The 72,089-nt window shown below is 48.6% G+C and overlaps 1 protein-coding gene and 1 long non-coding RNA gene across 2 annotated transcripts; both read left to right on the top strand.

Annotated features, from left to right (window-relative positions):
* Positions 1–20,019: 20,019 nt before the first annotated feature.
* On the top strand, positions 20,020–22,254 carry LOC122923701. Its single transcript, XR_006387318.1, has 3 exons — positions 20,020–20,047; positions 20,127–20,243; positions 22,212–22,254. It is a non-coding gene; the product is annotated as an uncharacterized LOC122923701 (long non-coding RNA).
* Positions 22,255–22,293: 39 nt separating this feature from the next.
* Positions 22,294–38,246, top strand: LOC122923700 (P2X purinoceptor 7-like). Its single transcript, XM_044274550.1, has 3 exons — positions 22,294–22,367; positions 36,210–36,571; positions 38,057–38,246. The coding sequence occupies exons 2-3, from the start codon at positions 36,261–36,263 to the stop codon at positions 38,244–38,246; spliced, it is 501 nt and encodes a 166-aa protein (XP_044130485.1). The 5' UTR covers positions 22,294–22,367; positions 36,210–36,260.
* The last annotated feature ends 33,843 nt before the right edge of the window (positions 38,247–72,089 follow it).

A 72,089-nucleotide genomic window follows, 5' to 3' on the forward strand; every position in this document is an offset into this window, starting at 1 on the left:
TTCAGGAGGCTTTGGGGGCTGTAATCCAGATAGATCCCAAGGAAGCTGATAACCAGGATCAGACCCTGAGGGAACAATTTATTACCGGAGTGTCTAGTGAGCAAATAAGGACCCAATTAAAGATGCTGTCCGCCCAACACCCTAACAGTACCTTTCTGGACTTTAAAGAACTGGCTATAAAAATTCTGGGGTCAGCAGTATCTATAGAGTTGAACACCCCACCTGAGTTATCAGCCTGCAGGTCAAAACCGTTTATCATTAACCGAGCTGAGGCCGGTCAAGCTGTTCAGGCTACAGCTACCGATACTATCGCCATGCTGACAGAGCAAGTAAATCACCTCACTAAAAGCCTAGAGAGAGTGTGCAGAAAAATGGAGGAATGGGAAAAACCTATGATGTCAGAAGAGGAGTTCCTGTCACCCTCTAAGCCGTTCCCACCTCCATACCAAGAGACTCACCCCAGGGATCCTGGGAGGCGCACTAGGGGTCGCAAGCGGCCCGTGTGTACATACTGCAAAAAGATGGGACACACAGAATCCACTTGCTGGCAGTTAAACGGGCAACCCCTGAGGCTGAGGACCACCCCTCGGGAGGTAGAACACTAGGTCCAAAAGATCCAAATTGGATGCCCCGGTATGTAGGATCCCATCCTAAAATCAATGTGGAGATTAACGGGGTCCCCTTTGAAGCCCTATTAGATACTGGGTCTCAGGTCACTACTATTCAGCTGCCCGCCTTTGAAAGATTCTGGGACACCAATCAATTGACCCAGCCGCCTGAATCCTGGGTAGAGATTATCGCCAGCAACGGCAAACCGGTAAAGATCCATGGATACTGGGAACCCACCCTGCAGGTGGGAGAAGTAACCTTGCCTCAACAGGGGGTGATAGTAGTACAGGCTGGCGACAGAGGAGGACATCCTGTCATTCTAGGCACCAATGTCTTCAAAAACTGTTATGCTGAAATACTTGCCGTATTACATCAGACTCTGCCCACCGCTTCCTCTGCGTCCAAGAGGGTGATTCAAAAGACTATCACTGTGTTAAGTGCCCAGCAGAGGTTTGCTAACGGGAAAGGAGAAATTTGTACTGCCAAGATTCGTGATAATAAGCCTGTGACTTTGCCTCCTAATTCCCAAACTCTCTTATGGTGTCGTGCTGTCCTGGGAGTCCAAGGCCAAGATTATCCAGCCCTGGTGGAGCCAATCCAGATGGAGAACTACCCTTACGTGAGAGCTGCCAAGTGCCTGGTGAACGTCTCCCAAGGTAGAGTACCTGTCCGTCTGATTAACCTGAGTGATCATCCTGTTGCGCTTACTAAGCATGACCCTGTTGCCCAGCTTTCTCAGGTGTTCTTCCAAGACATCATCCGTCTTCCAGTGACAGAAAAGCCGCCAGCTGTAGTCAGCGGATGTCCGCCGGTGCCCCAGTCACAAGTGCCCTGGTGGGAAGAGCTCCATGTCGGGGACGAGGCTACCCCCCAACGTCAACAAGAGGGGATACTACAGCTTGTCAAAGAGCACCACCAGGCCTTCAGTAAACATGCTACTGATTATGGAGAGGTTAGTGCCATACAACACACCATACCTACTGGCTCTCATCCTCCTATCAAGGAGAGATACAGACCCTTACCGCCTACTTCCTATCAGACTGTAAAGGAAATGATCCAAGAGATGAAAGACTCTAATGTAATCCGGGACAGTCGTAGCCCGTGGGCGGCACCCCTGGTCCTTGTAAAGAAGAAGGATGGTGGTATCCGTTTCTGCGTGGACTATAGAAAAATTAATCAAATAACCCACAAAGACGCGTACCCACTGCCCCGCATTGAGGAGTCACTAACTGCTCTGGGCTCCGCTGCCTATTTCTCCACGTTGGACTTGACCAGTGGCTACTGGCAAGTACCCATGGCCCCGGCAGATAGGGAAAAGACGGCTTTCACCACTCCCATGGGCCTGTTCGAATTCAATTGTATGCCGTTCGGGTTATGTAATGCCCCAGGAACTTTCCAGAGACTAATGGAGCGGTGCTTGGGTCACAAAAACTTTGAAACAGTGCTGCTGTATCTAGATGACGTCATTGTGTACTCAAAAACATATGAAGACCATCTGAAACACTTAGCAGAGGTATTTGAAATCCTTATCAAATATGGCCTGAAGGTAAAGCCATCCAAGTGCCACTTGCTCAAACCTGCGGTAAAATACCTGGGGCATGTGGTAAGCGGAGAGGGCATACAACCTGACCCTGATAAGTTAGCGGCTGTCCGTAACTGGCCGGTCCCCACTACCGTCAAAGAGGTGAGGGGTTTCCTTGGTTTTGCCGGCTACTATAGACGTTTTATCCCCCATTTTGCTCAAATAGCCGATCCTATCCAGGAACTCTTGAGGGGGCAGCCCAAGAAAAGTCCTAGAACTCCAGTGCCCATTGAGTGGAATGAAGAAAGAGAGATAGCGTTCCAGTTGTTAAAAAAGAAACTGACTGAGCCTCCCGTGTTAGGTTATCCAGACTACAGCAAGCCCTTCCATCTGTATACTGATGCTAGCAAGCGAGGCCTGGGGGCTGTGTTAGCCCAGATCCAAGAGGGAAAAGAAAGAGTGATAGCCTATGCAAGCCGCTCCCTGAAAGGAGCTGAGAAAAATGACCAGAATTATAGTTCCTTCAAACTAGAGTTCCTGGCATTAGTGTGGGCAGTGACGGAGAAATTCAAAGATTATCTAGCCGCTACCCCCTTCATTGCATTCACTGATAATAACCCTCTGGCACATCTAAATACAGCTAAATTGGGGGCTTTGGAGCAAAGATGGGCCTCTCGCCTCGCCAACTATGATTTCTCTGTAAAATATCGTGCTGGACGTACTAATGACAATGCTGATGCTTTATCCAGGCTTCCCACAGAGACAGCTCCTGATGATGTGCGAGATGCTTGGGAAGATGTAGAAATGCCGGCCTTCTACCATAAATTTGCTCAACAGGATCAGGCTCGGGCTACCAGTAACAGAGCTGCAGTTCCTTCACCCTCCAGTAGGCCTGAACTCAAAGAAGAAAGGTGGGTGAAACTACAGTCTGAAAGTAGAGTGCTGGGTGAATTGTTGGACTTCATCACCAGTGGCAGAACCCCTGAGAGGATTCGGCGTAAGAGTACAGATCCTGAGCTCATCAAACTGTGGAGACAGCGCCATCAGCTCTTCATACAAAAGGGCCTGTTGCTGCGGAGAAGCCTAGACCCAGTGTCCAACGAGAGGGTGCATCAGATTCTCATACCCCGACGAGATGCAGGTATGGTGTTGGAGATGTACCACAATCAATCCGGTCACTTTGGGGTCCAAAAGACTGAGGCAAATATCCGCCAGCGGTTTTACTGGGTGGGCATGCGAGAAGACATGGAGAAGTGGTGTCGAGAGTGTGTAGCCTGTACCTTGAAACGAGGTGAACACCATGATCAGAGGGCACCACTGAGACCCATTGTAAGTACTCGTCCTCTTGAACTTGTCGCCATCGACCATGTGAAGCTGGAACCTAGTCGCTCAGGGTATGTGTACGCTATGACTATTATTGACCATTTCACTAAGTTTGTTGTAGCGGTGCCTGTGAGAGACCAGACGGCCAAGACTACAGCCGAACTGTTCTGGAAACACTTCCTCCTGCCCTACGGTTGTCCAGAAAAGATCCTCACCGATCAAGGTCCTGCTTTTGAGTCCCATCTGTTCCATGAACTGTGCCGCCTGCACAACTGTAAGAAGATCCGGACGACGGCCTACCATCCGCAAGGTAATGGATTGTGTGAAAAAATGAATCAGACCTTGATAGAGATGCTGAGGACCGTGCCTCCTGAAACCAGGGGAGATTGGCCTAATCTGTTGCCACAGCTCATGTTCACATACAATCATACCATACACTGTTCCACCGGGTATACCCCCTTCTATTTGATGTTTGGGCGCCAAGGGTTATTGCCTGCTGACCACTCCTTGGACGTACTCGTACCTGATTGCATCAACCCATTACCTAATACCGACTGGGTTGCTGAACACCAAAGGCGATTGAATACGGCCCAAGCTATTGTTCAGGAACGTATGGACTATGCTAGAGACCGGCAGCAGAGAGACTATGACCAAGCAGCCCATGCAGAACCCCTGACGATAGGGGCTGTGGTATGGTTAAAAAATAACCGCCGCACCAGTAAACTGGACAGTAAATGGGAACAAAGTCCCTATGTTGTCACTGCAATCCCAAATGTTGGAACTCACACTTATGAGATCACCCGGGAAGGCAGGGGATCCCAAATTGTACACCGAAACCGGTTAAAGCTCTGCCTGACACCAGAACCCAGTGCCGAGAGTTCTATCTCTGAACCCCCTGTGTCAGAGTCATCAATACGGCCCGAGGATCCTATGCAGGCTGTCCGTGATCTAAGGTATGACGCTGATCCCATGCATTGGCTTCTGACACCATGGTTGAACTTGTTGGTGCCCGCTCCGGCACCTACTGTACCTTCACTTCCAGAAGAGCCGGTTCAAGATGCCCCGGATCCAGCTCCCCCTCTAGTGGATCCTGTTGTTCCTGTTGTTCCTGTTGTTCCAGTTGTTCCTGACCAAGGTCTCACGGATGGAGATCCTCCTGTTGCTCCTCTCTCTTCTACCTCGTTGCTAAGGGAAGAGGAGACCCCTGTGTTGAGAAGGTCCACCCGGATAACCAGGGGACGTCCGCCAGTCCATTTAGGAGACTTTGACTATGCTGGTGGTGTCTCCCCCCGAACAGTTGTTAATAGAAATAGCCTGCTTGACGTGTGTGCGCAAGAATGGACTCCTCCACGTGAGCCCTTGCCTGTTCTATACCCACGGGGAAACCCTGTGTAGTTCCTTATTATACTTCAGTCAAGGAAAAAATAGACTAACCTGGTTCACCTTAAGTCCGCTGTGCCAGGTCAGCGGCCGTGTCTAAGAAGAAAGAAGACGCCCCTTTTTCTTGCGTCATTTATTGCAAATGTTATATTTTTGTGTGAAATAGTTGTTTATTATATTTATAATGCAATGTTTAAATTATGCAGCAGCTTATGTTGGTTCAGGCATGTGTGTGAGTACGAGGCCTTACTCACGTTAAAGTCTGGGGGTGTGCAGCATACGGGTAGGCTACCCGACACTGCTAGATTTGAGTGTGTAGTTCCCTTTAAGCCAGTCAGGCCGGTTACCGGCAATCCTTATAACAGCCAGCAGAGGGAGCCCCCAGTTCAGTATAAATAGGCTAGGGCCTAGCTCAGGAAGTTTAGAAGTTTCCAGACTCAGTACAGAGAGGGTTTCCCTCCTGAGTCCTTATGCATAGAAGTCAGAAGGGCATAGCTAAACAGCGAAGACAAAGAATACCACAGAGGCCGATCAGATAAAGCAAGAGGTACTCCAGACAACAGAGGAGGTACTATATAAAGACAGTTTCAAGGGTACGCCAGCTATAGGGCATTAGACCTTGGAGAGAAAGTCACATGTAGCAGGACCAGTCAGGAATATTGTGCAAACCGCCTGTACTGCATCTCCTGTAATCAACACTCTGTATAATGCCTTGCTAAGACCGGCCATTCTGTACTCCCAAGAACCAGCTGTATCCACTGATATTCAGTAAAAGTTCCAGTTTTTGTTGGCTATCCTATGCTTGCTTCATTCTTCTACGATACCATACACGGCGTGTCACCGTTTAATTGACACTGGCGTCACGAACTGTTAAATACCTGCCTGTTCCAGTATTTGCCCCAATTGAAGACGACAGTGGATCCCAGGTTAGTGGTCAATCTGCACTACAAAGCCCAGCATACACTACTGACCCCCTGGGACACTGCATGTCCAGGCGCGCGAATTCTTTCAGCCGGTCCGCCGCGGCCTGAGCTTTGCTGGGACTCATCCTGGACCGTACGTAAGGTCCCGGCTGTATGCTGCTTCAGTTATTTCTAAAAGCTGCTGCTGTAGCACTCAGGATGGCTCAGGATGGAAACGGGAGCCGGAGCTCAGATCAAGTGCGACCGCTCATGTCGGCCGTTAGCCACGCCCCCTACCAGCGATTTTTGAAATGCTGATAGGGCCGGCCGGAGGAGAAGATCGCGGCTGGCCCTGTCAATCAACAGGACGAGGGGGCGTTTTTTTGCGGTGGCTACCAGCAAATAGACGGCCTACTTGCTGATAGAGACCTAATTTACATATTATAAAAGTTCATTTTTAGAAGAAACTGCTGAAGGAAAGTAAGTAAGAGCATTATATTTTCGTATATCGCAGTATAAGGAATTTAACTAGCCCCCCCCAAAAAAAAAATATTTTAGTGGGGTGACAGAAGCCCTTTAAGAAGTGTTTGTCTGATCTTGGTCTAAGCACTTTCAAAATGTATTTGCATTCTTTTAGAATTAGTGCAGCAACTGAGGCAGCTAGGTGCGGGTTAGATGAAGCGGTTATTAGAAGGATAGGGCGTTGGGATTCTCATAGAGCTAGATTGTATGTTAGACCGGACTTAATATCACCAGACTAAATCATTTTCTATTTTTTTAGGAAGTCATATAATTGTTTTGATTATTGGCCATTTGTATGTGTTCTGGGCACAGAAGATTCCTTATACTGCGATATATGAAAATATAATGCTCTTACTTACTTTCCTTCAGCAGTTTCTTCTGAAAACGAACTTTTATAATATGTAAATGAGGTCTCTACCAGCAAGTAGGGCGTCTACTTGCTGGTAGCCGCCGCAAAAAACCGCCCCCTCGTCCGGTTGATTGACAGGGCTAGCCGCGATCTCCTCCTCCGGCCGGCCCTGTCAGCATTTCAAAAATTGCGCGCCTGTGTTCATTCGGTGCAGGCGCTCGCCTCCTCAGCACGCCTGCGCCGATGACGTCTTCTCTTTCGGTGATGTCATCGGTGCAGGCGCACTGAGGGAGTGCTGAGGAGGCGAGCCTCCTCATCTCGGAGCGCCTGCGCCAAATGAACACAGGCGCGCGATTTTTGAAATGCTGACAGGGCCGGCCGGAGGAGGAGATCGCTGCTGGCCCTGTCAATCAACAGGACGAGGGGGCGGTTTTTTGCGGCGGCTACCAGCAAGTAGATGCCCTACTTGCTGGTAGAGACCTCATTTACATATTATAAACGTTCGTTTTTAGAAGAAACTGCTGAAGGAAAGTAAGTAAGAGCATTATATTTTCATATATCGCAGTATAAGGAATTTAACTAGCCCCCCCCCCAAAAAAAATGACTTTAGTGGGGTGACAGAAGCCCTTTAAGAACTGAACAAAACGGAAACTTAGTCAGAGGAGAACCATTCTTATGCATTAAAAAAAGGACCAGGCCCAGAAGGACAAACTGAAAGCCAAGCACAGACCATTTTAACTGAACAAAGTGTAGAACCCAACCAAGCATTTAACCTTATAATTCTACCCCTCCCAAATTGATACATTTTAGAACGCTTCAAAAAAGATTTCAACAAAACCATCCTTTAAAACAACCTCATCAACTTCTAAGCCAGAAGACACTGAACGACTGGCAGAAACTAATTCACCAATCCTTAACACTGCAAAAAAGGCCAGAAAAAAAACTTGTACGAAAAAGCAACACTTCAAATGAATCCAAACAAGCAGAAGGCAAAATTTCATATAAACTCCTCAACAATTCAACAGATGTCGGTCTCCTATTATCAATACCCGAGAAACTCCTACGATAACCTTTTAGCATCTGTTTAATAGGAAAATAAGCTGACAGCGGTTTTCTACCAAACATCTTCAGAAAAAACGAGAATCCCGCAACAGTCCCAGCTACAGACGAAAAAGACATGTTTTTATTAAAAAGACTAGCAATAAATAACATACCACAACCAAGATCATCAACTTCACTGGACAATGGATTAGAAAATAATATCCAATCCCACCATGCAGCTGCGTAAGCAGCTCGTGTTCTTTGCGCAACCGACTGTTTGATAGACTCCGAAATCAATCCCAAATTTGATCCCATAGATGGCGAGGGCACGGCAATCCCTCCAAATCCACTTCTGGTGCTAACTCCCGAAATTTGACAAACTGGAAACGAGATAGAGAATCCGCTAAGACATTGTATTTACCTTGAACATATTTAGCTTTAACCCAAATATTAAGTTTCATACAGCATGAAACATAACTTCTCAGTAATTTATCTACTATGTCGCACTTAGACGATAGCGTATTAATCGCGAATACTACACCTTTATTATCAGTGTTGAACAAAATCCATCTATTTTTAAAATAACCTCCCCATAGGACAATTGAGACAAGGACAGGAAAAAATTCTAGAAGAACAATATTACACGTTATTCCGTTATTAATCCATGAAGCCGACCAAGCCTCTGCCGACCATTTACCATCCCAATATGCACCGTAACCTCAACTCCCTGCTGTGTCTGTAACTAATCCCAGGGCTTCAACTTCCGCAAACTCCTCTTGCCAATAACAAGCTCCATTATAATTTTCTAAAAATTCCAACCAGATGGCCATATCATCTTTTAAACTTCGACTTAACCTAATATACTAGGAGATTTAAGACCTCTAGTCTCAAAGTATAGACGCTTGGAAAAAACCCTTCCCTTTGAAATAATTTTGCACGCGAAATTCAATGAACCTAATAGCGACTGCAACTCTTTCAATGTGCATTTTTTTTTCTTATGAAAGAAATCAACAAAAATGTAATCTCATCAATCTTTTCTAATGACAAACAAAATTCCATATTCATGGTATCGATGACTATACCCAGAAATTCCAAACAAGTACAGGGGGAAACCGTCTTCTCTTCTGCTATTGGGATACCAACAAATAATACACAAACTTCCAAAAATGTAAACAACAACTATGAACATAGACTAGAACTACAATAACCAATAAACAAAAAATCTTCTAATAACTCCCATCAAACTGGAAACTTAATGAGTTAAATCCTGACGGCCTAACTGGCAATAAGCGAAACGTTGACTTTACATCCGCCTTAGCCAGGAAAACCCTATTCCCAAAATACCTCACCAAAGCCAATGCATCATCAAATGCCGAATATTCCACACAGGACTTAGACTTATCCACCTCGTCATTAAGTGAGCTTTTTTCTGGAAACGACAGATGGTGTATAAGTCTAAATTCCCCTGGTTCCTTTTTGGAAACTACTCCCAATGGCGAAATAGGGAAATTAACAAAAGGAGGATTAACAAAGGGACCAGCTATTCTACCTCCCAGTTGTCCCCCAACCTGCACATCTGTTGTTCTGTCAAGCCTATTGGTTAATACTAAGGCCAGTATGGCTGTCCCTCTAGTCGGGTCCTGAACCATTTGGGAGAGGTAATTGTCTTTAGTTATTGCCAAGAACCTGTTTCCTTTATGAGTTATGCAAGTTTCAGTTTCCCAGTCTATATCTGGGTTGTTGAAATCCCCAATAATAACCACCTCATTATCATTTGCCGCCTCGTCTATCTCGTTTAGTAGTAGATTTTCTGTGGACTTTATTATTTTAGCTCCATGTATCTCTACCCACAGTGACTCCACATGTTCATGTCCCTCACTTATATATTCCCAAAGTGTGTGCTTTAGACAGGACTTTACATAACAGCCTTCCCCCTTCCTCTCCGGTTTTGACGATCCTTTCAAAACAGGCTGTAACCTTGTACATTAAATGTCCAGTCAAAGCTATCATCCAGCCATGTTTCCGTTATTCCCACTATGTCATAGTCCTCCTCACACATCACTAGTTCCAGTTCCTCAGTTTTATTAGTCAGGCTTCTGGCATTAGTATACATACAGATGTAGCAGGGTTAGCACTCCTGCTCTTAACTCATATTTTTTAACTCAACGCGTTATCTTGAGACAAAAGCCATTGAAAAGCAATTGAAGGTGTTTGCTTAGATTAGATAACACAACTCAGAAATCTCAGAAAACATGAGTGTTAACTCTACTCCATCTGTACATTTGATTATGTATATTTTTTACCCTACATCTTTCCTTCTGAACTGTTCTAGTCCCTCCTTCCATTCCTCCCCCAGTCCCACTGCCTTGCCCCCGGTCTCTATCTGCACTATCTTCCTCTCCTATAATGTAATTTCCCTCCCCCATTCCCTAGTTTAAACACTCCTCCAACCTTCTAGCCATCTTTCTCCCCAACACAGCTGACCCTTCCCCATTAAGGTGCAGCCCGTCCCTACGATAGAGCCTGTAGCCGATAGAGAAGTCGGCCCAGTTCTCCAGGAACCCAAACCCCTCCTTCGTACACCAGTTCTTGAGCCACTTGTTAATCTCCCTAATCTCCCGCTGCCTCTCTTGTGTGGGCTGTGGTACAGGCAGTATTTCGGAAAATACTACCTTTGAGGTCCTTGCCCTAAGCTTTTGACCTAAATCCCTGAATTCATTTTTAAGGACTCTCCACCTACCTCTAACTTTGCCATTGGTTCCGATATGGACCATGGGCGATGGATTTTCTCCAGCCCCTCCCAGTAATCTGTCAACCCGATCCGCGATGTGTCGAACTGTAGCGCCAGGAAGACAGCACACTGTTCGGCGATCATGGTCTTTGTGACAGATTGCCCTATCTGTTCCCCTAATAATGGAGTCTCCCACTACCAGCACCTGTCTGGCCTGCCCTGCTCTCCTGGTTCCCTGCTTACTGGAGCTGACATTCCCCTGACTGAAGTGTCCGGCTGCAGCAGTGCAGTCCCTGGACTGACATCCCCCTCATCTGCCAAACGTGCAAACTTGTTGGGGTGTGTCAGATCAGGGCTAGCCTCCCTGGCACTCTTCCCTCTACCCCGCTTTCTAACTGTTACCCAGCTAGCTACCTCACTTTCCTCAGCCTACTCTCTGTCACCCTCCCCCTCATCTACCCCAAAGAGTGCTTGCTCGGTGAGAAGCAAACTCTTTTGCAAATTGTCAATGCCTCTCAGTGTTGCAACTTGCCCATTTAGAGACTCGATTTGCAATTCCAAATGCGCAATTTGCTCACATCTTGAACAAAGATATACACCCTTGAACGGCTGTTCCAGGACTGCATACATCATGCAAGATGCGCACTGGACTGCGTTGTCAATTGTGCAACACATACTAAATGGGGATTAAACCACAAAAGCGAAAAATACAATATAATGTAGTAATAAGAAACTGTCTAATTGCAGTCCCCCACTGAAGTCCCTGAATCTAAAGTCACTTAATCTTAAAGGGACTCTGTCACCTCCCCTCAGCCAAAAAACGATTTAAAAGCAGCCATGCAGCACAGCTTACCTGGATTAGGCTGTGCTCTTTTATCTTGTAATCCGTCCAGCAGTTACTGCAAAAAACGACTTTGATTGATATGTAAATGAGTCCTGAAGGTGCCCAGAGGGGCGTTTTTTTCTTCTTAGTGAGCCCAGTACCGCCCCTCTTTCAGTGCCCAGCCCGCCTTCCTTGCACTGTCTAACCGCCGCCCCCAGCCTGCCACAGCCTCCCCTCCCTCTCCTCCCCCTCCCTCACGCCGAACGCAGTCTCGCACAGGCGCAGTACCCACTGAGGGCTGCGCCTGTGCGATCATCAGGAGACTGAGGGCGGCAGCTTCATCTTCGTCACTGGGCATGCGCCGAGCCCAGTGACGTCCGATGTTCGCTCTTTCCCTCAGTCAGCCTGGTAGGAAGCGCAGAGGATTGCCGATCGGCTGCTGCACCCTGCGCTTTCTCCAGTCTGCCTGCCACAGTGAAGACGGCCAGCGATTTCTTTCCCCACCCTCCCTTCAGGAAAGAAATAAGTATTTGTTGGGGCGAATTAGGTATTATTATATTAAGTAAAGCTTTACTGAATTTATACATTTTCACTGAGCAAAAAGTAGGATATAAAGATAAGAAATGAATGTTCTGTGAGCAGCTAGGTCAGTCAGTCCGGACGAGGAGCGCAGCGGTGGGGGAGGACGTCCATGAAGAGGCTTGGCTGGGCAGGACTGGTGAGGAAAGGGTTAGTGGGGAGTGGGGGCGGGAGCGGTGGTGAGGCGCGAGTTGCTGGGGCGACGGGGGGCGTGGCCAGCGGAGAGAAGGAGGAACGAGGCGGAAGTGTGAGCAGTCTGGCCAGGAGACGGAATCGCCCACCCGCCCGACCCTATTGGAAGAGGTGGTTGTGAGGTGGGGTTTGTTATATGTCGCGGCAGTCGTGGAGGCGGGGGAGGTCCTTGAAGTGGTGAAATATGGTGGTACTTGAGGATGGGAGGGCCCCGCGGGAGGGGCTGGACTCTCATTGAGGAGCTGATAGGAACTAATTACGCGTCCATCAGTTGCTGCCTCCGAGCTCAGTTCAACGGCTGGGGGCAAGATGGAGACGCAGGTGTTCCAGTGTTTATAAAGTTATTGGGGCTTCTAGGACCTCCCTCGTCAGGGGTTAACTCATGTTATATTTATGTTGTATTTATTTAATAAACGGCTGCTGTGGCCGATTAAATCCAAGCAGTGGTGTGGTGTGTTTTATTTATATGGGGCAGGGTGAGGGGTGGAGGTTATGGGATGGGTAGCCTTATAGGACTGAACGAATAGCCAATGCCTGCTTCATGCATAATATGTCTGCCACCCTCAGTATATCTGTATGTATCCCCTCCACCATCTATGCCCTCCTCAAAGCCTGGACACCCATCATAGTCAGGACCTCCTGCCCCAATATGTCACCCCCTCCATGGCAGGAACACACACACAATTGCCCCCCCCCCCTCCCCCAAATGCTGGAACCAACATATGTGTCCCCTTTCAAACGCAGCATACCTCATTTGGCCTCTCCACCACCCCCACCCCCAAATGCAGGCAACCCCTCCCTTATGTGTCACCACCACTGCTGTCAGTCACAAATCTTACGCCACCACTGCTGTCAGTCAGATGTTACGCCACCACTGCTGTCAGTCACAAATCTTACGCCACCACTGCTATCAGTCAGATGTTACGCCACCACTGCTGTCAGTCAGATGTTACGCCACCACTGCTATCAGTCAGATGTTACGCCACCACTGCTGTCAGTCAGATGTTACGCCACCACTGCTGTCAGTCACAAATCTTACGCCACCACTGCTGTCAGTCAGATGTTACGCCACCACTGCTGTCAGTCAGATGTTACGCCACCACTGCTGTCAGTCAGATGTTACGCCACCACTGCTGTCAGTCAGATGTTACGCCACCACTGCTGTCAGTCAGATGTTACGCCACCACTGCTATCAGTCAGATGTTACGCCACCACTGCTGTCAGTCAGATGTTACGCCACCACTGCTATCAGTCAGATGTTACGCCACCACTGCTGTCAGTCAGATGTTACGCCACCACTGCTGTCAGTCAGATGTTACGCCACCACTGCTGTCAGTCAGATGTTACGCCACCACTGCTGTCAGTCAGATGTTACGCCACCACTGCTGTCAGTCAGATGTTACGCCACCACTGCTGTCAGTCAGATGTTACGCCACCACTGCTGTCAGTCAGATGTTACGCCACCACTGCTGTCAGTCACAGATGTTACGCCACCACTGCTGTCAGTCAGATATTACGCCACCACTGCTGTCAGTCACAGATGTTACGCCACCACTGCTGTCAGTCAGATATTTCAACACCACTGCAGTCAGTCACAGATGTTACGCCACCACTGCTATCAGTCGGATGTTTCAACACCACTGCTGTCAGTCACAGATATTACGCCACCACTGCTGCCCATCAGATGTTTCAACACCACTGCAGTCAGTCACAGATGTTACGCCACCACTGCTATCAGTCAGATGTTACGCCACCACTGCTGTCAGTCACAGAAGTTACGCCACCACTGCTATCAGTCAGATGTTTCAACACCACTGCAGTCAGTCACAGATATTACGCCACCACTGCTGCCCGTCAGATGTTTCAACACCACTGCAGTCAGTCACAGATGTTACGCCACCACTGCTATCAGTCAGATGTTACGCCACCACTGCTGTCAGTCAGATGTTACGCCACCACTGCTATCAGTCAGATGTTACGCCACCACTGCTGTCAGTCACAGATGTTACGCCACCACTGCTATCAGTCAGATGTTTCAACACCACTGCTGTCAGTCACAGATATTACGCCAACACTGCTGCCCGTCAGATGTTTCAACACCACTGCAGTCAGTCACAGATGTTACGCCACCACTGCTGTCAGTCACAGATATTACGCCACCACTGCTGCCCGTCAGATGTTTCAACACCACTGCAGTCAGTCACAGATGTTACGCCACCACTGCTGTCAGTCACAGATGTTACACCACCACTGCTGCCTGTCAGATGTTACGCCACCACTGCTATCAGTCAGATGTTACGCCACCACTGCTGTCAGTCACAGATGTTACGCCACAACTGCTGTCAGTCACAGATGTTACGCCACCACTGCTATCAGTCAGATGTTTCAACACCACTGCTGTCAGTCACAGATGTTACGCCACCACTGCTGCCCGTCAGATGTTTCAACACCACTGCAGTCAGTCACAGATGTTACGCCACCACTGCTGTCAGTCACAGATGTTACGCCACCACTGCTGCCTGTCAGATGTTACGCCACCACTGCTGTCAGTCACAGATGTTACGCCACCACTGCTGCCTGTCAGATGTTACGCCACCACTGCTATCAGTCAGATATTACGCCACCACTGCTGTCAGTCACAGAGGTTACGCCACCACTGCTGCCTGTCAGATGTTACGCCACCACTGCTATCAGTCAGATGTTACGCCACCACTGCTGTCAGTCAGATGTTACGCCACCACTGCTGTCAGTCACAGATGTTACGCCACCACTGCTGTCAGTCAGATGTTACGCCACCACTGCTATCAGTCAGATGTTACGCCACCACTGCTGTCAGTCACAGATGTTACGCCACCACTGCTATCAGTCAGATGTTTCAACACCACTGCTGTCAGTCACAGATATTACGCCACCACTGCTGCCCGTCAGATGTTTCAACACCACTGCTGTCAGTCACAGATGTTACGCCACAACTGCTGTCAGTCACAGATGTTACGCCACCACTGCTATCAGTCAGATGTTTCAACACCACTGCTGTCAGTCACAGATATTACGCCACCACTGCTGCCCGTCAGATGTTTCAACACCACTGCAGTCAGTCACAGATGTTACAACACCACTGCTGTCAGTCACAGATATTACGCCACCACTGCTGCCCGTCAGATGTTTCAACACCACTGCTGCCTGTCAGATGTTACGCCACCACTGCTATCAGTCAGATGTTACGCCACCACTGCTGTCAGTCACAGATGTTACGCCACAACTGCTGTCAGTCACAGATGTTACGCCACCACTGCTATCAGTCAGATGTTTCAACACCACTGCTGTCAGTCACAGATATTACGCCACCACTGCTGCCCGTCAGATGTTTCAACACCACTGCTGTCAGTCACAGATGTTACGCCACAACTGCTGTCAGTCACAGATGTTACGCCACCACTGCTATCAGTCAGATGTTTCAACACCACTGCTGTCAGTCACAGATATTACGCCACCACTGCTGCCCGTCAGATGTTTCAACACCACTGCAGTCAGTCACAGATGTTACAACACCACTGCTGTCAGTCACAGATATTACGCCACCACTGCTGCCCGTCAGATGTTTCAACACCACTGCTGCCTGTCAGATGTTACGCCACCACTGCTATCAGTCAGATGTTACGCCACCACTGCTGTCAGTCACAGATGTTACGCCACAACTGCTGTCAGTCACAGATGTTACGCCACCACTGCTATCAGTCAGATGTTTCAACACCACTGCTGTCAGTCACAGATATTACGCCACCACTGCTGCCCGTCAGATGTTTCAACACCACTGCAGTCAGTCACAGATGTTACGCCACCACTGCTGCCCGTCAGATGTTTCAACACCACTGCAGTCAGTCACAGATGTTACGCCACCACTGCTGTCAGTCACAGATGTTACGCCACCACTGCTGCCTGTCAGATGTTACGCCACCACTGCTATCAGTCAGATGTTACGCCACCACTGCTGTCAGTCACAGATGTTACGCCACAACTGCTGTCAGTCACTGATGTTACGCCACCACTGCTGTCAGTCACAGATGTTACGCCACCACTGCTGTCAGTCACAGATATTACGCCACCACTGCTGTCAGTCACAGATATTACGCCACCACTGCTGTCAGTCACAGATGTTACGCCACCACTGCAGTCAGTCACAGATGTTACGCCACCACTGCTATCAGTCAGATGTTTCAACACCACTGCTGTCAGTCACAGATATTACGCCACCACTGCTGCCCGTCAGATGTTTCAACACCACTGCAGTCAGTCACAGATGTTACGCCACCACTGCTGCCCATCAGATGTTTCAACACCACTGCAGTCAGTCACAGATGTTACGCCACCACTGCTGTCAGTCACAGATGTTACGCCACCACTGCTGCCTGTCAGATCTTACGCCACCACTGCTATCAGTCAGATATTACGCCACCACTTCTGTCAGTCACAGAGGTTACGCCACCACTGCTGCCTGTCAGATGTTACGCCACCACTGCTATCAGTCAGATGTTACGCCACCACTGCTGTCAGTCACAGATGTTACGCCACCAATGCTGTCAGTCAGATGTTACGCCACCACTGCTATCAGTCAGATGTTACGCCACCAATGCTGTCAGTCAGATGTTACGCCACCACTGCTGTCAGTCAGATGTTACGCCACCACTGCTGCCTGTCAGATGTTACGCCACCACTGCTGTCAGTCACAGATGTTACGCCACCACTGCTGCCTGTCAGATGTTACGCCACCACTGCTATCAGTCAGATGTTACGCCACCACTGCTGTCAGTCACAGATGTTACGCCACCACTGCTATCAGTCAGATGTTACGCCACCACTGCTGTCAGTCAGATGTTACGCCACCACTGCTGTCAGTCACAGATGTTACACCACCACTGCTGTCAGTCAGATGTTACGCCACCACTGCTATCAGTCAGATGTTACGCCACCACTGCTGTCAGTCACAGATGTTACGCCACCACTGCTGTCAGTCACAGATGTTACGCCACCACTGCTATCAGTCAGATGTTTCAACACCACTGCTGTCAGTCACAGATATTACGCCACCACTGCTGCCCGTCAGATGTTTCAACACCACTGCAGTCAGTCACAGATGTTACAACACCACTGCAGTCAGTCACAGATATTACGCCACCACTGCTGTCAGTCAGATGTTACACCACTGCTGTCAGTCAGATGTTACGCCACCACTGCTGTCAGTCAGATGTTACGCCACCACTGCTGTCAGTCAGATGTTACGCCACCACTGCTGTCAGTCAGATGTTACGCCACCACTGCTGTCAGTCAGATGTTACGCCACCACTGCTATCAGTCAGATGTTACGCCACCACTGCTGTCAGTCACAGATGTTACGCCACCACTGCTGTCAGTCAGATGTTACGCCACCACTGCTGTCAGTCAGATGTTACGCCACAACTGCTGTCAGTCACAGATATTACGCCACCACTGCTGCCGTCAGATGTTTCACACCACTGCTCAGTCACAGATGTTACGCACCACTGCTGTCAGTCACAGATTTACGCCACCACTGCTGCAGTCAGATGTTTCACACCACTGCTGCAGTCAGATGTTACGCCACCACTGCTATCAGTCAGATGTTACGCCACCACTGCTGTCAGTCAGATGTTACGCCACCACTGCTGTCAGTCAGATGTTACGCCACCACTGCTATCAGTCAGATGTTTCAACACCACTGCTGTCAGTCACAGATATTACGCCACCACTGCTGCCCGTCAGATGTTTCAACACCACTGCAGTCAGTCACAGATGTTACGCCACCACTGCTGCCCGTCAGATGTTTCAACACCACTGCAGTCAGTCACAGATGTTACGCCACCACTGCTGTCAGTCACAGATGTTACGCCACCACTGCTGCCTGTCAGATGTTACGCCACCACTGCTATCAGTCAGATGTTACGCCACCACTGCTGTCAGTCACAGATGTTACGCCACAACTGCTGTCAGTCACAGATGTTACGCCACCACTGCTGTCAGTCACAGATGTTACGCCACCACTGCTGTCAGTCACAGATATTACGCCACCACTGCTGTCAGTCACAGATATTACGCCACCACTGCTGTCAGTCACAGATGTTACGCCACCACTGCAGTCAGTCACAGATGTTACGCCACCACTGCTATCAGTCAGATGTTTCAACACCACTGCTGTCAGTCACAGATATTACGCCACCACTGCTGCCCGTCAGATGTTTCAACACCACTGCAGTCAGTCACAGATGTTACGCCACCACTGCTGCCCATCAGATGTTTCAACACCACTGCAGTCAGTCACAGATGTTACGCCACCACTGCTGTCAGTCACAGATGTTACGCCACCACTGCTGCCTGTCAGATCTTACGCCACCACTGCTATCAGTCAGATATTACGCCACCACTTCTGTCAGTCACAGAGGTTACGCCACCACTGCTGCCTGTCAGATGTTACGCCACCACTGCTATCAGTCAGATGTTACGCCACCACTGCTGTCAGTCACAGATGTTACGCCACCAATGCTGTCAGTCAGATGTTACGCCACCACTGCTATCAGTCAGATGTTACGCCACCAATGCTGTCAGTCAGATGTTACGCCACCACTGCTGTCAGTCAGATGTTACGCCACCACTGCTGCCTGTCAGATGTTACGCCACCACTGCTGTCAGTCACAGATGTTACGCCACCACTGCTGCCTGTCAGATGTTACGCCACCACTGCTATCAGTCAGATGTTACGCCACCACTGCTGTCAGTCACAGATGTTACGCCACCACTGCTATCAGTCAGATGTTACGCCACCACTGCTGTCAGTCAGATGTTACGCCACCACTGCTGTCAGTCACAGATGTTACACCACCACTGCTGTCAGTCAGATGTTACGCCACCACTGCTATCAGTCAGATGTTACGCCACCACTGCTGTCAGTCACAGATGTTACGCCACCACTGCTGTCAGTCACAGATGTTACGCCACCACTGCTATCAGTCAGATGTTTCAACACCACTGCTGTCAGTCACAGATATTACGCCACCACTGCTGCCCTTCAGATGTTTCAACACCACTGCAGTCAGTCACAGATGTTACAACACCACTGCAGTCAGTCACAGATATTACGCCACCACTGCTGCCTGTCAGATGTTTCAACACCACTGCTGTCAGTCACAGATATTACGCCACCACTGCTGTCAGTCAGATGTTACGCCACCACTGCTGTCAGTCAGATGTTACGCCACCACTGCTGTCAGTCACAGATGTTACGCCACCACTGCTGTCAGTCAGATGTTACGCCACCACTGCTATCAGTCAGATGTTACGCCACCACTGCTGTCAGTCACAGATATTACGCCACCACTGCTGTCAGTCAGATGTTACGCCACCACTGCTGTCAGTCAGATGTTACGCCAACACTGCTGTCAGTCACAGATATTACGCCACCACTGCTGTCAGTCAGATGTTACGCCACCACTGCTGTCAGTCAGATGTTACGCCACCACTGCTGTCAGTCACAGATGTTACGCCACCACTGCTGTCAGTCAGATGTTACGCCACCACTGCTATCAGTCAGATGTTACGCCACCACTGCTGTCAGTCACAGATATTACGCCACCACTGCTGTCAGTCAGATGTTACGCCACCACTGCTGTCAGTCAGATGTTACGCCAACACTGCTGTCAGTCACAGATATTACGCCACCACTGCTGTCAGTCAGATGTTACGCCACCACTGTTCACAGTGACAGATGTTACACCACCACTGCTGTCAGTCAGATGTTACGCCAACACTGCTGTCAGTCACAGATATTACGCCACCACTGCTGTCAGTCAGATGTTACGCCACCACTGTTCACAGTGACAGATGTTACACCATGATTACTGATACTGAACACTTTTTATATTAAAATTACATTTCTATGTTTTAATTTGTTTAAATGTAACACTTATTTTATAAGATTTGTACCACTATGACGTCAAGTGAATGTGACGACATTTCGGATACAGTAAATGAAAATCTAAATATTGATTCCTCGACGACAAACATTGTGAGTATACAGGATATTATTTACGCTTTAATATTAAAATATAAATACTTAGATATGTAACTAATTATTTATATTATAGGTAACTAATTCAATGGAGTTGGATATACTAAATTCTTCAAATACTTGTACTATCTATCTGGATTATCCATATCAATTGGAGGCTTGTTATGTGGATGATGAAATTGTCAACCTTGAGGTAATTTAAAAGTATTCTCCAAATAATATATGTTTTTTTGTTTTTTACAATGGTAATTTGTCAACAGGATTTTTTATATTGATAGGTACAATAAAATAACTTTTTTCGTGCAGTAGTTCATGCTGTGATAATTTTTTTTTATGTCACGTTGTCGAATTTAGAGTTATGCAAAGAAATCTCCTAGGAGGTAAGACTGGCGTTTTCGTCCACCTTTGCAGCCCAATAACTCCCCCCCTGCAGTGCCCAGCCGTTCAACCGTGATGTTCGAGGATATTTTAAGAAGTGGGCGCGTGCTTTGGCTCGAAATTAATGTGTGCTGGGCACTGCAGGGGGGATAATTTGGATGCAGAGAGGAAAGGTAACACTCCTCCGGGCACTTTGGAGGTTCGTTTGTTTGGCGAAACCAACCTCGCCACTGGGTTTTGGAGGGGGCTGTTTAAAAGCCTCTTGCCTCAGGATTATGGCCCATACTAACTTTTAAACACCTGAACCTATTCCAGGGAATTTTGGATAGGTTTGTTCACCAAGTTATACTGTTTAAATTGATGTAAGTTTTATGTATGTACAATGTAACCTCGCAAAGTTGTAATAATTTATAATAAGTGTAACTTGTCAGCTTGGGAGGAATATGCTGGGTGTGGTTCTATTGTCCCATTGTGTGTTTAAATGGTGATGTCTGTCCAGTTGTCTCCGCATGTGTATTGGCGATCTCCCCTTTGTCCTGAGAGATAATTGGATTGCCCTGTGTTGTCTCTGGGACAGAGAGGAGGAAACCATGATGCATTGTGGGGATGTGTTGTATCTGTCCTGTGTCGCAGTCTCCCTTCTGGTCCTCTGGGGGCGTGAACGTTTGGTTGCTGTATTTACATTGTATGTGTTGTAAATTACTGATTGGTTGTATTTCAAAACACTGTGGGCGGACCTGTATTTGCAACAACTGTAATAAAAACCAGGCTGGGTGTGCCAGCACATCAGACGACTGCTTGACCCTCAAGACGGAGCCTTGTCTCGTTATTGGGGGGATTCCCTATATGCTGTTAGAGACTGTTTGCCAGGAGTGTAAGCGAATTGTATGCTTTTCCTGTTCGTCTGCCGGCATCTATTAGCAAGGTTCCATTTTGGAGCGCTATTTTGTATCCAGTTCGGAGTTTGGTGTTATGCAGTAGCTGGGCCTGTCTCGCAGAAAGGGGCATATCGCCTAAACGGATTTTAACCCCTTGTCTGCTGAAACGGTCCGTTACAGTTTGTATAACTCAAAAAAGCAAATTTTATAAAATTACACCGTGACATAAAAAAAATAATATCACAGCAGGAAAGAAGGTAGTTTATTGTATCTGGCAATGGTGGAAGATTAAGGTAACATTGTAATTACAGACATTGGGGGCATATCGCAAAGATATGCCCCCATTCTCTGATCATTGCGGGTCCCACCGCCAGGACCAGCAATTATATTGAGAACGGGGCCCAAGAAGTGAAGGAGGGTGTACCGCCCATGCGCGACCGCCATCCATTCATTTCTATGGTGCCGCTGACAATAGCCGAGCTGGCTCGGCCATATCAGTGGCCTCTATAGCAGTGAATGGGAGCGCAATGCGCATGCCGGGCCCATGCTCCCATTCACCTCTATGGGGGAGTCTGGGAGAAGTGATGGGTGGTTGAAGGACCACATGAAATATGTGGTCCCCCTAGCCAGAACTCTCCCTGCTCCATTTTCAATATATGTGCTGGTTGCACCTATAAGACAATAGGGACATATCCTAGCGCTATGCACCCATTGTCTGAAATGAGAAAACCCCTTTATTATGTTTAAATCGGATGACAATTTCACTTTCAAATAACTAATTTAATCTAAATTATTCTAATAAATTGAAAACTATATTTGTGAATTATGATATAAATTTATTTTAAATTATTTAACCTTATGAACATGATATTTTTTACAAATATATTTTATACTTTTTTAAACAGAGTCTATTTGAAGGAGAAGGACAACTATTAGATCAAATAATCGAAGAATCAGGCGAGGTGGCTATAATTATAAAATCAGAAGAGTCCTCCACATTAAATTCAAGAGACAGTGTGAATACCCCTAACAATGTTGGTGAAGCAAAGGGAAACACAGAGGTATATAAAGTATAAACATTTTGAGAAATTAATTATTTATAATTGAAGACTCAGATATGATGTCACCATGTTTTAGCATATTAAGCTGTCACCGTTGCAGTGTACAATAAACAACCTTTTTTCCTTTTGTGGTCTTTAGAGTTGAGCGAACACCTGGATGTTCGGGTTCGAGAAGTTCGGCCGAACATCCCGGAAATGTTCGGGTTCGGGATCCGAACCCGATCCGAACTTCGTCCCGAACCCGAACCCCATTGAAGTCAATGGGGACCCGAACTTTTCGGCACTAAAAAGGCTGTAAAACAGCCCAGGAAAGAGCTAGAGGGCTGCAAAAGGCAGCAACATGTAGGTAAATCCCCTGCAAACAAATGTGGATAGGGAAATGAATAAAAATAAAAATTAAATAAATAAAAATTAACCAAAATCAATTGGAGAGAGGTTCCATAGCAGAGAATCTGGCTTCCCGTCACCCACCACTGGAACAGTCCATTCTCAGATATTTAGGCCCCGGCACCCAGGCAGAGGAGAGAGGTCCCGTAACAGAGAATCTGTCTTCATGTCAGCAGAGAATTAGTCTGCATGTCATAGCAGAGAATGAGGCTTCACGTCAGCCACCACTGCAACAGTCCATTGGCATATATTTAGGCCCAGCACCCAGGCAGAGGAGGGAGGTCCCGTAACAGAGAATCTGTCTTCATGTCAGCAGAGAATTAGTCTGCATGTCATAGCAGAGAATGAGGCTTCACGTCAGCCACCACTGCAACAGTCCATTGGCATATATTTAGGCCCAGCACACACACAGGCAGAGGAGAGAGGTCCCGTAACAGAGGATCTGGCTTCATGTCAGCAGAGAATCAGTCTGCATGTCATAGCAGAGAATCAGGCTTCACGTCAGCCACCACTGCAACAGTCCATTGTCATAAATTTAGGCCCAGCACCCAGGCAGAGGAGAGAGGTCCCGTAACAGACAATCTGGCTTCATGTCAGCAGAGAATTAGTCTGCATGTCATAGCAGAGAATGAGGCTTCACGTCAGCCACCACTGCAACAGTCCATTGGCATATATTTAGGCCCAGCACCCAGGCAGAGGAGGGAGGTCCCGTAACAGAGAATCTGTCTTCATGTCAGCAGAGAATTAGTCTGCATGTCATAGCAGAGAATGAGGCTTCACGTCACCCACCACTGTAAGAGTCAATTTTCATAAATTTAGGCCCAGAACCCAGGCAGAGGAGAAAGGTCCCGTAACAGACAATCTGGCTTCATGTCAGCAGAGAATCAGTCTTCATATCATAGCAGAGAATCAGGCTTCACGTCACCCACCACTGCAACAGTCCATTGGCATATATTTAGGCCTAGCACACAGGCAGAGCAGAGAGGTCCCGTAACAGACAATCTGGCTTCATGACAGCAGAGAATCAGTCTGCATGTCATAGCAGAGAATGAGGCTTCACGTCAGCCACCACTGCAACAGTCCATTGGCATATATTTAGGCCCAGCACCCAGGCAGAGGAGGGAGGTCCCGTAACAGAGAATCTGTCTTCATGTCAGCAGAGAATTAGTCTGCATGTCATAGCAGAGAATGAGGCTTCACGTCAGCCACCACTGCAACAGTCCATTGGCATATATTTAGGCCCAGCACCCAGGCAGAGGAGGGAGGTCCCGTAACAGAGAATCTGTCTTCATGTCAGCAGAGAATTAGTCTGCATGTCATAGCAGAGAATGAGGCTTCACGTCAGCCACCACTGCAACAGTCCATTGGCATATATTTAGGCCCAGCACCCAGGCAGAGGAGGGAGGTCCCGTAACAGAGAATCTGGCTTCATGTCAGCAGAGAATCAGTCTTCATATCATAGCAGAGAATCAGGCTTCACGTCACCCACCACTGTAAGAGTCAATTTTCATAAATTTAGGCCCAGAACCCAGGCAGAGGAGAAAGGTCCCGTAACAGACAATCTGGCTTCATGTCAGCAGAGAATCAGTCTTCATATCATAGCAGAGAATCAGGCTTCACGTCACCCACCACTGTAAGAGTCAATTTTCAAAAATTTAGGCCCAGAACCCAGGCAGAGGAGAAAGGTCCCGTAACAGACAATCTGGCTTCATGTCAGCAGAGAATCAGTCTTCATATCATAGCAGAGAATCAGGCTTCACGTCACCCACCACTGTAAGAGTCAATTTTCATAAATTTAGGCCCAGAACCCAGGCAGAGGAGAAAGGTCCCGTAACAGACAATCTGGCTTCATGTCAGCAGAGAATCAGTCTTCATATCATAGCAGAGAATGAGGCTTCACGTCAGCCACCACTGCAACAGTCCATTGGCATATATTTAGGCCCAGCACCCAGGCAGAGGAGGGAGGTCCCGTAACAGAGAATCTGTCTTCATGTCAGCAGAGAATTAGTCTGCATGTCATAGCAGAGAATGAGGCTTCACGTCAGCCACCACTGCAACAGTCCATTGGCATATATTTAGGCCCAGCACCCAGGCAGAGGAGGGAGGTCCCGTAACAGACAATCTGGCTTCATGTCAGCAGAGAATCAGTCTTCATATCATAGCAGAGAATCAGGCTTCACGTCACCCACCACTGCAACAGTCCATTGGCATATATTTAGGCCTAGCACACAGGCAGAGCAGAGAGGTCCCGTAACAGACAATCTGGCTTCATGACAGCAGAGAATCAGTCTTCATATCATAGCAGAGAATCAGGCTTCACGTCACCCACCACTGTAAGAGTCAATTTTCATAAATTTAGGCCCAGAACCCAGGCAGAGGAGAAAGGTCCCGTAACAGACAATCTGGCTTCATGTCAGCAGAGAATTAGTCTGCATGTCATAGCAGAGAATCAGGCTTCATGTCAGCCACCACTGCAACAGTCCATTGGCATATATTTAGGCCTAGCACACAGGCAGAGGAGAGGTTCATTCAACTTTGGGTAGCATCGCAATATAATGGTAAAATGAAAATAAAAATAGGATTGAATGAGGAAGTGCCCTGGAGTCCAATAATATATGGTTATGGGGAGGTAGTTAATGTCTAATCTGGACAAGGGACGGACAGGTCCTGTGGGATCCATGCCTGGTTCATTTTTATGAACGTCAGCTTGTCCACATTGGCTGTAGACAGGCGGCTGCGTTTGTCTGTAATGACGCCCCCTGCCGTGCTGAATACACGTTCAGACAAAACGCTGGCTGCCGGGCAGGCCAGCACCTCCAAGGCATAAAAGGCTAGCTCTGGCCACGTGGACAATTTAGAGACCCAGAAGTTGAATGGGGCCGAACCATCAGTCAGTACGTGGAGGGGTGTGCACACGTACTGTTCCACCATGTTAGTGAAATGTTGCCTCCTGCTAACACGTTGCGTATCAGGTGGTGGTGCAGTTAGCTGTGGCGTGTTGACAAAAGTTTTCCACATCTCTGCCATGCTAACCCTGCCCTCAGAGGAGCTGGCCGTGACACAGCTGCCTTGGCGACCTCTTGCTCCTCCTCTGCCTTGGCCTTGGGCTTCCACTTGTTCCCCTGTGACATTTGGGAATGCTCTCAGTAGCGCGTCTACCAACGTGCGCTTGTACTCGCGCATCTTCCTATCACGCTCCAGTGCAGGAAGTAAGGTGGGCACATTGTCTTTGTAGCGTGGATCCAGCAGGGTGGCAACCCAGTAGTCCGCACAGGTTAAAATGTGGGCAACTCTGCTGTCGTTGCGCAGGCACTGCAGCATGTAGTCGCTCATGTGTGCCAGGCTGCCCAGGGATAAGGACAAGCTGTCCTCTGTGGGAGGCGTATCGTCATCGTCCTGCCTTTCCCCCCAGCCACGCACCAGTGATGGACCCGAGCTGCGTTGGGTGCCACCCCGCTGTGACCATGCTTCATCCTCATCCTCCTCCACCTCCTCCTCATCCTCGTCCTCCTCGTCCTCCAGTAGTGGGCCCTGGCTGGCCACATTTGTACCTGGCCTCTGCTGTTGCAAAAAACCTCCCTCTGAGTCACTTCGAAGAGACTGGCCTGAAAGTGCTAAAAATGACCCCTCTTCCTCATCCTCCTCCTCCTCCTCCTGGGCCACCTCCTGTTCCATCATCGCCCTAAGTGTTTTCTCAAGGAGACATAGAAGTGGTATTGTAACGCTGATAACGGTGTCATCGCCACTGGCCATGTTGGTGGAGTACTCGAAACAGCGCAACAGGGCACACAGGTCTCGCATGGAGGCCCAGTCATTGGTGGTGAAGTGGTGCTGTTCTGTAGTGCGACTGACCCGTGCGTGCTGCAGCTGAAACTCCACTATGGCCTGCTGCTGCTCGCACAGTCTGTCCAGCATGTGCAAGGTGGAGTTCCACCTGGTGGGCACGTCGCATATGAGGCGGTGAGCGGGAAGGCCGAAGTTACGCTGTAGCGCAGACAGGCGAGCAGCGGCAGGATGTGAACGCCGGAAGCGCGAACAGACGGCCCGCACTTTATGCAGCAGCTCTGACATGTCGGGGTAGTTGTGAATGAACTTCTGCACCACCAAATTCAGCACATGCGCCAAGCAAGGGATGTGCGTCAAACCTGGCTAGTCCCAGAGCTGCAACGAGATTTCGCCCATTATCACACACCACCAGGCCGGGCTTGAGGCTCACCGGCAGCAACCACTCGTCGGTCTGTTGTTCAATACCCCGCCACAACTCCTGTGCGGTGTGGGGCCTGTCCCCCAAACATATGAGTTTCAGAATGGCCTGCTGACGTTTACCCCGGGCTGTGCTGAAGTTGGTGGTGAAGGTGTGTGGCTGACTGGATGAGCAGGTGGAAGAAGAGGAGGAGGAAGCCGAGAAGGAGGAGGTGGCAACAGGAGGCAAAGAATGTTGCCCTGCGATCCTTGGCGGCGGCAGGCACGTGCGCCAAACAGCTCTCCGCCTGGGGCCCAGCTGCCACTACATTTACCCAGTGTGCAGTTAGGGAGATATAGCGTCCCTGGCCGTGCTTACTGGTCCACGTATCTGTGGTTAGGTGGACCTTGCTACAGATGGCGTTGCGCAGTGCACACTTGATTTTATGGGATACTTGGTTGTGCAGGGAAGGCACGGCTCTCTTGGAGAAGTAGTGGCGGCTGGGAACAACATACTGTGGGACAGCAAGCGACATGAGCTGTTTGAAGCTGTCTGTGTCCACCAGCCTAAATGACAGCATTTCATAGGCCAGTAGTTTAGAAATGCTGGCATTCAGGGCCAGGGATCGAGGGTGGCTAGGTGGGAATTTACGCTTTCTATCAAATGTTTGTGAGATGGAGAGCTGAACGCTGGCGTGTGACATGGTTGAGACGCTTGGTGACGGAGGTGGTGGTGGTGGTGTTGGTGGTACATCCCCTGTTTGCTGGGCGGCAGGTGCCAACGTTCCTCCAGAGGCGGAGGAAGAGGCCGAGGCGGCAGCAGCAGAATAGGCCGAGGCGGCAGCAGCAGAAGAGGTAGCAGGGGGAGCCTGAGTGACTTCCTTGGTTTTAAGGTGTTTACTCCACTGCAGTTCATGCTTTGCATGCAGGTGCCTGGTCATGCAGGTTGTGCTCAGGTTCAGAACGTTAATGCCTCGCTTCAGGCTCTGATGGCACAGCGTGCAAACCACTCGGGTCTTGTCGTCAGCACATTGTTTGAAGAAGTGCCATGCCAGGGAACTCCTTGAAGCTGCCTTTGGGGTGCTCGGTCCCAGATGGCGGCGGTCAGTAGCAGGCGGAGTCTCTTGGCGGCGGGTGTTCTGCTTTTGCCCACTGCTCCCTCTTTTGCTACGCTGTTGGCTCGGTCTCACCACTGCCTCTTCCTCCGAACTGTGAAAGTCAGTGGCACGACCTTCATTCCATGTGGGGTCTAGGACCTCATCGTCCCCTGCATCGTCTTCCACCCAGTCTTGATCCCTGACCTCCTGTTCAGTCTGCACACTGCAGAAAGACGCAGCAGTTGGCACCTGTGTTTCGTCATCATCAGAGACATGCTGAGGTGGTATTCCCATGTCCTCATCATCAGGAAACATAAGTGGTTGTGCGTCAGTGCATTCTATGTCTTTCACCGCTGGGGAAGGGCTAGGTGGATGCCCTTGGGAAACCCTGCCAGCGGAGTCTTCAAACAGCATAAGAGACTGCTGCATAACTTGAGGCTGAGACAGTTTCCCTGGTATGCATGGGGGTGATGTGACAGACTGATGGGGTTGGTTTTCAGGCGCCATCTGTGCGCTTTCTGCAGAAGACTGGGTGGGAGATAATGTGAACGTGCTGGATCCACTGTCGGCCACCCAATTGACTAATGCCTGTACCTGCTCAGGCCTTACCATCCTTAGAACGGCATTGGGCCCCACCATATATCGCTGTAAATTCTGGCGGCTACTGGGACCTGAGGTAGTTGGTACACTAGGACGTGTGGATGTGGCAGAACGGCCACGTCCTCTCCCAGCACCAGAGGGTCCACTAACACCACCACGACCATGTCCACGTCCGCGTCCCTTACTAGATGTTTTTCTCATTGTTATGGTTCACCACAACAACAAATATATTATTTGGCCCAATGTATTGTATTCAAATTCAGCGGGATATAAATTTGAGGCCTAGTATTTAGGCGCTGGGTGACCGGTATGGATTTAGTGACAGAATTAGACTTGGAAATGCACAGAAGCGTGTGTGTGTGAAGTTATTCTGAATGACCCAATGTGCACCTTGAATATTATATACCCTTTTAGGGATAGATTTCAAATAGCTCTGATATAGCAGAAACCACTAAATTATGAAATTGCTAAATTGGGAATTGTACTTCAACCCAGAACAAGAAATGTGCTTGACGGACACTAAATAACTCTGCCCAGCTACAACAGTACACGGTACGAGAGATTTAGAGGGATATAAATTTGAGGCCTAGTATTTAGGCGCTGGGTGACAGGTATGGGTTTAGTGACAGAATTAGACTTGGAAATACACAGTAGCGGGTGTGTGTGAAGTTATTCTGAATGACCCAATGTGCACCTTGAATATTATATACCCTTTTAGGGATAGATTTCAAATAGCTCTGATATAGCAGAAACCACTAAATTATGAAATTGCTAAATTGGGAATTGTACTTCAACCCAGAACAAAAAATGTGCTTTGACGGGCACTAAATAACTTTCCCAGCTACAACAGGACAACGGTAACGAGAGATTTAGAGGGATTTAAATTTGAGGCCTAGTATTTAGGCGCTGGGTGACAGGTATGGGTTTAGTGACAGAATTAGACTTGGAAATACACAGTAGCGGGTGTGTGTGAAGTTATTCTGAATGACCCTATGTGCACCTTCAATATTATATACCCTTTTTGGGATAGATTTCAAATAGCTCTGATATAGCAGGAACCACTAAATTATGAAATTGCTAAATTGGGAATTGTACTTCAACCCAGAACAAAAAATGTGCTTTGACGGGCACTAAATAACTTTCCCAGCTACAACAGGACAACGGTAACGAGAGATTTAGAGGGATTTAAATTTGAGGCCTAGTATTTAGGCGCTGGGTGACAGGTATGGGTTTAGTGACAGAATTAGACTTGGAAATACACAGTAGCGGGTGTGTGTGAAGTTATTCTGAATGACCCTATGTGCACCTTCAATATTATATACCCTTTTAGGGATAGATTTCAAATAGCTCTGATATAGCAGAACCACTAAATTATGAAATTGCTAAATTGGGAATTGTACTTCAACCCAGAACAAAAAATGTGCTTTGACGGACACTAAATAATCTTGCCCAGCTACAACAGGACAGCGGTGGTAACGAGAGATTTAGAGGGATTTAAATTTGAGGCCTAGTATTTAGGCGCTGGGTGACAGGTATGGGTTTAGTGACAGAATTAGACTTGGAAATACACAGTAGCGGGTGTGTGTGAAGTTATTCTGAATGACCCTATGTGCACCTTCAATATTATATACCCTTTTTGGGATAGATTTCAAATAGCTCTGATATAGCAGGAACCACTAAATTATGAAATTGCTAAATTGGGAATTGTACTTCAACCCAGAACAAAAAATGTGCTTTGACGGGCACTAAATAACTTTCCCAGCTACAACAGGACAACGGTAACGAGAGATTTAGAGGGATTTAAATTTGAGGCCTAGTATTTAGGCGCTGGGTGACAGGTATGGGTTTAGTGACAGAATTAGACTTGGAAATACACAGTAGCGGGTGTGTGTGAAGTTATTCTGAATGACCCTATGTGCACCTTCAATATTATATACCCTTTTAGGGATAGATTTCAAATAGCTCTGATATAGCAGGAACCACTAAATTATGAAATTGCTAAATTGGGAATTGTACTTCAACCCAGAACAAAAAATGTGCTTTGACGGACACTAAATAACTTTCCCAGCTACAACAGGACAACGGTAACGAGAGATTTAGAGGGATTTAAATTTGAGGCCTAGTATTTAGGCGCTGGGTGACAGGTATGGGTTTAGTGACAGAATTAGACTTGGAAATACACAGTAGCGGGTGTGTGTGAAGTTATTCTGAATGACCCTATGTGCACCTTCAATATTATATACCCTTTTAGGGATAGATTTCAAATAGCTCTGATATAGCAGGAACCACTAAATTATGAAATTGCTAAATTGGGAATTGTACTTCAACCCAGAACAAAAAATGTGCTTTGACGGACACTAAATAATCTTTCCCAGCTACAACAGGACAACGGTAACGAGAGATTTAGAGGGATTTAAATTTGAGGCCTAGTATTTAGGCGCTGGGTGACAGGTATGGGTTTAGTGACAGAATTAGACTTGGAAATACACAGTAGCGGGTGTGTGTGAAGTTATTCTGAATGACCCTATGTGCACCTTCAATATTATATACCCTTTTTGGGATAGATTTCAAATAGCTCTGATATAGCAGGAACCACTAAATTATGAAATTGCTAAATTGGGAATTGTACTTCAACCCAGAACAAAAAATGTGCTTTGACGGACACTAAATAATCTTGCCCAGCTACAACAGTACAGCGGGGTAACGAGAGATTTAGAGGGATTTAAATTTGAGGCCTAGTATTTAGGCGCTGGGTGACAGGTATGGGTTTAGTGACAGAATTAGACTTGGAAATACACAGTAGCGGGTGTGTGTGAAGTTATTCTGAATGACCCTATGTGCACCTTCAATATTATATACCCTTTTAGGGATAGATTTCAAATAGCTCTGATATAGCAGAAACCACTAAATTATGAAATTGCTAAATTGGGAATTGTACTTCAACCCAGAACAAAAAATGTGCTTTGACGGACACTAAATATCTTGCCCAGCAACAACAGTACAGCGGTGGGTAACGAGAGATTTAGAGGGAATTAAATTTGAGGCCTAGTATTTAGGCGCTGGGTCACCGGTATGGATTTAGTGACAGAATTAGACTTGGAAATACACAGTAGCGGGTGTGTGTGAAGTTATTCTGAATGACCCTATGTGCACCTTCAATATTATATACCCTTTTAGGGATAGATTTCAAATAGCTCTGATATAGCAGAAACCACTAAATTATGAAATTGCTAAATTGGGAATTGTACTTCAACCCAGAACAAAAAATGTGCTTTGACGGACACTAAATAATCTTGCCCAGCTACAACAGGACAACGGGTAACGAGAGATTTAGAGGGATTTAAATTTGAGGCCTAGTATTTAGGCGCTGGGTGACAGGTATGGGTTTAGTGACAGAATTAGACTTGGAAATACACAGTAGCGGGTGTGTGTGAAGTTATTCTGAATGACCCTATGTGCACCTTCAATATTATATACCCTTTTTGGGATAGATTTCAAATAGCTCTGATATAGCAGGAACCACTAAATTATGAAATTGCTAAATTGGGAATTGTACTTCAACCCAGAACAAAAAATGTGCTTTGACGGGCACTAAATAACTTTCCCAGCTACAACAGGACAACGGTAACGAGAGATTTAGAGGGATTTAAATTTGAGGCCTAGTATTTAGGCGCTGGGTGACAGGTATGGGTTTAGTGACAGAATTAGACTTGGAAATACACAGTAGCGGGTGTGTGTGAAGTTATTCTGAATGACCCTATGTGCACCTTCAATATTATATACCCTTTTAGGGATAGATTTCAAATAGCTCTGATATAGCAGAACCACTAAATTATGAAATTGCTAAATTGGGAATTGTACTTCAACCCAGAACAAAAAATGTGCTTTGACGGACACTAAATATCTTGCCCAGCTAACAACAGTACAACGGGGTAACGAGAGATTTAGAGGGATTTAAATTTGAGGCCTAGTATTTAGGCGCTGGGTCACAGGTATGGATTTAGTGACAGAATTAGACTTGGAAATACACAGTAGCGGGTGTGTGTGAAGTTATTCTGAATGACCCTATGTGCACCTTCAATATTATATACCCTTTTTGGGATAGATTTCAAATAGCTCTGATATAGCAGGAACCACTAAATTATGAAATTGCTAAATTGGGAATTGTACTTCAACCCAGAACAAAAAATGTGCTTTGACGGGCACTAAATAACTTTCCCAGCTACAACAGGACAACGGTAACGAGAGATTTAGAGGGATTTAAATTTGAGGCCTAGTATTTAGGCGCTGGGTGACAGGTATGGGTTTAGTGACAGAATTAGACTTGGAAATACACAGTAGCGGGTGTGTGTGAAGTTATTCTGAATGACCCTATGTGCACCTTCAATATTATATACCCTTTTTGGGATAGATTTCAAATAGCTCTGATATAGCAGAAACCACTAAATTATGAAATTGCTAAATTGGGAATTGTACTTCAACCCAGAACAAAAAATGTGCTTTGACGGACACTAAATATCTTGCCCAGCTACAACAGTACAGCGGGTAACGAGAGATTTAGAGGGATTTAAATTTGAGGCCTAGTATTTAGGCGCTGGGTGACAGGTATGGGTTTAGTGACAGAATTAGACTTGGAAATACACAGTAGCGGGTGTGTGTGAAGTTATTCTGAATGACCCTATGTGCACCTTCAATATTATATACCCTTTTTGGGATAGATTTCAAATAGCTCTGATATAGCAGGAACCACTAAATTATGAAATTGCTAAATTGGGAATTGTATTTCAACCCAGAACAAGAAATGTGCTTGAACGGACACTAAATAACTCGCCCAGCTACAGCACTAGGGACAGATTTAGCTGGATATAAATTTGAGGCCTAGTATTTAGGCGCTGGGTGACCGGTATGGATTTAGTGACAGAATTAGACTGGGATATGGCCAAAAAATGAACAGACTATTGCTGGTTAAATGCACTTGGTGTGACAGCTTCACCCTGATGTAGGCTTTAGCCAAAAAACAACCACACCATTGAGGGTTAAATGCACTTGGTGACAGGCGCAGCTTGCCCCTGATTTTGTATATGGCCAAAAAATGAACAGACTATTGCTGGTTAAATGCACTTGGTGTGACAGCTTCACCCTGATGTAGGCTTTAGCCAAAAAACAACCACACCATTGAGGGTTAAATGCACTTGGTGACAGGCGCAGCTTGCCCCTGATTTTGTATATGGCCAAAAAATGAACAGACTATTGCTGGTTAAATGCACTTGGTGTGACAGCTTCACCCTGATGTAGGCTTTAGCCAAAAAACAACCACACCATTGAGGGTTAAATGCACTTGGTGACAGGCGCAGCTTGCCCCTGATTTTGTATATGGCCAAAAAATGAACAGACTATTGCTGGTTAAATGCACTTGGTGTGACAGCTTCACCCTGATGTAGGCTTTAGCCAAAAAACAACCACACCATTGAGGGTTAAATGCACTTGGTCGCAGCTTGTGCTGGCGCACCACAAGACACAAAATGGCCGCCGATCACCCCAGAAAAATGAGACTGACAAACGGTCTGTGCAGCCTAAAAACAGTGAGCAATTGAGGATCAGCAGCTCAATGATCCACAGCTGCAGATCGATCAGTTAATCAAGTCCTTTGGAGGAGTTAATCTGCCTAATCTCGCCCTACTGTCGCAGCCGCAACCTCTCCCTACGCTAATCAGAGCAGAGTGACGGGCGGCGCTATGTGACTCCAGCTTAAATAGAGGCTGGGTCACATGGTGCTCTGGCCAATCACAGCCATGCCAATAGTAGGCATGGCTGTGATGGCCTCTTGGGGCAAGTAGTATGACGCTTGTTGATTGGCTGCTTTGCAGCCTTTCAAAAAGCGCCAAGAAAGCGTCACAAAAGCGCGAAGAAAGCGACGAACACCGAACCCGAACCCGGACTTTTACGAAAATGTCCGGGTTCGGGTCCGTGTCACGGACACCCCAAAATTCGGTACGAACCCGAACTATACAGTTCGAGTTCGCTCATCCCTAGTGGTCTTATTTTTTCATGACATGATGTAATTTTTATAAAGCAGCGCTTTTAGTGCTGTGCAAATCAACCTGCAAGGTGCACAGAGGGCCGTTACCTTTCTTCTCTGGAACAAGTAACGCCCATCTGCAGTGTTCAGTCGTTCAACTTGGCTATAGGAGGATCTTCCTTGAGAAGAGGTGGGTTGGGAACTGCCGGGTGCGTTACTGGTCTCCATAGAAGAAAGGTAACTACCCTCTGGCCACCTTGCAGGTTGATTAGCATAGCATTAAATGCGCTGTTTTATCAAAATTACTTCATGACATGAAAAAATAAGAGCACAGCAGAATAGAACGTTGTTTAATATACACCGCATTGGTGACTGCTTAACATGCTGAAAGGAGGTGACATATTCCGTATAAAATATAATATACATTGGTAGTTTATATCAATGTTTCTGATATTATATTCATTACTGTATTTTCCGGCGTATAAGACGACTGGGCGCATAAGACAACCCCCAACTTTTCCATTTAAAATATATGGTTTGGGCTATACTCGCCGTATAAGACTACCACTCTTCCAACGCGCACTAAATAAAAATTTTAAATCACCCAATTTGAATTCAATATGGTAATTTTAATTGAAATGCCCAGCCCTCCCTGTCTCAAAAACGATTTTCTCCAGTGTAGGGAATTGACCGTGGCAGCCAGGGCTTCAGTAGCATCCTGGCTGCCATGGTAACAGATCGGAGCCCAGCAATTACACTTGGTTAAAAAAGAGTTACCCGGAATCTCATTGTTGTAATAAAAAACATACTGTACTTTTGTTAACCCCACCTGTGGTTTACAGTATTTATTGCCAAAAAGCAATTTTATATATATGCAAATTTCCAGTACCGTTGTGCCAAGGGGCGTTTCCTCCGCCGTTTTGTGCCCAGCCGCGCTCCGAATCTTGGATCCCAGCGCTGCCACTATGTTCATTTATTCACTGCACTTTGTTTTTTTTTTCTTCTAAAGCTGCTCGTATTGTAGCGCATGCGCAGTTAGTTGGCGCGGTCTCCTCTATTCCCTCTGACCTCACAGCAAGAATGAGCGAGTGATCCAACTAACTGCGCATGCGCGAGATTACGAGCGGCTTCAGAAGATAAAAAACTGAACTGCAGTGAATAAATTAAGAGAGGTGCGGCACTGGGATCCAGTATTCGGTGCGCGGCTGGGCACAAAACGGCAACAGCCCCTTGGGCACAAAGGTACCGGTACTGGTAATTTGTATTTCTAAAAAATCTTTTTTTTTTGCAAAAAAAAACAAAAAAACACATGTCCCTCCTCCGCCCCTCTCTCATCATTGGTGGCAGCGGGCAGCACAGGGGGAGGGAGGTACTGCTTCCTTCTCCCCTGTGCTGCCTAATACCCGGCGTATAAGATAACCCCCGACTTTAGACAATGATTTCTGGTGTTAGAAAGTCGTCTTATATCCCTGAAAATACGGCATTTTAAACTGCCATCTAAACTTAAGTAAACTTTATAATTAATAACAATGATATATTGATATTATTATTTAACAGATTACTGCACTTCTTTCGGAATTACGACAAAAATACACTCAACATTCAAACATGGAATGCTTCCCTCACAATCCAACTAGAAGAGGAAACGAACAATTTATAGAGTTTGATGAAGAGCCGGAGGATACCCGAGTTGGAAACACCAATTGGTGTACATGTTCAAAATGTCATATAATGCCAACTTATGTTGAGTCCATCTGTTGCCAAGAAATCCAAAATGCTGAACCGTTCACTTTGGACTGTTCATGTATAACACTTCATGAGTATTTTAATTTATACTGCCAACGAGAAGACCTTTTGAATATAAATTTACGTGCCCTTGGACAAGTTCGGACACCACCTGCGGATAGAGATCTCAACCGGTAATTTGTTCATCAAATAGAATTATTCTAGTTGTAAATAGTTTGCATATTTTATCTCTCGGACGCCAGTGCCATGTGAATAAAAATTCCGGGCCACAGGGCATGGACACAGAGTTTCGAAGCCGCAAGGGAATCTAAGCCCCATTCCGTGATCCCTCCATTCCCCCCCCCCCCCCCAAAAAAAATAAGACTGTTTTTTCGTTGAGCAAGTTTGGAATTGAACCTCTGAAAGCAATCTGTATTGACCCCCGCAGATCAGCTGTTTGAAAAGGCAGCGGCGCTGGCAGTAGCGCCACAGCCTTCTCTCTGTTTACCGCAGGCCCAGTGACGTCATGACTTGTATCACTGGCCTGTGTGGAGCAAAGCTTCATTCTAGTGAACAGAGCTTTACTCCGCCAAGGCCAGTGATACTAGTTGTGACGTCACTGCCCCGGTGGTAAACAGCGAGAGGGCCTCGGCACTACTGCCATTGCGGCTGCCCTATCAAACAGTTGATTGGCGGGGTTCCCGGGTGTCAGACCCCTGCCGATCAGATGCTGATGATCTATCCAGAGGATAGATCATCAGTTTAAATAAGCTGCAGGAGTCCTTTAACTAACGCCAGTTCTCTTTATCCCCCTCTTGTCATTTGCCCCCCCTTGTAATTCACTTCACCCCCCTTTGTTATTCTCTTTACCTTTTGTGTCACTCTCCCACCCCCCATCCTTGTTATTCTTTTTACTCCCCTTCTTATTTTCTATCCATCTTGTGTCATTTCCCCCTCCCCCGTCATTCTCTTTATCACCCCTGTCATTCTTGTCCACCTTGTCATTGTCCCCCTCCCCTTGTCATTCTCTCCCCCCCCCACCCCCCGCTACCTCAATTGTAGCGTGCCCGAGCACTGTATGCTCCACGGGTACTGGAGCTTTAGTTTCCTGTACCCGGGCAGACTGACAGGAAGTGCATACTGTGTGCACACTTGATGTTGGTCCGGCAGGGTACAGGAGACAGATCCTCCCTGTACCCTTGCACCATAAAGGGCTTGGCCACGCTACAATGAGGGACTGACAGGAGGGAGCGCCGAGCGCTTTCCTCCTGTCAGTCACTTTCTTCATGCTGTGCCGGGGCGGGGCGCACTCATGGACGCGCCAGACGGGGCAGTGCAGCAGCCGCCGAAGGCTCTATATAGAGCGCTTGGGCGGCTGCAGCATGAGGGGTGGCCAAAGCTCCCAAGGGGCACTCTACGCGGCTGCCTAGTCAGCCTATAGGACGCACTATCCCTGCTTTCAGGGCACTGCAGATTCCCTATTCCCATTATTAATTTAGTTGCCCTCCTCTGGACCCTCTCCAGCTCTGCTATGTCTGCCTTGTTCACAGGAGCCCAGAACTGTACACAGTACTCCATGTGTGGTCTGACTAGTGATTTGTAAAGTTGTAAGATTATGTTCACATCAAGGTCTGCTATTAAATATTACTAATAATAATTTTTTGCTAATTTTTTAATAGGATACGGCGTAAGACGGCATATCGTTTTTTCACAACTTGGGTACATGGATACCTTGGTGTTGGAAACCGCAAACCTATACCCTCTTGTGCAGTCTATCTTATCCGAAATACCTTTCCAGATCCAGAGGACCACTACATGGGTTTCAAAGAAAGTTCTAATTACCCTGCAGAGTTTTTAGCTTTGGAATAAATAAATTTTTTAAGATAGAAATGTGAATTTTCAAAGTCTATTGTGACGGCTTTTATCCTCTTTATGTTTAGAAACAGTAAACCTTACTCATAGAATGTTTTCTAAGAGTGTTATTTTGTTTTTGCTGTGGCATGCATGACAAATAAAAAAAAAATCGTTGTTATTGGTGTTAGAGATAATGGGGGTATATTACTAGAATATGCTCCGATTGTCTGTTATGTTAGGGTCCCACCAGTGGTACGCGCACCTATATCAAGAACATGGCCACTTTAAGTGAATGAGACCGCACTCCGCATGTGCGACCCAGGCTCCAATTCACCTATATGTAGCCAACGGCAATAGGCCAGTAAACGCGCTTGGCTATTGTCTGTTGTCTCCTAGGAAAGTGAAGGAGGGTGTCCGTGCATAAGCAGTACGCCCTCCTTCACTTACGGGGCCACTTTCTCGATATAGGTGTCCGTACAAGCGGTGGTACCTGAAACTAACAGACAATGGGGGCATATCCTAGCAATATGACCCCATTGTCTGAAATCGGAATAACCATTTAATATTTAAATTTTATACACATTTATTATTCAAAATCTTGTATTTTTTTAATCTTGAATTCTATATTATTAAACAGATGTGTGAACAAACAACAGAGAATATTTGTCAAAAGTAAATTGTATTTAATTTTCATATTTTTGAAAAATAAAAATTATTTAACGATGTATTTTTTTGGTAAACAAAATTTAAGACAATAGCAAGACAATAGCGGTAACTTAACAAATATTCACTAAACACATTTTATTATGAATAATTTATATTGAATAGTAAAAGTAATACTAAATAATCAAATTATACTATATAAAAAAATTCCTCTCCTCGAAATACACAGAGAAATCTATCATGAAATTGGAAGATGATGGAATTCTTTTTTAAATTTTTGTACTTGATTCTAATTTCTTAAGATTATTTTTTATATTTTCAACAAACATATATAACAGTTAAACTAAACAGTGGTAGAAATTAAAAAAAAAATTGTTTTCTTCTTCTTGTAGTCATATTTTTTATTACTTTTATAATCTGGGATGCGTTGAAATTAGGATTTAAAAATTCCTCTTGTCCAAATGAGTCTTTGTTTTTTATATCCTCCTTGTTGGGTCTCTCCATGTTACTAATATTAGGAGGAAGTGAAGGAGCTCTTGAAGTCCAGTCTGAATCCAATTCTCCATTAGCAATTTTGAGAACATCATTGCACAATTTCTCCAGATACTTCACGGACATTTTCTCATAGATGTTCCTTGCTATCCAACGGCTATTGCCTTTTGGTAACACAATGTTGGTTCTGCGTGTGCCTAAAGGCTCTGTTTTTTTCTTTTCAACAGTTACAACTGCCTGTGTTCTACCGACGTTGTTATTATGTGTTAAGACGGCCAATTTAGTCCGCGCTTCCATACCGTCAATGGAGAAGTGTATCCTCTTTGTGCGATACTTTAATGCAAGGTTATGGAAATTCTCTAAAGCCCCTGTATGGCAGTTGTGTACCAGATGTTGAAGAGCATTCTCTAGTTGCCGGCTATTTACAATCTTTTGAATGTGGAGATAAGGTGGTTTATCTTTTTGTAGCCAAAAAATTTTATCATCATTTTCAACAACAATTTCGCCATGTGAACATTCGGAATACAACTCTCCATCCCACTGGTGTTGATCAATTAGATGGTGTAATAGCGATAGCCATTTTTCTTTCAAAAGGTCATTGTTGTCATCGCAAGTTTGTATGCTCCACCAAAAATGCCTGATTATTTTTGGAATCCAAGGTGTTATCTCCTTACATAACTTTAATCTGCTTGCAGAAGTAAGCTTCTTTTTGAGTGACTTGGCATAATGCCATACATCAAACTGGTGTTTGATATTGCTATATTCCTGTCTCATTTTCTTTCTGATTCCCACATGCCGATCAGATGCAAATATTTTTATGTTGTATTTTTCATTTAGTAGTCGATCGAGAACAATCCCGAAGCCATGCTTCTCCATAGCAACAGATGAAGAACATTGAGTTCTTTGCACGACTTCAAAGTCTAATATTTTCAGTGTGACGGTGTCCATCATTGTGTACACGCAATATTTTGCATTATGTCCAGGGCTATCACACTGCCCGTCGCCTGCAATGCACAAATCTTTATGCAGAATATCTTCTTTGGTAGATTTTTTATCTAGTTGCCAGGCCAAATCAATTGCAGGGAAAATAAACTTACTTTGGTAACGGTAAAAACTTTTTTCTGAAAAACTCAACAGGCCAAATATATTAAAAAGTTCTTTTACCTTATGAAAATTCAGTCCACTAAACAAGATTGCAGCAGCGAGAAGTAAATTGCCCGCACCATAATTTTTAATTTTTGGTTGGTTTTCAAAAACTTTAAATTTGTGACCTATACCACAAGTTGCATTCACTGACATATAGGTTCCTTCAATATTCTTTTTAAAACTTTTAATAAGAAATGGACAGTCAACATCAAATTGACATTTTACCTTATACAAGAGATTATCCAGGCATGATTCAAAAACTACAAGTTTATTTTCCAACACCAAGTCTTTTTCTTCTGTAAAGTTGACCAATGGTGTTTGTTGTTTTTGGATATTAGAAAATGTATTGAATGAATTTAAGGTTTCGTTATCGTTAGATGTCAAGCTTTGATCATGTGGAATGTAAGTTTCATCCTTTTTCGAATTGTCTAACTCTTCTTCCGTAACACTAATGGATAAATTCATTAAATCATCTTCTATTGTTTTTTCTTGTGTCTCTTGGAGAAGTATTTCTAAGTCTTCAGTAACTGGATCGATCTCATTAGGAAAAAATTCTTTTTCCAAATTTCGCCTTTTCCTTAAAGGAGATGCAACTTCTTCTGTATGGTATTTTCTTGTTGAATTTATTATGGATTGTGGAGTCGAAGAGGTTATTGGTAACCCGAAAACCCTATTAGTCAAGTTTGGATTGGAGACAGTAGTGCATTCATACTCCTCCTTGAATGTGATGACACAATTACTGAAAGTGTAGTTGGTCTGTGTACTAGCATCTTTAAATTTACTGGACACTTGTGTCTCTTCATTAATTAACTCTTCCACTATTGTACTCGATTCTGAAGGTTCATTCAAAGCTAACATTTGTTTGCAGTCTCTCCTTCTTTTATACAGTTTTTTTTTGAAAGGATTCCGATATTATGCTTCCACCATCTTCAATTATTGGAAAAATTGTTGGTAAAGCATCTTTTTTAAGATATTTTTGGTGGTTAATCACTTCGTAGCAATCGGGTGTAAAATGACAAGAGCAGATTCTAAATTTGTCCTTTTTCCTACCCTCCAGTATTTTGGTAACCATGCTGTCAATATCGTTGAATTTTTGTCTAGTCTGCTCTAGCCATGTTTGAATTCTTTGAAAATCTGGAGGAAAACGATGAAGGATAATGTTTTCACTTTGTCCTTTGCGACCTGTTTTGCTGAAACATTCATTTACTATGCAGGACGGCATTTTCTTGACTATACAAATCACACTATCCTAGGATAAAACAAAAATTTTGAAAAAAAAAATATTTTATTTTATAGGCTATTGTATAATAACTAAACATAAGTGACATCAATTAGAAGGCATCATTTTACTCATACCTGTTAGTCAATACGCCTCCAATGTTGACCAGGTTTACTATGTTGATTTTCATGCAATGAAAGATCACAGATGTTCAATGAAATCACCAGAATGACGTACTTTTTTGAGGTTGGATAAAAGTTTTTCTGATTATGGATGACCTATACAGAATAAAAAGGATATATAATTGGTATAACTCCTTCATCAGACACTAACATTCACTTCTCTGAATAAACTTACCTATTACTGTTTCAATTTCATCCACGAATAAAAATGGACTACTAAACTACTAGTAGTTGTTTTCTAAAAACATTATAAAGATAAAAAAATTAGTTCTATTTGGTACATACGTAATGTCAAAAATATAAGAATGTAATATAATGTACTTTGCTGTAATTCAAAAATTTTATTTGCAATCAGGAAATTGTATAATTGCTATATAGGTGCACAACTATAAATAATTAACGTTCTTGCCTAACATCTGTGACTGTCAGCAGTGGTGGTGAAACATCTGACTGACAGCAGTGGTGGCGTAACATCTGTGACTGACAGCAGTGGTGGTGAAACATCTGACTGACAGCAGTGGTGGCGTAACATCTGTGACTGAAAGCAGTGGTGGCTAAACATCTGACAGGCAGCAGTGGTGGTGTAATATCTGTGACTGACAGCAGTGGTGGTGAAACATCTGACTGACAGCAGTGGTGGCGTAACATCTGTGACTGTTGGTAGTCACTTTCAGGAAAGGAGAAGGGGGGTGAGGGAACCATCTAACCCTTGGCCCCAACATGCCCTCCCACCACAAATAACACAGACAACCTTGTCACGTTTATAACTTTTATTTAACAATTTTGTTGGGTGGTAGTCGGCCACAGCTAATTCTTTAAACGGCATAACCATAGCTGAGCCCATGCGATCCGCCAGCCGCTGGGCTCCCAGCGGGCGGATGACGCCAGTTCACCTGCTCAGTAACCAACTTCTGTTTACCAGCCGCCAGCTGTGACTTAATAGGATGCCCCAATTAACAAGACCTACATGACCAAAAAACCCACCAACAGAAACCTCGTATCCAAACAATAGGGAGGGAGGGAGGGACACAGCGCTTCTGCAAAGAGGAAGAGGGAGGGGACGCAGAGCCTTATAAAGGGGCACTCAGCAGCACGCCCCTTCCTGCCGGCAGGATGCAACCATTAACCCCCAACGCCCCAGAACCTTAACCCAAACGAATGGGGCCCTATAACAAGGATAGGGGACCTAGGAAAAGGGGAAGGGGGACCCACAGTCCCTGTACACCCTCCCCATATGGTCAGGTGTCCACCAGACTGACAGCAGTGGTGGCGTAACATCTGACTGATAGCAGTGGTGGCGTAACATCTGTGACTGACAGCAGTGGTGGCGTAACATCTAACTGATAGCAGTGGTGGCGTAACATCTGTGACTGACAGCAGTGGTGGCGTAACATCTTACTGATAGCAGTGGTGGCGTAACATCTGTGACTGACAGCAGTGGTGGCGTAACATCTGACTGACAGCAGTGGTGGCGTAACATCTGACTGACAGCAGTGGTGGTGTAACATCTGTGACTGACAGCAGTAGTGGTGAAACATCTGACTGACAGCAGTGGTGGTGTAACATCTGTGACTGACAGCAGTGGTGGCGTAACATCTGACTGATAGCAGTGGTGGCGTAACATCTGTGACTGACAGCAGTGGTGGCGTAACATCTAACTGATAGCAGTGGTGGCGTAACATCTGTGACTGACAGCAGTGGTGGCGTAACATCTTACTGATAGCAGTGGTGGCGTAACATCTGTGACTGACAGCAGTGGTGGCGTAACATCTGACTGACAGCAGTGGTGGCGTAACATCTGACTGACAGCAGTGGTGGCGTAATATCTGTGACTGACAGCAGTGGTGTTGAAACATCTGACAGGCAGCAGTGGTGGCGTAACATCTGTGACTGACAGCAGTGGTGGCGTAACATCTGACTGATAGCAGTGGTGGCGTAACATCTGACTGATAGCAGTGGTGGCGTAACATCTGACTGATAGCAGTGGTGGCGTAACATCTGACTGACAGCAGTGGTGGCGTAACATCTGACTGACAGCAGTGGTGGCGTAACATCTGTGACTGACTGCAGTGGTGTTGAAACATCTGACGGGCAGCAGTGGTGGCGTAATATCTGTGACTGACTGCAGTGGTGTTGTAACATCTGTGACTGACTGCAGTGGTGTTGAAACATCTGAGGGGCAGCAGTGGTGGCGTAACATCTGTGACTGACTGCAGTGGTGGCGTAACATCTGACTGACAGCAGTGGTGGCGTAACATCTGACTGACAGCAGTGGTGGCGTAACATCTGACAGTAAGCAGTGGTGGCGTAACCTCTGTGACTGACAGCAGTGGTGGCGTAACATCTGACTGATAGCAGTGGTGGCGTAACATCTGACAGGCAGCAGTGGTGGCGTAACATCTGTGACTGACAGCAGTGGTGGCGTAACATCTGACTGATAGCAGTGGTGGCGTAACATCTGACAGGCAGCAGTGGTTGCGTAACCTCTGTGACTGACAGCAGTGGTGGCGTAACATCTGACAGGCAGCAGTGGTGGCGTAACATCTGTGACTGACAGCAGTGGTGGCGTAACATCTGACAGGCAGCAGTGGTGGCGTAACATCTGTGACTGACAGCAGTGGTGGCGTAACATCTGTGACTGACTGCAGTGGTGTTGAAACATCTGACGGGCAGCAGTGGTGGCGTAACATCTGTGACTGACTGCAGTGGTGTTGAAACTTCTGACGGGCAGCAGTGGTGGCGTAATATCTGTGACTGACAGCAGTGGTGGCGTAATATCTGTGACTGACAGCAGTGGTGGCGTAACATCTGTGACTGACAGCAGTGGTGGCGTAACATCTGACTGATAGCAGTGGTGGTGTAACATCTGACTGACAGCAGTGGTGGCGTAACATCTGACTGATAGCAGTGGTGGCGTAACATCTGACAGGCAGCAGTGGTGGCGTAACATCTGTGACTGACTGCAGTGGTGTTGAAACATCTGACGGGCAGCAGTGGTGGCGTAATATCTGTGACTGACTGCAGTGGTGTTGAAACATCTGACTGATAGCAGTGGTGGCGTAACATCTGTGACTGACAGCAGTGGTGGCGTAACATCTGACTGATAGCAGTGGTGGCGTAACATCTGTGACTGACAGCAGTGGTGGCGTAACATCTGTGACTGATAGCAGTGGTGGCGTAACCTCTGTGACTGACAGCAGTGGTGGCGTAACATCTGACTGATAGCAGTGGTGGTGTAACATCTGACTGACAGCAGTGGTGGCGTAACATCTGACTGACAGCAGTGGTGGCGTAACATCTGACAGGCAGCAGTGGTGGCGTAACATCTGTGACTGACTGCAGTGGTGTTGAAACATCTGACGGGCAGCAGTGGTGGCGTAATATCTGTGACTGACAGCAGTGGTGTTGAAACATCTGACTGATAGCAGTGGTGGCGTAACATCTGTGACTGACAGCAGTGGTGGCGAAACATCTGTGACTGACAGCAGTGGTGGCGTAACATCTGACTGATAGCAGTGGTGGCGTAACATCTGACTGACAGCAGTGGTGGCGTAACATCTGACTGATAGCAGTGGTGGCGTAACATCTGACAGGCAGCAGTGGTGGCGTAACCTCTGTGACTGACAGCAGTGGTGGCGTAACATCTGACTGATAGCAGTGGTGGCGTAACATCTGACAGGCAGCAGTGGTGGCGTAACATCTGACGGGCAGCAGTGGTGGCGTAACATCTGTGACTGACAGCAGTGGTGGCGTAACATCTGACTGATAGCAGTGGTGGCGTAACATCTGACAGGCAGCAGTGGTGGCGTAACCTCTGTGACTGACAGCAGTGGTGGCGTAACATCTGACTGATAGCAGTGGTGGTGTAACATCTGTGACTGACAGCAGTGGTGGCGTAACATCTGACTGACAGCAGTGGTGGCGTAACATCTGACTGACAGCAGTGGTGGCGTAACATCTGACTGATAGCAGTGGTGGCGTAACATCTGACAGGCAGCAGTGGTGGCGTAACCTCTGTGACTGACAGCAGTGGTGGCGTAACATCTGACAGGCAGCAGTGGTGGCGTAACATCTGTGACTGACAGCAGTGGTGGCGTAACATCTGACTGATAGCAGTGGTGGTGTAACATCTGACTGACAGCAGTGGTGGCGTAACATCTGACTGATAGCAGTGGTGGCGTAACATCTGACAGGCAGCAGTGGTGGCGTAACATCTGTGACTGACTGCAGTGGTGTTGAAACATCTGACGGGCAGCAGTGGTGGCGTAATATCTGTGACTGACTGCAGTGGTGTTGAAACATCTGACTGATAGCAGTGGTGGCGTAACATCTGTGATTGACAGCAGTGGTGGCGTAACATCTGACTGATAGCAGTGGTGGCGTAACATCTGTGACTGACAGCAGTGGTGGCGTAACATCTGTGACTGATAGCAGTGGTGGCGTAACCTCTGTGACTGACAGCAGTGGTGGCGTAACATCTGACTGACAGCAGTGGTGGCGTAACATCTGACTGACAGCAGTGGTGGCGTAACATCTGACAGGCAGCAGTGGTGGCGTAACATCTGTGACTGACTGCAGTGGTGTTGAAACATCTGACGGGCAGCAGTGGTGGCGTAATATCTGTGACTGACAGCAGTGGTGTTGAAACATCTGACTGATAGCAGTGGTGGCGTAACATCTGTGACTGACAGCAGTGGTGGCGAAACATCTGTGACTGACAGCAGTGGTGGCGTAACATCTGACTGATAGCAGTGGTGGCGTAACATCTGACTGACAGCAGTGGTGGCGTAACATCTGACTGATAGCAGTGGTGGCGTAACATCTGACAGGCAGCAGTGGTGGCGTAACCTCTGTGACTGACAGCAGTGGTGGCGTAACATCTGACTGATAGCAGTGGTGGCGTAACATCTGACAGGCAGCAGTGGTGGCGTAACATCTGTGACTGACAGCAGTGGTGGCGTAACATCTGACTGATAGCAGTGGTGGCGTAACATCTGACAGGCAGCAGTGGTGGCGTAACCTCTGTGACTGACAGCAGTGGTGGCGTAACATCTGACTGATAGCAGTGGTGGTGTAACATCTGTGACTGACAGCAGTGGTGGCGTAACATCTGACTGACAGCAGTGGTGGCGTAACATCTGACTGACAGCAGTGGTGGCGTAACATCTGACTGATAGCAGTGGTGGCGTAACATCTGACAGGCAGCAGTGGTGGCGTAACCTCTGTGACTGACAGCAGTGGTGGCGTAACATCTGACAGGCAGCAGTGGTGGCGTAACATCTGTGACTGACAGCAGTGGTGGCGTAACATCTGTGACTGACAGCAGTGGTGGCGTAACCTCTGTGACTGACAGCAGTGGTGTTGAAACATCTGACGGGCAGCAGTGGTGGCGTAACATCTGTGACTGACTGCAGTGGTGTTGAAACATCTGACGGGCAGCAGTGGTGGCGTAACATCTGTGACTGACTGCAGTGGTGTTGAAACATCTGACGGGCAGCAGTGGTGGCGTAATATCTGACTGACAGAAGTGGTGGCGTAACATCTGACTGATAGCAGTGGTGGCGTAACATCTGACTGACAGCAGTGGTGGTGTAGCATCTGTGACTGACAGCAGTGGTGGCGTAACATCTGACTGACAGCAGTGGTGGCGTAACATCTGACTGATAGCAGTGGTGGCATAACATCTGACAGGCAGCAGTGGTGGCGTAACCTCTGTGACTGACAGCAGTGGTGGAATAACATCTGACTGATAGCAGTGGTGGCGTAACATCTGACAGGCAGCAGTGGTAGTGTAACATCTGTGACTGACAGCAGTGGGGGCGTAACATCTGACTGACAGAAGTGGTGGCGTAACATCTGACTGATAGCAGTGGTGGCGTAACATCTGACTGACAGCAGTGGTGGTGTAGCATCTGTGACTGACAGCAGTGGTGGCGTAACATCTGACTGACAGCAGTGGTGGCGTAACATCTGACTGATAGCAGTGGTGGCATAACATCTGACAGGCAGCAGTGGTGGCGTAACCTCTGTGACTGACAGCAGTGGTGGAATAACATCTGACTGATAGCAGTGGTGGCGTAACATCTGACAGGCAGCAGTGGTGGCGTAACATCTGTGACTGACAGCAGTGGTGGCGTAAAATCTGACAGGCAGCAGTGGTGGCGTAACATCTGACTGACAGCAGTGGTGGCGTAACATCTGACTGATAGCAGTGGTGGCGTAACATCTGACAGGCAGCAGTGGTGGCGTAACCTCTGTGACTGACAGCAGTGGTGGCGTAACATCTGACAGGCAGCAGTGGTGGCGTAACATCTGACTGATAGCAGTGGTGGCGTAACATCTGTGACTGACAGCAGTGGTGACGTAACCTCTGTGACTGACAGCAGTGGTGTTGAAACATCTGACGGGCAGCAGTGGTGGCGTAACATCTGTGACTGACTGCAGTGGTGTTGAAACATCTGACGGGCAGCAGTGGTGGCGTAACATCTGTGACTGACTGCAGTGGTGTTGAAACATCTGACGGGCAGCAGTGGTGGCGTAATATCTGTGACTGACAGCAGTGGTGTTGAAACATCTGACTGATAGCAGTGGTGGCGTAACATCTGTGACTGACAGCAGTTGTGGCGTAACATCTGTGACTGACAGCAGTGGTGGCGTAACATCTGAATGATAGCAGTGGTGGCGTAACATCTGACTGACAGCAGTGGTGGCGTAACATCTGACTGACAGAAGTGGTGGCGTAACATCTGACTGATAGCAGTGGTGGCGTAACATCTGACTGACAGCAGTGGTGGCGTAACATCTGACTGACAGAAGTGGTGGCGTAACATCTGACTGATAGCAGTGGTGGCGTAACATCTGACTGACAGCAGTGGTGGCGTAACATCTGACTGACAGCAGTGGTGGTGTAGCATCTGTGACTGACAGCAGTGGTGGCGTAACATCTGACTGACAGCAGTGGTGGCGTAACATCTGACTGACAGCAGTGGTGGCGTAACATCTGACTGATAGCAGTGGTGGCGTAACATCTGACTGACAGCAGTGGTGGCATAACATCTGACTGATAGCAGTGGTGGCGTAACCTCTGTGACTGACTGCAGTGGTGTTGAAACATCTGACGGGCAGCAGTGGTGGCGTAATATCTGTGACTGACTGCAGTGGTGTTGAAACATCTGACTGACAGCAGTGGTGGCGTAACATCTGACTGATAGCAGTGGTGGCGTAACATCTGTGACTGACAGCAGTGGTGGCGTAACATCTGTGACTGATAGCAGTGGTGGCGTAACCTCTGTGACTGACAGCAGTGGTGGCGTAACATCTGACTGACAGCAGTGGTGGCGTAACATCTGACTGACAGCAGTGGTGGCGTAACATCTGACAGGCAGCAGTGGTGGCGTAATATCTGTGACTGACAGCAGTGGTGTTGAAACATCTGACTGATAGCAGTGGTGGCGTAACATCTGTGACTGACAGCAGTGGTGGCGAAACATCTGTGACTGACAGCAGTGGTGGCGTAACATCTGACTGATAGCAGTGGTGGCGTAACATCTGACTGACAGCAGTGGTGGCGTAACATCTGACTGATAGCAGTGGTGGCGTAACATCTGACTGATAGCAGTGGTGGCGTAACATCTGACAGGCAGCAGTGGTGGCGTAACATCTGACTGACAGCAGTGGTGGCGTAACATCTGACTGACAGCAGTGGTGGAGTAACATCTGACTGATAGCAGTGGTGGCGTAACATCTGACAGGCAGCAGTGGTGGCGTAACCTCTGTGACTGACAGCAGTGGTGGCGTAACCTCTGTGACTGACAGCAGTGGTGGCGTAACATCTGACTGATAGCAGTGGTGGCGTAACATCTGACAGGCAGCAGTGGTGGCGTAAATTCTGTGACTGACAGCAGTGGTGGCGTAACATCTGACTGATAGCAGTGGTGGCGTAACATCTGACTGATAGCAGTGGTGGCGTAACCTCTGTGACTGATAGCAGTGGTGGCGTAACATCTGACTGATAGCAGTGGTGGTGTAACATCTGTGACTGACAGCAGTGGTGGCGTAACATCTGACTGACAGCAGTGGTGGCGTAACATCTGACTGATAGCAGTGGTGGCGTAACATCTGACTGACAGCAGTGGTGGCGTAACATCTGACTGATAGCAGTGGTGGCGTAACATCTGACAGGCAGCAGTGGTGGCATAACCTCTGTGACTGACAGCAGTGGTGGCGTAACATCTGACAGGCAGCAGTGGTGGCGTAACATCTGTGACTGACAGCAGTGGTGGCGTAACATCTGTGACTGACAGCAGTGGTGGCGTAACCTCTGTGACTGACAGCAGTGGTGTTGAAACATCTGACGGGCAGCAGTGGTGGCGTAACATCTGTGACTGACTGCAGTGGTGTTGAAACATCTGACGGGCAGCAGTGGTGGCGTAACTTCTGTGACTGACTGCAGTGGTGTTGAAACATCTGACGGGCAGCAGTGGTGGCGTAATATCTGTGACTGACAGCAGTGGTGTTGAAACATCTGACTGATAGCAGTGGTTGCGTAACATCTGTGACTGACAGCAGTTGTGGCGTAACATCTGTGACTGACAGCAGTGGTGGCGTAACATCTGACTGATAGCAGTGGTGGCGTAACATCTGACTGACAGCAGTGGTAGCGTAACATCTGACTGATAGCAGTGGTGGCGTAACCTCTGTGACTGACAGCAGTGGTGGCGTAACATCTGAATGATAGCAGTGGTGGCGTAACATCTGACTGACAGCAGTGGTAGTGTAACATCTGTGACTGACAGCAGTGGTGGCGTAACATCTGACTGACAGCAGTGGTGGCGTAACATCTGACTGACAGAAGTGGTGGCGTAACATCTGACTGACAGCAGTGGTGGCGTAACATCTGACTGACAGAAGTGGTGGCGTAACATCTGACTGATAGCAGTGGTGGCGTAACATCTGACTGACAGCAGTGGTGGTGTAGCATCTGTGACTGACAGCAGTGGTGGCGTAACATCTGACTGACAGCAGTGGTGGCGTAACATCTGACTGATAACAGTGGTGGCATAACATCTGACAGGCAGCAGTGGTGGCGTAACCTCTGTGACTGACAGCAGTGGTGGAATAACATCTGACTGATAGCAGTGGTGGCGTAACATCTGACAGGCAGCAGTGGTGGCGTAACATCTGTGACTGACAGCAGTGGTGGCGTAAAATCTGACAGGCAGCAGTGGTGGCGTAATATCTGTGACTGACAGCATTGGTGTTGAAACATCTGACTGATAGCAGTGGTGGCGTAACATCTGTGACTGACAGCAGTTGTGGCGTAACATCTGTGACTGACAGCAGTGGTGGCGTAACATCTGACTGATAGCAGTGGTGGAGTATCATCTGACAGGCAGCAAGGGTGGCGTAACATCTGTGACTGACAGCAGTGGTGGCGTAACATCTGTGACTGACTGCAGTGGTGTTGAAACATCTGACGGGCAGCAGTGGTGGCGTAATATCTGTGACTGACAGTAGTGGTGGCGTAACATCTGACTGACAGCAGTGGTGGCGTAACATCTGACTGATAGCAGTGGTGGCGTAACATCTGAATGACAGCAGTGGTGGCGTAACATCTGACTGATAGCAGTGGTGGCGTAACATCTGACAGGCAGCAGTGGTGGCGTAACATCTGTGACTGACTGCAGTGGTGTTGAAACATCTGACGGGCAGCAGTGGTGGCGTAATATCTGTGACTGACTGCAGTGGTGTTGAAACATCTGACTGACAGCAGTGGTGGCGTAACATCTGTGACTGACAGCAGTTGTGGCGTAACATCTGACTGATAGCAGTGGTGGCGTAACATCTGTGACTGACAGCAGTGGTGGCGTAACATCTGTGACTGACAGCAGTGGTGGCGTAACATCTGTGACTGACAGCAGTGGTGGCGTAACATCTGTGACTGACTGCAGTGGTGTTGAAACATCTGACGGGCAGCAGTGGTGGCGTAACATCTGTGACTGACTGCAGTGGTGTTGAAACATCTGACTGATAGCAGTGGTGGCGTAACATCTGACTGACAGCAGTGGTGGTGTAACATCTGTGACTGACAGCAGTGGTGGCGTAACATCTGACTGACAGCAGTGGTGGCGTAACATCTGACTGATAGCAGTGGTGGCGTAACATCTGACAGGCAGCAGTGGTGGCGTAACATCTGTGACTGACTGCAGTGGTGTTGAAACATCTGACGGGCAGCAGTGGTGGCGTAATATCTGTGACTGACTGCAGTGGTGTTGAAACATGTGACTGATAGCAGTGGTGGCGTAACATCTGTGACTAACAGCAGTGGTGGCGTAACATCTGACTGATAGCAGTGGTGGCGTAACATCTGACTGATAGCAGTGGTGTTGAAACATCTGACGGGCAGCAGTGGTGGCGTAACCTCTGTGACTGACAGCAGTGGTGGCATAACATCTGACTGACAGCAGTGGTGGCGTAACATCTGACTGATAGCAGTGGTGGCGTAACATTTGACTGATAGCAGTGGTGGCGTAACATCTGACAGGCAGCAGTGGTGGCGTAACATCTGACAGGCAGCAGTGGTGGCGTAACATCTGACTGATAGCAGTGGTGGCGTAACATCTGACTGACAGCAGTGGTGGCGTAACATCTGACTGATAGCAGTGGTGGCGTAACATCTGACTGATAGCAGTGGTGGCGTAGCATCTGACTGACAGCAGTGGTGGCGTAACATCTGACTGACAGCAGTGGTGGCGTAACATCTGACTGATAGCAGTGGTGGCGTAACATCTGACTGACAGCAGTGGTGGCGTAACATCTGACAGGCAGCAGTGGTGGCGTAACATCTGTGACTGACAGCAGTGGTGGCGTAACATCTGACAGGCAGCAGTGGTGGCGTAACATCTGTGACTGACAGCAGTGGTGGCGTAACATCTGTGACTGACAGCAGTGGTGTTGAAACATCTGACTGATAGCAGTGGTGGCGTAACATCTGTGACTGACAGCAGTTGTGGCGTAACATCTGTGACTGACAGCAGTGGTGGCGTAACATCTGACTGATAGCAGTGGTGGCGTAACATCTGACAGGCAGCAGTGGTGGCGTAACATCTGTGACTGACAGCAGTGGTGGCGTAACATCTGTGACTGACTGCAGTGGTGTTGAAACATCTGACGGGCAGCAGTGGTGGCGTAACATCTGTGACTGACTGCAGTGGTGTTGAAACATCTGACGGGCAGCAGTGGTGGCGTAATATCTGTGACTGACATCAGTGGTGTTGAAACATCTGACTGATAGCAGTGGTGGCGTAACATCTGTGACTAACAGCAGTTGTGGCGTAACATCTGTGACTGACAGCAGTGGTGGCGTAACATCTGACTGACAGCAGTGGTGGTGTAACATCTGTGACTGACTGCAGTGGTGTTGAAACATCTGACTGACAGCAGTGGTGGCTTAACATCTGTGACTGACTGCAGTGGTGGCGTAATATCTGTGACTGACAGCAGTGGTGTTGAAACATCCGACTGATAGCAGTGGTGGCGTAACATCTGTGACTGACTGCAGTGGTGTTGAAACATCTGACTGACAGCAGTGGTGGCGTAACATCTGACTGACAGCAGTGGTGGCGTAACATCTGACTGACAGCAGTGGTGGCGTAACATCTGACTGATAGCAGAGGTGGCGTAACATCTGACTGATAGCAGTGGTGGCGTAACATCTGACTGACAGCAGTGGTGGCGTAACATCTGACTGACAGCAGTGGTGGCGTAACATCTGACTGATAGCAGTGGTGGCGTAACATCTGACAGGCAGCAGTGGTGGCGTAACATCTGTGACTGACTGCAGTGGTGGCGTAACATCTGTGACTGACAGCAGTGGTGTTGAAACATCTGACGGGCAGCAGTGGTGGCGTAATATCTGTGACTGACAGCAGTGGTGTTGAAACATCTGACTGATAGCAGTGGTGGCGTAACATCTGTGACTGACAGCAGTGGTGGCGTAACATCTGTGACTGACAGCAGTGGTGGCGTAACATCTGACTGATAGCAGTGGTGGCGTAACATCTGACTGACAGCAGTGGTGGCGTAACATCTGACTGATAGCAGTGGTGGCGTAACATCTGACTGACAGCAGTGGTGGTGTAACATCTGTGACTGACAGCAGTGGTGGCGTAACATCTGTGACTGACTGCAGTGGTGTTGAAACATCTGACTGACAGCAGTGGTGGCGTAACATCTGTGACTGACTGCAGTGGTGTTGAAACATCTGACTGATAGCAGTGGTGGCGTAACATCTGTGACTGACAGCAGTGGTGGCGTAATATCTGTGACTGACAGCAGTGGTGTTGAAACATCCGACTGAGAGCAGTGGTGGCGTAACATCTGTGACTGACTGCAGTGGTGTTGAAACATCTGACTGACAGCAGTGGTGGCGTAACATCTGACTGACAGCAGTGGTGGCGTAACATCTGACAGGCAGCAGTGGTGGCGTAACATTTGACTGATAGCAGTGGTGGCGTAACATCTGACTGATAGCAGTGGTGGCGTAACATCTGACTGACAGCAGTGGTGGCGTAACATCTGACTGACAGCAGTGGTGGCGTAACATCTGACTGATAGCAGTGGTGGCGTAACATCTGACAGGCAGCAGTGGTGGCGTAACATCTGTGACTGACAGCAGTGGTGTTGAAACATCTGACGGGCAGCAGTGGTGGCGTAATATCTGTGACTGACAGCAGTGGTGTTGAAACATCTGACTGATAGCAGTGGTGGCGTAACATCTGTGACTGACAGCAGTGGTGGCGTAACATCTGTGACTGACAGCAGTGGTGGCGTAACATCTGACTGATAGCAGTGGTGGCGTAACATCTGACTGACAGCAGTGGTGGCGTAACATCTGACTGATAGCAGTGGTGGCGTAACATCTGACAGGCAGCAGTGGTGGCGTAACCTCTGTGACTGACAGCAGTGGTGGCGTAACATCTGACTGATAGCAGTGGTGGCGTAACATCTGACAGGCAGCAGTGGTGGCGTAACCTCTGTGACTGACAGCAGTGGTGGCGTAACATCTGACTGATAGCAGTGGTGGCGTAAAATCTGTGACTGACAGCAGTGGTGGTGTAACATCTGTGACTGACAGCAGTGGTGGCGTAACATCTGACTGACAGCAGTGGTGGCGTAACATCTGACTGACAGCAGTGGTGGCGTAACATCTGACTGATAGCAGTGGTGGCGTAACATCTGACTGACAGCAGTGGTGGCGTAACATCTGACTGACAGCAGTGGTGGCGTAACATCTGACTGATAGCAGTGGTGGCGTAACATCTGACAGGCAGCAGTGGTGGCGTAACCTCTGTGACTGACAGCAGTGGTGGCGTAACATCTGACTGATAGCAGTGGTGGCGTAACCTCTGTGACTGACAGCAGTGGTGGTGTAACATCTGTGACTGACAGCAGTGGTGGCGTAACATCTGACTGACAGCAGTGGTGGCGTAACATCTGACTGACAGCAGTGGTGGCGTAACATCTGACGGGCAGCAGTGGTGGCGTAACCTCTGTGACTGACAGCAGTGGTGGCGTAACATCTGTGACTGACAGCAGTGGTGGCGTAACATCTGTGACTGACAGCAGTGGTGGCGTAACCTCTGTGACTGACAGCAGTGGTGTTGAGACATCTGACTGATAGCAGTGGTGGCGTAACATCTGACAGGCAGCAGTGGTGGCGTAACATCTGTGACTGACAGCAGTGGTGGCGTAACATCTGTGACTGACAGCAGTGGTGGCGTAACCTCTGTGACTGACAGCAGTGGTGTTGAAACATCTGACGGGCAGCAGTGGTGGCGTAACATCTGTGACTGACTGCAGTGGTGTTGAAACATCTGACGGGCAGCAGTGGTGGCATAACATCTGTGACTGACTGCAGTGGTGTTGAAACATCTGACTGATAGCAGTGGTGGCGTAACATCTGTGACTGACAGCAGTTGTGGCGTAACATCTGTGAGTGACAGCAGTGGTGGCGTAACATCTGTGACTGACAGCAGTTGTGGCGTAACATCTGTGACTGATAGCAGTGGTGGCGTAACATCTGAATGATAGCAGTGGTGGCGTAACATCTGACTGACAGCAGTGGTGGTGTAACATCTGTGACTGACAGCAGTGGTGGCGTAACATCTGACTGACAGCAGTGGTGGCGTAACATCTGACTGACAGCAGTGGTGGCGTAACATCTGTGACTGACAGCAGTGGTGGCGTAACATCTGACTGACAGCAGTGGTGGCGTAATATCTGACTGATAGCAGTGGTGGCATAACATCTGACAGGCAGCAGTGGTGGCGTAACCTCTGTGACTGACAGCAGTGGTGGCGTAACATCTGTGACTGACAGCAGTGGTGGCGTAACCTCTGTGACTGACAGCAGTGGTGTTGAAACATCTGACGGGCAGCAGTGGTGGCGTAACATCTGTGACTGACTGCAGTGGTGTTGAAACATCTGACGGGCAGCAGTGGTGGCGTAACATCTGTGACTGACTGCAGTGGTGTTGAAACATCTGACTGATAGCAGTGGTGGCGTAACATCTGTGACTGACAGCAGTTGTGGCGTAACATCTGTGACTGACAGCAGTGGTGGCGTAACATCTGTGACTGACAGCAGTTGTGGCGTAACATCTGTGACTGATAGCAGTGGTGGCGTAACATCTGAATGATAGCAGTGGTGGCGTAACATCTGTGACTGACAGCAGTGGTGGCGTAACATCTGACTGACAGCAGTGGTGGCGTAACATCTGACTGATAGCAGTGGTGGCGTAACATCTGTGACTGACAGCAGTGGTGGCGTAACATCTGACTGACAGCAGTGGTGGTGTAGCATCTGTGACTGACAGCAGTGGTGGCGTAACATCTGACTGACAGCAGTGGTGGCGTAATATCTGACTGATAGCAGTGGTGGCATAACATCTGACAGGCAGCAGTGGTGGCGTAACCTCTGTGACTGACAGCAGTGGTGGCGTAACATCTGACTGACAGCAGTGGTGGCGTAACATCTGACTGATAGCAGTGGTGGCATAACATCTGACAGGCAGCAGTGGTGGCGTAACCTCTGTGACTGACAGCAGTGGTGGCGTAACATCTGTGACTGACAGCAGTGGTGGCGTAACATCTGACAGGCAGCAGTGGTGGCGTAACATCTGTGACTGACAGCAGTGGTGGCATAACATCTGACAGGCAGCAGTGGTGGCGTAACCTCTGTGACAGGCAGCAGTGGTGGCGTAACATCTGTGACTGACAGCAGTGGTGGCGTAACATCTGACAGGCAGCAGTGGTGGCGTAATATCTGTGACTGACAGCAGTGGTGTTGAAACATCTGACTGATAGCAGTGGTGGCGTAACATCTGTGACTGACAGCAGTTGTGGCGTAACATCTGACTGATAGCAGTGGTGGTGTAACATCTGTGACTGACAGCAGTGGTGGCGTAACATCTGACTGATAGCAGTGGTGGAGTATCATCTGACAGGCAGCAGTGGTGGCGTAACATCTGTGACTGACAGCAGTGGTGGCGTAACATCTGTGACTGACTGCAGTGGTGTTGAAACATCTGACGGGCAGCAGTGGTGGCGTAATATCTGTGACTGACAGCAGTGGTGGCGTAACATCTGACTGATAGCAGTGGTGGCGTAACATCTGACTGACAGCAGTGGTGGCGTAACATCTGACTGATAGCAGTGGTGGCGTAACATCTGACTGATAGCAGTGGTGGCGTAACATCTGAATGACAGCAGTGGTGGTGTAACATCTGACAGGCAGCAGTGGTGGCGTAACATCTGACAGGCAGCAGTGGTGGCGTAACATCTGTGACTGACAGCAGTGGTGGCGTAACATCTGTGACTGACAGCAGTGGTGGCGTAACATCTGACAGGCAGCAGTGGTGGCGTAACCTCTGTGACTGACAGCAGTGGTGGCGTAACATCTGACTGACAGCAGTGGCGGCGTAACATCTGACTGACAGCAGTGGTGGCGTAACATCTGACTGATAGCAGTGGTGGCGTAACATCTGACAGGCAGCAGTGGTGGCGTAACATCTGTGACTGACTGCAGTGGTGTTGAAACATCTGACGGGCAGCAGTGGTGGCGTAATATCTGTGACTGACTGCAGTGGTGTTGAAACATCTGACTGATAGCAGTGGTGGCGTAACATCTGTGACTGACTGCAGTGGTGGCGTAACATCTGACTGATAGCAGTGGTGGTGTAACATCTGTGACTGACAGCAGTGGTGGCGTAACATCTGTGACTGACTGCAGTGGTGGCGTAACATCTAAATGACAGCAGTGGTGGCGTAACATCTGACTGATAGCAGTGGTAGTGTAACATCTGTGACTGACTGCAGTGGTGTTGAAACATCTGACTGATAGCAGTGGTGGCGTAACATCTGACTGACAGCAGTGGTAGTGTAACATCTGTGACTGACAGCAGTGGTGGCGTAACATCTAAATGACAGCAGTGGTGGCGTAACATCTGACTGATAGCAGTGGTGGCGTAACATCTGACTGATAGCAGTGGTGTTGAAACATCTGACGGGCAGCAGTGGTGGCGTAATATCTGTGACTGACAGCAGTGGTGTTGAAACATCCGACTGATAGCAGTGGTGGCGTAACATCTGTGACTGACTGCAGTGGTGTTGAAACATCTGACTGATAGCAGTGGTGGCGTAACATCTGACAGGCAGCAGTGGTGGCGTAACATCTGACTGACAGCAGTGGTGGCGTAACATCTGAGTGACAGCAGTGGTGGCATAACATCTGACTGACAGCAGTGGTGGCGTAACATCTGACTGATAGCAGTGGTGGCGTAACATCTGACTGATAGCAGTGGTGGCGTAACATCTGACAGGCAGCAGTGGTGGCGTAACATCTGACAGGCAGCAGTGGTGGCGTAACATCTGACTGATAGCAGTGGTGGCGTAACATCTGACTGACAGCAGTGGTGGCGTAACATCTGACTGATAGCAGTGGTGGCGTAACATCTGACTGATAGCAGTGGTGGCGTAGCATCTCACTGACAGCAGTGGTGGCGTAACATCTGACTGACAGCAGTGGTGGCGTAACATCTGACTGATAGCAGTGGTGGCGTAACATCTGACTGATAGCAGTGGTGGCGTAACATCTGACTGACAGCAGTGGTGTCTTAACATCTGACAGGCAGCAGTGGTGGCGTAACATCTGTGACTGACAGCAGTGGTGGCGTAACATCTGACAGGCAGCAGTGGTGGCGTAACATCTGTGACTGACAGCAGTGGTGGCGTAACATCTGTGACTGACAGCAGTGGTGTTGAAACATCTGACTGATAGCAGTGGTGGCGTAACATCTGTGACTGACAGCAGTTGTGGCGTAACATCTGTGACTGACAGCAGTGGTGGCGTAACATCTGACTGATAGCAGTGGTGGCGTAACATCTGTGACTGACAGCAGTGGTGGCGTAACATCTGACAGGCAGCAGTGGTGGCGTAATATCTGTGACTGACAGCAGTGGTGTTGAAACATCTGACGGGCAGCAGTGGTGGCGTAATATCTGTGACTGACAGCAGTGGTGTTGAAACATCTGACTGATAGCAGTGGTGGCGTAATGGGAGCAACGGAGCTAGGCGCAGCCTTAGCATAGTGCTGTGTGACTTGGGGGGAAGTTAGGCAGTTGAGGGTTAAAGTTTAGGTGAGGGGAGGGGTCACGGTCATGGTTCCCGGGCAGTATATGAGGGGAGCGGGGGGCGGAGTTTGGCAGACGCCGCTCGTGGAAGAAGGAGAAAGTTTTTCCGTGTCTGGCGAGCTCTGTGAGTCTAATGGCGGCTTTAGAGGAGTTATTGGGGGCAGTGAGGATGGCAGCGGAGAGACATGGGGCCGACTGGTTACAGCAGAGTCTGCAGGCGGTTTTGGCGGGTCCGGTTCCCACACCGGCCGCCCCTGTTGCGAGGCCTAGGGCTAGGAGGTCTGTACCCCCTGAGAGACTGAGCCCTGAGGCTACCCCACGGGTGCGGCGGCGCTTAAGGAGCCCCAGCAGGGACCCTCCAGTGCGGGCGGCGAGGGCAGTGAGTCCGGTGCCTTGCCGCCGCAGTGGGAGGAATCCTGGTCGGCGCCGGGCATCAGCGGGAGAGGTCCGGGTTGCACCCGTTGCCTTGTCCCGTTCGCGGCGTGTGGGGAGGTGTGGCGGAGCGGCGCCTTCCCTGGAGGCCTTATCTGAGGGGGAGCGAGCCAGCCAGCGTCCCTTACCTTTGGAGCGAGCGGTGAGTCGGCCGAGGTTGGGGGATGTGCGTGCGGCCCCACAGCCTGGCGGTGGGGGCCTGGATCAGCTTCTGTCGCCGGCGGTGGAGCGAGTTGCGCCGCGGCCCCTGGCTCAGGGCCGGCGGCATTCTTCTTCTGTGAGGAGGCAGGGGAGCAGGCGGAGCTCAACAGCGACACCGGTGGCCGTTCCTGGTACTGCAGGCGGGTCGGTGCAGCAGGATGCTCTGGCTGTGGGAGATGGATCAGGAGGCTCTGCGGTACAGGACGACGCCAGGGAAGGACTTATTTGCTTGGCGGCTGCCGGTTCTCCTGCCGGTGAGCCTGGACGGAGCTGGGTGGCGTCGGTTGCCGGGGGAGGCGAGGTGCAGCGGCCGCCTAGCGGTGGGCCTGGACGGCTGGCGGATGTGGAGGTGGAAGACGGCGAAGTGAGTCAGGACGACTGGGAAGCGGACGACGGGCGGATGGACGAGGATGGAGCCGGTCCGGCGGCGGCGCTGAGCGGACCATCGATGGCAGGAGGATCTGAGCGGACCGCAGCTGCTGGGCGGATACCTCAGGGCCGGTCAGGTGAGGGACCTTCGGGTCAGCGACAGGCTCCTGTTGAGCGTGTGGTGGGGGGTGGTGTTTTGCAGGGCCAGGGGTTGGCGCAGGAATTGCTGGAGGGGATGGTGTCGCTGTTATCCAGATTGGGGTCGGGTGTTCGGGAGTCGCCGACGGATGTGTGGGCTCCGGTAACGTCCGGTGGTATGGGGTGTCAGTCTGGCGGGGCCGGCGCAAGTAGCGTTGGGGTGGATTTGGCGGTTCCGGTGGCTGGGGAAGTGTCGGTCGGTGTTGGTGGGAAAGGTAAGGTTGTGGATGAGGTGCGGTTGGCGGACGCGGCTAGGGGTGAGGTTTACGTCTGCTTTGAGGGGCCGCTGGGGGCTCATTTGAAGGCGGAGGTTAGGGAGAAGATTTGGAGGGACGAGTACGTGGAGATATTCTCGTTGCTCCAGTTGGAGAAGTTTAATTTGGATAGGGTTAAGCCTGATGAGTCCAAAAAGGAAGAGGAAGAGAAGCGTCGGTATCGGTTGATACCGCGGACGTATTTAAATTGGCTGCAGGCTTTTGCCATTCTGGCAAGTGTGGTGGGGGAGAAAGCGCCGGAACACTGTTCCGCTCTTTTCTGTTACATGGATGCCATTGGTGAGGCCTACAGGACTTATGGGGGTGTGGCATGGCTGAGGTACGACGAACAATTTCGTCAGCGAAAGGCGGTCCGGGCGAGTATTCGTTGGGATCATAAAGACATTGGGCTTTGGATGCGGCTTATGGCCGCTCCAAAGGCGGGTCATCAGTCCTTTCGTGGGGCGGCCGGGGCTTCCTCGGCGTCCGAGCCTGGTAGCGGGCAGAAAAAGGGGTGCTGCTGGCAGTTCAATGAGGGTTATTGCAAATACCTCGCCGACTGCCGGTTCAAGCATGAATGTTCCGGATGTGGTGGGTCTCACAGTCTGTCACGGTGTTTCAAGCGTGGGCGAGGTAAAGGAGTTGATGGGGCGCAGAAGAGGGGTGACACCGGTGAAGGTGGAAGAGATGGTGCCGTGGTTAGAGAGGTACCCAGATAGGGCTGCAGCTGCATTGTTGTTCGTTGGTTTCAGGGATGGTTTTCGGATCCCGTGTTTTTCAGTTAGTCCGGTGGTGGCTCCCCGTAACCTGGCGTCGGCTTTGCGTAGGCCGGACGTGGTGGCGGATAAGATTGGTAAGGAGGTCGCGGCGGGGCGGGTCGCTGGCCCGTTTGCGGAATCCCCGTTGTCGGGTCTGTGGGTGTCACCTTTGGGTTTGGTTCCTAAAAAAGAGACGGGCAAGTTTAGGCTCATACACCACTTGTCGTTTCCTGAGGGTAGTTCTGTTAATGATGGTATTGCTGAGGAGCTTTGTTCGGTTTCGTATACTTCGTTTGATGAGGCGGTTCGATGGGTGCGTCGTTTTGGAAAGGGGGCTTTGTTGGCGAAGACGGATATAGAGGCTGCCTTCCGTTTATTACCCATTCATCCGGATAGTTGTCATTTGTTGGGATTTAAGTGGGGGGGCAGTTTTTATGTTGATTGTTGTTTGCCGATGGGTTGTGCAATCTCATGTTCTTTGTTTGAGAAGTTTGCTTCTTTCTTGGAGTGGGTGGTGAAGCAGGAGGCGGGTTGGACTTCCGTTTTACATTATCTTGACGATTTTTTGTTTATGGGACCTGCTGGGTCGCGAGTTTGTTCGGTGTTGTTGCACACAATGGAGAGCATAGCTGGTCGATTGGGGGTCCCTTTGGCACCGGAAAAGACGGAGGGTCCAGCGACTTCTGTAAAATTTTTGGGTATAGTGATTGATAGTGTGGCCATGGAGTGTAGGTTGCCGGAGGAAAAGGTGGCGGATTTGCGCGCGGATATTACTTTCTTGAGAAAGGCAAAAAAGGTGCAATTGCGAAAGGTGCAGTCTGTTTTAGGGAAGCTGAATTTTGCGTGCAGAATTCTGCCAATGGGTCGGGTTTTCTGCAGGCGCTTGGCCATGGCGACGGCAGGTGTGCAGAGGCCTTTCCATTTTTTGAGATTATCGTCCGAGGTTCGGGATGACTTGCTGGTGTGGGAGCGTTTTTTGGGAGAATTTAATGGGCGTTCGGTGTGGATGGGGGCGCCTGTTGCCAGTGTTGATTTGGAGCTGTGTACGGATGCGTCGGGGTCTTGTGGTTACGGGGCCTTTTGTGGGGGGCAGTGGAGTGCAGGTGCCTGGCCGGATGTTTGGGTGGAAGCGGGGTTTTTGAGGAATTTGGTTTTGTTGGAATTGTTTCCAATTGTTTTGTCTGTTGAATTGTGGGGGGATGTGCTCAGGAATAAAAGAGTGAGATTTTGCTGTGACAACATGGGGGTGGTTCAGGCGATTAACAGTCAGTCGGCTAATTCGCCTCCGGTGTTGCGCTTGCTTCGCCATTTAGTTCTTAGCGGTTTGCGATTGAATTCTTGTTTTGTGGCTGTGCATGTCCCGGGTGTTGATAATGACATCGCTGATTCACTCTCTCGTTTCCAGTGGGATCGTTTTCGCGGGCTGGTGCCGGATGCGGACGAGTTGGGTCTACCATGTCCTCAGTGGCTCTGGAACGTGGCCTTGGGGTTTCCTCTGAGTTGATTCGCCGGTCCGTGAGTAGGAGTACGTGGTTGGCGTATTCTTCGGTGTGGTCTCAGTGGGAGCAGTTGCTGGATCAGGTGGGGGGTTGTGAGGTAGTGGAAGATTTTCAGATGTTGTTAGTATATTTTATCGGTTTGTCTTATAGTTCGGGGGTGTCGGTTTCGGTGGTTTCCAAGCGGGTGGCGGCTGTCACCTTTTGGTTGCGGTTGCGGGGGCTTGTGGATGTGTCTAAATGTTTTCTGGTACGGCAGGCTTTGAAGGGTTATAGGCGAAGTGCCGCTCGGCCAGACACTCGTAGGCCAGTTTCGTGGGCAGTGTTGCAGTCGTTGTGGGAGACGGTTTGTGGGGTGTGTTTGACACCTTATGAGGTTTGTTTGTTTAGGGCTGCTTTTTCCCTGGCCTTTTTCGGGGCCTTCAGGGTGTCTGAATTGGTGTCGGGAAGTCGGTCGTGTGGGGGCGGTTTGTTGCGGCAGGATGTGTGTTTTTCTGGGGGAGGTTTGCGTTGTGTATTGCGCAGGTCGAAAACGGATCAGGAGGGCAAAGGGGTGGTTATTATACTGCGCCCGTTGCTTGGGTCGTTGTTGTGTCCGGTCAGGTGTGTGGAGGAGTTGTTGGCGGTTAGGCCGGATGTGGAGGGTTCGTTGTTGATGCATGTGGATGGGTCGGCTTTGTCACGGTATCAATTTGTTGCGGTTTTTCGGAAATGTTTGGTTGCAGCGGGTTATCCGGCGCAGGACTTTGCGTCTCATTCCTTTAGGATTGGGGCGGCAACGGAGGCGGCCAGATGGGGCCTGGGGGAGGAGGCCATTAAGCGGATTGGCCGGTGGGAATCTAGATGTTATCAATCGTATGTTCGTCCTCATATGTTGTGAGTCCAAGGAGAACAAAGTTCAGTTGTTATACGGAATTTTGTTCAGCTGATTAGTGAGTTGGTGTTTGATTTTTGTGTTTACAGGGTCGGCTTGTATGGCATGGATCTTCGGACATTCCTACGTGTACTGGGGAGCATTGCGGGCGGACGTGCGGAGGAACGGACGGCAATTGGGGTTTGACCCGGCTGACATGCAAGTGCGCTGGATTGGTATACGGGGCCTTTTGTGGGGTAGGGTGCTTCCGGAATTTCATTCTTCGGTCTCGTTGGATAGGTCACCTGATATTGTTGTATTGCATGTTGGGGGAAATGATCTGGGTGTTCGCAGTACTAGGGAGGTGATTCGGGATATAAAGTTAGATTTATTGCGTTTGTGGTCTGATGTTCCGGGTATGTTGGTGGTTTGGTCCGAGGTGGTGGCTCGGCGGGTGTGGCGTTTTGCGAGGTCGGTGGACCGTCTTAACAAGGCTCGGGCTAAGCTTAATAGGGAGGTTGGGCGCTTTGTGAGACGCCATGGTGGAATTGTGGTGCGGCACCGGGAGCTGGAGGCGGCCTCGCCTCAGTTCCTTAGGTCTGATGGTGTTCACCTGAACGAGGTGGGAATTGATATGTGGGCCTTAGGGATTCAGGAGGGTCTGGAGACGGCTCTTCGTGTGTGGCGGGACTCCCATAGGTGAGGTGTCTCCTATGGTCGTTCGTGGCGTGGTAATGGAGGGTCCTGGAAGGCAATGATAAGTTTAATAGGTGCATGCCAAGGTGGAGTGTGCATCTCAGGAGGTTCGGTAAGCTTGTGCATGGGGCTCCTGTTGGGCAGATGGGCCTACAGGGGAGATCAATTACAGTATGGAGGATTCGGTGCTCTCGGGTCGGTGACCGCGGCCGAGGGTAAGGCGGTATGACAAGTGGAGGTGAATGGTGGAGAGCACAGCTTACCTGTTGCCTTCTAGGATCCTATGCAATGGTTCATATGTTATGGTAATTGATATGTTATGCGTGTTATTACGTATTTCTGTTAAGTGATAATTGATGTTGTTTAATAAATTGGCCGAGAAGGCTCTTTTCCCAAGAAGATGTCTCTGTCTGTTAATTGTGGTACAGGTGGGGCAGTAAGGTAAGGGGCAGGTTTTATGGGCCGAAGTATCTTCCATCCCATAAGTCATGGGAGCAACGGAGCTAGGCGCAGCCTTAGCATAGTGCTGTGTGACTTGGGGGGAAGTTAGGCAGTTGAGGGTTAAAGTTTAGGTGAGGGGAGGGGTCATGGTCATGGTTCCCGGGCAGTATATGAGGGGAGCGGGGGGCGGAGTTTGGCAGACGCCGCTCGTGGAAGAAGGAGAAAGTTTTTCCCTCCCGCCCGCCCAGTATAGTGGCTGGGGTTGATGAGTTTGCAGTGGCGTGGTAATGGAGGGTCCTGGAAGGCAATGATAAGTTTAATAGGTGCATGCCAAGGTGGAGTGTGCATCTCAGGAGGTTCGGTAAGCTTGTGCATGGGGCTCCTGTTGGGCAGATGGGCCTACAGGGGAGATCAATTACAGTATGGAGGATTCGGTGCTCTCGGGTCGGTGACCGCGGCCGAGGGTAAGGCGGTATGACAAGTGGAGGTGAATGGTGGAGAGCACAGCTTACCTGTTGCCTTCTAGGATCCTATGCAATGGTTCATATGTTATGGTAATTGATATGTTATGCGTGTTATTACGTATTTCTGTTAAGTGATAATTGATGTTGTTTAATAAATTGGCCGAGAAGGCTCTTTTCCCAAGAAGATGTCTCTGTCTGTTAATTGTGGTACAGGTGGGGCAGTAAGGTAAGGGGCAGGTTTTATGGGCCGAAGTATCTTCCATCCCATAAGTCACATCTGTGACTGACAGCAGTTGTGGCGTAACATCTGTGACTGACAGCAGTGGTGGCGTAACATCTGACTGACAGCAGTGGTGGCGTAACCTCTGTGACTGACTGCAGTGGTGTTGAAACATCTGACGGGCAGCAGTGGTGGCGTAACATCTGTGACTGACAGCAGTGGTGTTGAAACATCTGACTGATAGCAGTGGTGGCGTAACATCTGTGACTGACAGCAGTTGTGGCGTAACATCTGTGACTGACAGCAGTGGTGGCGTAACATCTGTGACTGACTGTGGCGAAACCAACCTCGCCACTGGGTTTTGGAGAGGGCTGTTTAAAAGCCTCTTGCCTCAGGATTATGGCCCATAGTAACTGTAAAGGAGAAGACAGACCGGCCGCACAGCTTAAATCTGTCTGTAGAATTGTATTTTATGTTTATTATGCGTTCGGGTAAATTGTATGTTATGTGAGGCACCCAGATAGCTAATATTATTGTATTCGTGTATTCTGAGTGCCATTCACCTAATGATATGCACTCAGACTTGAGCTATCTGGGGATATGTTAAATGTCTGTGTTTGCTGTGGGGGTGTGCCATTGTGTGTTTGGGTGGTGATTCCTGTCCTGTTGTCTCCACATGTGTATTGGTGATCTCCCCTTTGTCCTGAGAGATAATTGGATTGTGTTCGGTCGTCTCCGGGACAGAGGGGAGGAAACCATGATGCATTGTGGGGATATGTTGTATCTGTCCTGTATCTGCAAAAACTGTAATAAAAACCAGGCTGGGTGTGCCAGCACTTCAGATCACTGCTTGACCCTCAACACGGAGCCTTGTCTCGTTATTGGGGGATTCCCTGTATGCTGTTGGAGACTGATTGCCAGGAGTGTAAGCTGACGGATACGCTTTTCCTGTTCGTCTGACTGACAGCTACTTGTGAGGTTCCAGTTTGGAGTGCTATTTTGTATCCAGTTCGGGAGGTTGGTGTTCTGCAGTAGCTGTGCCTGTCTCTCGGAAAGGGGCATATCGTCTAAGCGGATCTTAACCCCTTGTCCGCTGAAACGGTGCCGTTACATTGGTGGCAGCGGTGGGATCGTTCCTACAGCCAGAAGGACAGCTACAGGAGACACCATTTCTGTGGATTCTACAATTTAAGGGCAACGCATGTCTCAGTACAGTGACCCTAAAAGCACCAGGATGGAACCAGCAGTGGAGTACAGATACTCTGTGGAGGAATTTGACCGTATGATGTGGTTGCGGCTGAACTTCTTCGGACCCAATCCAGGTGAGAAATACGTGAAGTTCGTGAGGAATCTAGTGTCTACGACCCTACTATACCGGGCAGAAGGTGACGGTCAGCTGCCACGTTGGGTGGACCTCCATCGGAAGTTACGGTTGCGGGACAGTGGGAGCCCAGTCTCCATTCCCCAGCGGCAGGCTGAGTTACAGGGGGCAGAGGTAGTTGTTCCTGCCCCCCAGCAGCAGAGTGATATGCCGGGAAGGCAGTGTAAAGTGCAGGGAGAGGAGAGCAGCGGCCTCCCTCCCCAGCGGCAGGCTGAGTTACAGGGGGCAGAGGTAGTTGTTCCTGCCCCCCAGCAGCAGCATGATTTTTTGGGAATTGGGAGCCGAGTCTCCATTCCCCAGCGGCAGGCGGAGTTACAGGGGGCAGAGACAGTCGGTCCTGTCCCCCAGCGGCAGAGTGTCCTACAGGGAATAGAGAGCCCAGTCTCCTTTCCCCAGCAGCAGGACACTGTATTGGGAGCGGAGGCGGTCGGTCACTCTCCCCAGCGGCTGGAAGTATGTATGGGAGAGGAGCTCGCTACCCCCTCTCCCCAGCGGCAGCTTAACGCACCAGGGGGAGACAGTAAGCCCCACAACAGTGCAGATGGGACCGTGGTCTCTGCACTTACAGCACAGGGGGTAGAGACAGTCGGTCTCCCCCTCCAACAACCAGGCTCCAACCAGGCTTCTTCCGTGGTAGCGCTGGCACCAGGGCTGAGTACCGCTGATCCCTGCCCACAAAGCAACCTCCACTCCAAACCAGGGAGCAACACAGAGACCGGGAGTACCAGCTTCCAACATAACTTTGGTAGATTCACTGGACAGAGACATGCTACGAAATTCAGCAGGTCCAGTATTTTGTTGTGGGTGGCCTGCCAGACTAACTCAGGTACCGACCGGCGTGAGGTCAGGTATCTGGTTAGTCTTCCCTGGGGGGGGGAGATGTGTGGCGAAACCAACCTCGCCACTGGGTTTTATGGCCCATAGTAACTGTAAAGGAGAAGACAGACCGGCCGCACAGCTTAAATCTGTCTGTAGAATTGTATTTTATGTTTATTATGCGTTCGGGTAAATTGTATGTTATGTGAGGGCACCCAGATAGCTAATATCATTGTATTCGTGTATTCTGAGTGCCATTCACCTAATGATATGCACTCAGACTTGAGCTATCTGGGGATATGTTAAATGTCTGTGTTTGCTGTGGGGGTGTGCCATTGTGTGTTTGGGTGGTGATTCCTGTCCTGTTGTCTCCACATGTGTATTGGTGATCTCCCCTTTGTCCTGAGAGATAATTGGATTGTGTTCGGTCGTCTCCGGGACAGAGGGGAGGAAACCATGATGCATTGTGGGGATATGTTGTATCTGTCCTGTATCTGCAAAAACTGTAATAAAAACCAGGCTGGGTGTGCCAGCACATCAGATCACTGCTTGACCCTCAACACGGAGCCTTGTCTCGTTATTGGGGGATTCCCTGTATGCTGTTGGAGACTGATTGCCAGGAGTGTAAGCTGACGGATACGCTTTTCCTGTTCGTCTGACTGACAGCTACTTGCGAGGTTCCAGTTTGGAGTGCTATTTTGTATCCAGTTCGGGAGGTTGGTGTTCTGCAGTAGCTGTGCCTGTCTCTCGGAAAGGGGCATATCGTCTAAGCGGATCTTAACCCCTTGTCCGCTGAAACGGTGCCGTTACACTGACTGCAGTGGTGTTGAAACATCTGACTGACAGCAGTGGTGGCGTAACATCTGACTGACAGCAGTGGTGGCGTAACATCTGACAGGCAGCAGTGGTGGCGTAACATCTGACTGACAGCAGTGGTGGCGTAACATCTGACTGATAGCAGTGGTGGCGTAACATCTGACTGACAGCAGTGGTGGCGTAACATCTGACTGATAGCAGTGGTGGCGTAACATCTGACTGACAGCAGTGGTGGCGTATCATCTGACTGACAGCAGTTGTGGCGTAACATCTGACTGACAGCAGTGGTGGCGTAAGATTTGTGACTGACAGCAGTGGTGGTGACACATAAGGGAGGGGTTGCCTGCATTTGGGGGTGGGGGTGGTGGAGAGGCCAAATGAGGTATGCTGCGTTTGAAAGGGGACACATATGTTGGTTCCAGCATTTGGGGGAGGGGGGGGGGCAATTGTGTGTGTGTTCCTGCCATGGAGGGGGTGACATATTGGGGCAGGAGGTCCTGACTATGATGGGTGTCCAGGCTTTGAGGAGGGCATAGATGGTGGAGGGGATACATACAGATATACTGAGGGTGGCAGACATAGTATTCCTAAGGCTGCAGACCGAGCTGCTCACAGAACATTCATTTCTTATCTTTATATCCTACTTTTTGCTCAGTGAAAATGTATAAATTCAGTAAAGCTTTACTTAATATAATAAGACCTAATTCGCCCCAACAAATACTTATTTCTTTCCTGAAGGGAGGGTGGGGAAAGAAATCGCTGGCCGTCTTCACTGTGGCAGGCAGACTGGAGAAAGCGCAGGGTGCAGCAGCCGATCGGCAATCCTCTGCGCATCCTACCAGGCTGACTGAGGGAAAGAGCGAGCATCGGACGTCACTGGGCTCGGCGCATGCCCAGTGACGAAGATGAAGCTGCCGCCCTCAGTCTCCTGATGATCGCACAGGCGCAGCCCTCAGTGGGTACTGCGCCTGTGCGAGACTGCGTTCGGCGTGAGGGAGGGGGAGGAGAGGGAGGAGAGGCTGTGGCAGGCTGGGGGCGGCGGTTAGACAGTACAAGGAAGGCGGGCTGGGCACTGAAAGAGGGGCGGTACTGGGCTCACTAAGAAGAAAAAAACGCCCCTCTGGGCACCTTCAGGACTCATTTACATATCGATCAAAGTCGTTTTTTGCAGTAACTGCTGGACGGATTACAAGATAAAAGAGCACAGCCTAATCCAGGTAAGCTGTGCTGCATGGCTGCTTTTAAATCGTTTTTTGGCTGAGGGGAGGTGACAGAATCCCTTTAAGTCACACACTTACACAACCACACACTTAATCAACCACGCGCTGCGGTCAAACATGCATTATATATCTCCTTATATTAATATAAATGAAGCTCCCTACACCAGCTTGGTTTGTTTTCCCTCTGGACTGAGTTGGGGAGAGATTTAGGCTTTGTAGACTGTGGTCCCTTTCAATAATTACATCCGTATCTGTAGCATGGGGGAGTATAGTGATGATCAGTTTCTGGAGAAATTTGGCCAAGTTTGCTGGCGATATGGATTCCTGAATGCCGCATAATTTTACATTGTTGCGGCGGTTGAGGTCTTCTTGGTCCACCATTTTGGATTTTATGGCCTCCAGGGTATTGTGAGTATCAACTAGTTTGTTGTGTGCCAAGGAGAATTCCCCCATTTTTTTTCTATATGGTCAATACGTTCTCCCAAGCCATCTACAGTGGTTGAGATGTTGGTGAGTGCTTGTGTAATGTCTTTTTGGATAGATTGCCTTAATGCTCTCATGGCGTTTATCATGAAGGCCTCGTGGCAGCCTGATTAGTAGTGGTAAAGGTGAGTTCATCCTCCTGCATTTCAACAGAGGCCCCCCTCCTGATTGTGTCGCAGCAGAGAAAGATAATGTAGTCTCCCACCAAGCTTTCTGTTTGATAGGGCTGGCGGTGTCCGAGGCAGGCGTAAGCGAGTCTTGCAATACAGCAAATCTGGACTCCTGTGACTCTAGCTGAGAAGATGGTGGACTGTTGGCACATCTGCTGCTCCTTTTATTCCCCGTAGCAAGGGCCCTCACGGAGGAAGAGCAAGGAGAGGATCCTGGGCTTTGTTCCCCTGAGCTATGATCTGACCTTATGGTAGAAGAGGTACCGCATTATTCTGTGGGACTGAGCTGTGCTTTCTCCTTCCTCTCTTGTTACGGCTCGTCTCCATCGGGTGCGGCCTGTCTCGCGGTGGCGGGATTACGAGCGCCATTGCTTCCCATCGTAAAAAAGCTGTAAGAAGCTTAGGAGCTTCTTTTTTACCCTGCTTGGACATCTTTTGTGGAGTGGGAGTCTTACAGGTTTTTTTTGAGACACTGCTTTATAAGTCTCTTTTGCAAGATGCCTGAAGGAAGCTCTTGAGCTAAGCAGCCTTTGCGCTCCCAGTCCAGGCCACGCCCCCCGTATATATATATATATATATATATATATTTAGTGGCCACGCCCCCCGTATATATATATAGGGCATTTAGTGGTGTGCTGCTACTTTATTTGTTTGCTGTATTATTGCCGGGTAGCTTGCACCTGCGATTTGTCTCAGGAGGTGCTCTTCCGTTTTTTGCTTATATGTATATTATAGAGGACCAGGCATCCTCTTTGGAACTTAGCACTCCCCGCCCATCCCCCACCCCTTGGTGTTTTTAATCAGAGTGAAAATGGAGCTGGACCCTCCATGTTAGAGTAGGTCCCACCTGATAAGAAGCTACCTTGTCGTCTGGTAGGTGGGCCCGACATATTTTTGATCAATAATATGCGCTAAGAGCTTCTTCACTGCTTTGCAGTAAGTATTGGCGTCATGTATTTGACCCTGTTCACACATTCACCTGTTCATTCAGTCTTAGTGCATTTAGTGGTGTGCTGCTACTTTATTTGTTTGCTGTATTATTGCCGGGTAGCTTGCACCTGCGATTTGTCTTAGGAGGTGCTGTTCCGTTTTTTGCTTATATGTATATATATATATATATATATATATATATATATATTTAACGTGTATAAATGTATATATTTATAGTTCATGTCATAAATATATACATAGTAGAAAA

This window comes from Bufo gargarizans, unplaced genomic scaffold (assembly GCF_014858855.1).
Source record: "Bufo gargarizans isolate SCDJY-AF-19 unplaced genomic scaffold, ASM1485885v1 original_scaffold_1817_pilon, whole genome shotgun sequence".
Classification (NCBI taxonomy): domain Eukaryota; kingdom Metazoa; phylum Chordata; class Amphibia; order Anura; family Bufonidae; genus Bufo; species Bufo gargarizans.

Coding starts and splice junctions, on each gene's coding strand:
- LOC122923700 (XM_044274550.1), top strand. CDS start 36,261: ATGGAATGCTTCCCTCACAATCCAACTAGAAGAGGAAACGAACAATTT. Junction 36,572..38,056: donor GCGGATAGAGATCTCAACCG/GTAATTTGTTCA, acceptor ATTTTTTAATAG/GATACGGCGTAAGACGGCAT.